This window comes from Mixophyes fleayi, chromosome 3, assembly GCF_038048845.1.
Source record: "Mixophyes fleayi isolate aMixFle1 chromosome 3, aMixFle1.hap1, whole genome shotgun sequence".
NCBI classification, from domain to species: Eukaryota; Metazoa; Chordata; class Amphibia; order Anura; family Limnodynastidae; genus Mixophyes; species Mixophyes fleayi.
Window position 1 is genome coordinate 78336139 of NC_134404.1, and position 72089 is coordinate 78408227.

General features: G+C 38.0%; 1 protein-coding gene across 1 annotated transcript; it reads right to left on the reverse strand.

Annotated features, from left to right (window-relative positions):
* Window positions 1-23088: 23088 nt before the first annotated feature.
* SLC25A36 (solute carrier family 25 member 36) lies at window positions 23089-54012 on the reverse strand. The gene is made up of 7 exons (XM_075201885.1): window positions 53538-54012; window positions 43780-43950; window positions 41304-41381; window positions 39988-40088; window positions 34903-34969; window positions 32155-32444; window positions 23089-31324 (listed from the first exon to the last, which is right to left on the reverse strand). The coding sequence occupies exons 1-7, from the start codon at window positions 53576-53578 to the stop codon at window positions 31131-31133; spliced, it is 942 nt and encodes a 313-aa protein (XP_075057986.1). The 5' UTR covers window positions 53579-54012; the 3' UTR covers window positions 23089-31130.
* Between the last annotated feature and the right edge of the window lie 18077 nt (window positions 54013-72089).

Below are 72089 nucleotides of genomic sequence, written 5' to 3' on the forward strand. Positions count from 1 at the left end.
ATTGCTCTAAACTAATCCATTTCCTGTTTAGAAGAGAGAGATTGCTGTGCTGGGTTAACTCTTTAGAAACCAGAGTGTGAAGGGTTAACTATTTAGTTACCAGACACTGAGTGTGCACAATTGGATAATTAAGTCATAGGTTTTCTACAGGCCTTATATGTAGCTAGTGGCAGTTGGCGGAGAGGTGTGGAAGCGAGTGTCTGTGTTGGGAAAGGGACCAGTAAATCTGTAGCCTTAGAGAAAGAGGCGAGTGTGAGATTTGGCCTGTAATCAGTGTGTTTCCTTACAGTAAGCTTTCAAGTCACAAAGGAGCAGAGGGTGGTTTGTGACAGATAAAGGGGTTCAGGAGCAGTTTCCTGACAAAATAGAGGTGACATATTGTATGACTGTTGGAATATATGATAAGATATTAAATCTGGGAGTAGCCAGAGGGGTTTATTCCTGACAATCGTGTATTGATTTATTATGATATTTTGTTGGAAACTTGGTTCTGTAGATCAAAGTTGCTCCCTGGCGCAGTGATGTGGGTATTGTATGTTACAAAATATATGGGAGTATACTTTAGCCTTGGGATACAATTAAACCAGTGGAAGGTACATGCAGCACATTTAATGATAAAACATGATTCCAATATACTGGGTTGGAATTGGTAAAACAAAACACAATGCGGTTACAGGGTCCCCTTATAACCGTTATAAAATATACAATATACAGTCCCAATCGTATCATACATTGTAGCATAACAGTCTACATCTTACTTGAGCTGATATAAGCTTACAGCTACAGTTCAAACAAGCAGAGCCACAATGTCAGCTGGACCGGGGTTGTTTTCTGTAGGTGACTACCTCTGAGAAAAGTCCTGTATCCGTAGTCCAAGAAAAAGTGTACGGCCTCCGCTTTACAAGCGAGTTTGATCGGTAGGGTATGGAGCTTTAAATCCAATGTTTTGTCTTGTCTGGCTAATGAGCAGAATTGTCTGTATAACTTTGTCCCATGCCAGATAATAAAAGTCCTTTAAGCGCTGCTGGAGAGACTAACCTTTCTCAGTGATTACCCGGAGAGACCCGGTCCTCTGGTCTCCGACTCTCGCTGCGCGGCTGCAGCTGTTGCTCCGAAGTTCTCACTGCGAGTAAGGTCCTGTACGGCCGTACACAGGTCCTTGCAGGGCGATGGTATCCAAGGATGTTTGGCGCATGCGCGCACTTTTACCGGCGTTCTGACCGCACAAAGCTTGAAGTGAAAGTTTAGAATTTAATAAAGTGCAGGTTGATATCCTGAAATATTGTTCCAATAATGTTCCAATGACCATACGCGTTTCGCCTATTAAATTAATTGACCCCTATCGAGTCACAAGTTATTTTGTCCTTTATCTTAAAGACTTCACCAGTAGTGTGTGACTGAAAGCTTGTCACAGGTTTGGTACTTCTTTGTGTGCATGTTTTACAGGCTTGGCTCCTGTTACAGAAATATAAACCTGGTGTTTTATCGTTAAGCCACGTATTGCACGGATTGTTCTTTTTCTGTCAAACTATTCTTAAGGTTGGATGCCTTTTTGTAAACAAATTTAGGCCTGGATGGAAGTATTTTGTTTAAATCTTGGTCACCCAACAGGATGTGCCAATGTTTTTTTATGATGTTTTCTATTCTCTTGTGATCGCTATTAAATGTAGTGATAAATGGAAGTATAACTGGGTTGGGGTCTTGATTCTCTTTTGGAAGATGTTTATTTAGAAAGAGTTGTTCCCTCTCTGTTTCCCTTAATTCTCTACACGCTTGTTCTACCTGGTTTTTTCATAGTCTTTTTCAATAAATCTTTCCTTGAGGATAGTGGCCTGTTCGTCATAGTATATTCGCTCTGAACAGTTCCGTCTTAGGCGTGTGAATTGACCCTTGGGCATGTTATTTAACCATTTTCTATGGTGGTTACTTGAAATGGGTATGAAGGAGTCGCAGTCCACTCGTTTGAAATGAGTTTTGGTAGAAAGGTGATTGTTTTCTACGAAAATTTCTAAATCCAGAAAAACTACTTGCTGTTCACTAATCTCACTGGTGAATTGAATGTTTAAATTGTTATTGTTGATATTTTGAATGAAGTGTGATAGTTGGTCTCTGTTTCCTGCCCAAACACAGAAGATATCGTCGATGTACCGATACCATTTAATGATCTGATTTAAAAAAGGGTTATTGTTCCAAATGGTGATGTTTTCCCAGTGGGCCACAAACAGGTTCGCGTAACTGGGCGCGAACTTCGCGCCCATAGCAGTTCCGCGAACCTGTCTGTAAAATTGCCCACTGGACCAAAAATAGTTATGATTAAGCACATAATCAATGATTGTACCAGGAATTCTATCTGTTCTATTGGGAGTTTAGATGATTGTTCCAAAATGGTTTGTACATGATTACACCCTGCTTGATGGTCTATTATTGTGTACAGGGACACAACGTCACAGGTCATATGTAAGTATTCGGGTTTCCATTCAAAATCTTTAAGAACCTCAAATAGGTGACCCGTATCCCTTAAGTAACTAGCTTGTTGGGTTACTAAAGGTTGAAGGAACCAGTCTATGTACTGGGATAGGTGAGTTGTCAGAGATCCTATACCCGAAACTATAGGTCTACCTGGTGGATTACTGATTGACTTGTGTACTTTTGGTATCTGGTAGATTACTGGTAGTCTGGGTTGTTTGATCAGTAGGAAGTCAAACTCTTGTTTGTTTATAACTCCTAGCGAAAATGCTTTATTTAGATGGGATTCAAGTTCCTGATGATAGATTTTTGTTCTGTAACTGTTGTGAAGAAAAGGAAATCCCATACTACTTAAGACTTTTCATCTGATATTAACCAACACATCTTTTTAACCTAAATGCACAGCAAGGGGTCGTTATCCTGTGTTTCCAGTTAGAGAGAGGAACTAGGAAGTCCATTCTGTCACAGTGAGATTAAACTTTATTTTTATCAGCAAAATACTCATCCTCTTGGACATATTGTCACTGAGTTAGGGTCAGTGGGTTGCTCGTAAGCCGGCTCACGTGATATTACCTCCTGAGAGGCGCAGAGTCTAATGGTGAGGGAGGTGTTCGCCAGGGACTTCCGCAAGGGAGTTTGAAGTTAGCTGCTTCCAGACCACAGGTAGCGGCCTTCTTAGGGGGTGATGAGCGAGGCTGTATTGAGAACCAAGATAATAACTGAAGGTGCCATGGATGAGAAGTAGCTCTATGACTGAGAGACTACGAGGCAGTTTCCCAGGGCAACGGTAGAGCCAATGTACTGAGAATAAGGAACAGCAGGCGAGTATGCAGGTTATACTGGAGACCGGTAGCGGTGATCTGCGGGTAGATGTGCTGGAGATTTAGAGAACAGGTAGCAATAAAGTGCAGAGCATTACCACAGAATAGTGGAGTAGTCACAGAGATTGTGATGACCTGCGGATAGTTGTGCTGGAGAACTCAGAGAACAGGCAGCACACAGGAGCCATGCAACAGGACATCTGAAAAGGAGAGTAGACCTGAAGATCTGGCAACTTGGTAGTGAAGCAGGGCAGGTGCTTTAAATAGACAGAGCTGATAGGCAATTAGCCAATTAAGAGGATGCAGGAAGTATTGAGCAAACCAGTTGTGTGCGTGCTCAGTTCAGATCAGGAAATGAATGCAGGAAGAGGGAAACAGGTGAGATTAGTGACCATAATGCAGGTTTAGCTGGTGCAATGTGTGACACATTTCTGCTGCTTTTGACAGTGTTGATCACCCTCTTCTCCTACACACCCTTCACTCCAGTAGCCTTCTTGACAGTTCTTTCCTAGTTAATTTCCTACCTGTCAAACCACTCCTTTAATGTCTATCTCTGATACATTCACACTCCCCTAGAAACCTGTTGGGGTCCCACAAGGATCTGTTCTTGGTCCTCTACTTTTTTCAGTGTACACCTCTTCGTTCGGGAAACTAATTTGCTCATTTGGGCTCCAGTACCACCTCTTCGCTGATGACACCCAAATCTCCTACTTCTCCTCCATGTCATGTAATCATATACAATAATAATAATAATAATAATAATAATAACAACAATAATAATACTGAACCCAGTTTATGAGTCATAGATCGGCATTGTACATGCAGATTTCCATGACAGTTTGTGATTACCCTCATAGTTCCCTATTTATTCTTAAAAGCAATAATTTTAGCCGAGTTTACACATACAGTGAAATACATGTGTTCCTAATTTCAATAAACACACTGGGCCTGATTCATCTTCGAACATATGTTCCATTGCGTGCTGTATCTTGTCACAGTTTTAAATTGGTGGCTGAACACAGCATACTTTAATTATGATCCTCAAAGGCCTAGAGGGACCCATAATTAAATGTAGCAACCCTAAAATATACATTTTGATAACTGATTTATTCATTTTAATTTATGAATATTAATGTTCATAATGGTGAGGCAAATAGATGTTTAATATCTGAAGATTCACTTGGTTAGGGGATATGATATCTTACCTGTTCAATTATAGTTTGTATGTAAGGATTTTTGCCCAATATATTATCTCAAAGTTAAATCATAATAACTGAGAGAAAGAATAATTGAATGGTTTGTCTATATTTATAATATATTGTGATTAAGTTATTGATAAGACCAGTGTTGAAATAACAATTTGACCCATAATTGTGGGGTACTTGGCAGAACTGTCCAAGCATGTGTTTATATCTGAGCTATAAATACAAAATATATACTCAGTCAAAATAGGTGCAAATAAAATAGCATCAGAAAGGCCGCTCGTAGTAAAATCAGAGAATAGGTCACACAAATAACCTATATAATCATACAACCATCAAATAGAGATATACAAAAAAGCTCCAATCTAATGGGAAAGAAAATTGATCAGCCCAAAACCAATACAATCAATCATTTCAAAAGGTTCAGTGAACTCAAGCACTTTTCCAAACACTCTATTGTATCTAGACAAAGTAAAGCAGTCCAAAACAAACTTACATTTGCATATAAAAATGAATATAAAAGATATAGAAATACCAAAAAAAAAAATATGGAAATAAAGATCTCAAATCTAACATAAATGGGATATATCCATGTATACATACACGTGATTAGTATCCAAAAACATGAATAGTAACAATCCTGACAGTGATAGCATGAAATGTCATATGAGGTAGTTCCAATGTGTGCTATTCAAAAGGCAGTCTATTGAAAAGGCTTTTAGCATAAGCTCCGCCCTCAACAAACCTGGGACTCCCTCTTATCAAGTCAATGCTTACTACCCAGGCTTAGTGGCTGCTCTGTAATCGAATATCTGAGGTGCCATGGATAAGAAATTGTTAGATACTGACGAAAATAGATATTGCAAGGTTATGGGTAACGATTTGTTACATATTGATGAATATAGCAATGAAAGATTGCAAATTGTATAATCCTTAATTAATGAGATTAACTTTCTCCTCAAGAGTAAAGGTAGCAACAATCTGCCTATGGTAGGTTTGAACTGGAAACCGCTTTTTGTGAGTGGTAAGAAACTCAGAATAGGGGGCATGTTGGACCCATTCAATAGTAGGTTTAATTGTATACTAACTTCAGAATTATTGAGTGATACAATATTTTAAAACAGACAGAGAAGGATATCTGTTAAGGGATATGCAACCCGTATTTCCTGCAAAAACACGTTTTTTGAGAGCTGTCTAGCGGGTACTGCTTCAGTAACGCAATAGAAATTTTGAGTAGGCAAAGTGCACTAGTCACCCAGAATGTAAATTTTAGCGGGGTCAAACCAGCTGTGAGATGAATTCGCCAATCCTTTAAAGGATTCAAAATCCTACACATTTTAAAAACTTAGGTATGTAAAGGAAATTTATAATGATAAATATAACCTCGGTGTTGTCTGTAATAAATTGGCGTTTTATTAAAATGACAGGAAAGCGCAGAGAATCAGCGGTTCTTTGGAACTGCAGTTTAGTAAATATATCACCTAGTGGTTGAAATTATGTGAGGTTCAGTCCTTAATATAAAAAAGAATAACAAAATATTTTTTTTAATTCCTGAATGATGGTAACACTTGCAATGAAATCATAAACTAGCAGAGGGCGTGAGATGGGATAATCACCCTTGGAAGGGAGTAATCTTAGAAAAAAAGTTTTTAAACATTTTTCTTACCATATTAAGAACCAGGAAGTGGACAACTGCAGAATATCAGAACTCTACAAGCGGACACAATGGAGAAGGCAACAGGTGGGTAGGAGAATGTAAAAAATTTAAAATTACTGATACCCCCCTTTCTGGATACCAAAGGCATGAGTCATTAAGGAATGTATCTGCCAATTTTGTGGGTATCATCTATAAAATCACACTGTGCATGCTCTGAACTGGACGATACACAACAGACCGCAGCCATGTTCAAATCATCTTCAAGCACAAACAACACTTCAACCTATGATTTCAGGAAGGGAATGGGTTGGGGAATAGGTGGACATACATAGCAATGTACATTAAGGGTATTACCATAGAGCCATGTCCAAGACAAACTCAGGCACACACAGCAGAAGTATGCTGGTTTTCTGCTATATCTCTTACTCAAGCTAGAGGTCTAGTAGAAGTGTCAGTTACCAGTACAGATGGCTGAGTATGCATGCTAAAACATGTGTTGCAATCGGGGACAACTGTATACATGTGTGGTATGCACAATAGACATCAAGAACACCCTAATAATTGTTTTTCAGGGGGAAAAAAACATATAAAATTGTTTCCTATGTATTTTAATATTATTATTATTATTATTATTATTTATTTATTTATAAGACACCATATATTCCGTAGTGCTGGATTCTGAAGTACAAAGTACAGAGGTAGTACAGATAGATGAGTGTTAGTAATGTTATGGGTACTCAGAATGCATCAAAAGACTTGCTAGGATGAACGAGGGAGTCAGACAGTAGACAGACATGGGAAAATTATTAGAGAGAACCCTGCCATGAGAGCTTACATTCTAGAGGGAGGGGTGGTGAGAGACAGTAAGACTAACTGGGAGAAAATGGATTTGGCAGGAGAGGAATAGGAAGTCATGGATAGCATGATTAGGAGGTGGTAGGATAGGCAAGCTTGAAAAGGATGGGGACAACACAGCAGAAGTCTTAGTGGTGAGCATGGGAGGAGGTAATGGGAGATGAATAGAAGCGGAGGTCAGAGGCAGAGTGGAGTGGCCGGCTAGGTATTTATCTTTAGATAAGGTCAGAGATGTAAAGTGGAGAAGTGTTGGTAAGGAGCTTGAACTGAATTCTGAAACTGATAGGGAGCCAGTGAAGGGATTTAAGCAGAAGAGCAGCGTAAAAAGTGCAGCAGGAGAGGAAGATATTTCTAGCCGCAGAAATTTGTATAGATTGAAGGTCAGAAAAATGAGAGTTAGTAAGACCAGTGAGAAGGAGTTTGCAATAGTCGAGATGAGAAATGATGAGTGAATGGACCAGGATTTTGATTGCTTCCTGAGAGACGAGAGAATGGATTTTCGTGATGTTACAGAGGAGGGAGTGGCAGAATTTTGTGAGGGACTGGGCATGAGGAGTAAAACTGAGGGAAAGGGTAACTACAAGGTAGCATGCTTGGATGACAGGAGAAAGAGTGATGCTGTCAACCAAGAGGGATATATTGGGAGGGATAGCAACATTGGCAGGAGGAAAGATGATCAGCTCGGATTTGGAGATGTTGACTTTCAGGAAGCACTGTGACAACCTGGTAGCTACAGCAGAGGGACAGCTAGATACATGGGTTAGGAAGGTGGGAGAGAGGTCAGGGGAGGAAATATAGTTTTACGTGTCATCAGCATAGAGGTGGTATTGGAAGCCACAGAGTTCACCGAGAGAGGTGGTGTAGAGTGGGATGAGTAGAGGGCCAAGGACAGAGCCTTGGGGGACTCCATTACAAAGAGGAAGAGGGGGGAAGGAAACGTCTACAGCAGTTATCCTAAAAGAGCAGCCAGAGAGGTAGGAGGCAAACAGGTTGAGAGTAGAGATGTTCAGGCTCAGTTCCCTGAGAACCGAACACATCCAAATTTAGCCGATACGAGTACCGAGCCAAGCCGGCTCGGTAGTTTTGCGTGCCCTTGGAATTGTCATTATTACGTTGTCGGATCTAACAAGTTTTGGATTCTATAAGTACCGCCCTCCACAGTGATCCAGCGCCATTTCACAGAGGGACATAGAAGAGGTAGCACAGTTCTTGGCAGTCTCTAGTGCAATTGGGCAGCATCATAGGTAAAAAAAGAGGAGGGTAGCAGTGTTCTTCAAAGTCTCCAGTAACATTCAGGAAAGCTCAATTGCTCCATTGCTATTTGTCATTGCTGAAATAGGAATAATAGGTCCAGCAGGCTTGGTCTTCTAAATCTGCAGTCACACTGTGCTGTGGTAGATAGGTAAAACACAAAGAGGAGAGCTCCATTGCTCAATTGTTAATTGTTATTGCTGAAATAGAAATAATAGGGCTGGCAGTGTTGTTCTTAATCGGCAGTCACATTGTACTGTGTTATCAAAATTAATTCACAGCAGTACACAGAAGACCAGGAGCCCCAAGCAGCTGCTGGCACCAGTTATGATGATAGTAAACCCTCTACGTCATCTGCTAAAGCCTATGTTAAAGTGTATTTAGTCACTTAAGGGAAACAAAAATGTAAAAAAACACATAGGTCAAGAAAAAAAGGACCTGTAATCCAGGCAGCGTTATCTGCAGAAAAAAATAAAATTGCCAACATGCCATTCTACATACACAGTGGCAAGGAAAGAATGAGGACTTCACCTTTCTCTACGAGTACTAGTTCTGTAGTTGTCACTGAGGCATCTTCTTGTAAGGTCAGTCATGACCAAGCAAGACCTTGTCATTCGGACTCCAAAAGTGGTGTCCAAATACTTTTACGTGTAAAAGCCGAGCTGGAAAAAAAACAGTAGGGCATTAGAGGAAAATGTATGTTCAGATTCAGAAATGATACAAATCTCTGGATTGGTGTTGGTCTGATAAATGCATGCATCCCGGGGAAGTCAGCGCTCGTCACCATGTATTAGCTGGAGAATTACCACAGTTCACCAAGGGACGGGTGGAGCGATCAAATAAACCATAACTGATTTCATAATCCAAGGACAATTCCATCTTGCACCACTTTTCTATACTGACACTGCTGTTTGGCAATGTTTCCTAAATGTGCTAGGAACTGCCGTGTGTTTGAGTCATTGCTCCGTCGCTTAGCATCCAGGCAGGTCGCTGCAGTCTTTGTTTGTAAGTGTATGAAAATAATATTGTAACCTGTGAGATGGTCCAAATTGACTGAAAATGACTTGAAATTAGTGTTATTGAGGTTAATAATAATGTAGGGGAATAAAAAGTAAATTATGTGATTTTAGCAAAAAATAAAATAGGGATCCAAAACCAAAACCAAAGTGAATCCAGACCCAAAACCAAAACCAGAACAGGGGGTCAGTGAACATCTCTAGTAGAGAGCTGTTTCATGAAGCACTAGGGAGTGTAGAGTGGTGAGGAGAAGCGAATGATCGACCGTGTCAAAAGCAGCAGGGAGGTTGAGGAGTACAAGAAGGGAGAACTGACCTTTGGACTTAGCTGAGAGTAAGTCGGTTGTTACTTTAGTAAGGGCAGTTTCAGTTGAGTGAAGGGGACGGAGAAAGTCAAGAAGAGACTGGGAAGAGAGAAAGTGGGTCAGACGATTGAAAATAATTTGTTTGAAAATTTTGGAAGCAGAGTGAAGCAGAGAAATGGGGCAAAAGTTTAGAGAGAGAGAGAGCATAGGTCATGGGATGGTTTCTTGAGAATAGGGGAGATGAGAGCATGCTTGAAGGCTGAGGGGAAGATACCAGTGGAGAGAGAAGAAGAGGCTAAAGAGGTGAGCAAGGTGAAAATGTCAGAATCACTAGGTGGAATTGATGATACCTGCCAGCAGTTGGCGCTACTGAGTACTGAGGTGTGGAGTCTAACACGTCCCTGGTTTTCACCAGGAACCCCCGCAAAGAAGTATGGACTTTGTTGCAAGGGATGTGCAGGTCGCGGCCCTCAGTATCAGTCAGCTGGCAAGGTAACAATTGAGGCAGCGGTGACAGCCCACCAGGAGGCAGGATGGAAGAGTAGTCAGCAAGCTGGGTCAAAACCAGAGGAACGGATATAGCCAAATCAGAAGTAGGAGAATGGTCAGGAAGCTGGGTCAATACCAAATATCACTCTAAGCCAGAATCAGGAACCAAAGGAGGGGTCAGAATCCAAATAACAGCAACACAGGAACAAACGCTGGAGCAAGACTGAAGACCAAATACTCTGACACTAGACATGTGTCAGAGGCTGCTTTATATACCCTAAGGTGCCTCCTGATTGGGTTAGGGAGATTTTGGCGGTAAGACATGCTGGCTGCAGACAGGTGAGCAGAGATAGCATCCCGCTGCTAAGCAACAGGATGTGGTTGCTGAGAAGGTGCAGGCGTCACCTGCACCTAGTGTCAGTGTGGAGACGGCGTCTTACAGACAACAAGCATTGGGAGAGAGGGAACGGAGAAACTTGAAGGGGACAGGGTCAAGAGGACAGATTGTAGAAGAGGAGAAAAGAGAGAGTATCTCAAGAACAATTACAGGAGGGTAGGAGCCAAGAGTGGCAGAGTGAGTGATAAAGAGGACGGGTGGGGGAAGCAAGTCTGATTGGAACAGATATACTTTTAAATAGAGTCAATTTTGTTTTGAAGTAGGTGGCAAGTCAAGAGTGGTGATAGAGGAGGGGAAAGGAGGTGAGGGAGGACACAGAAGGGAATTAATGGTAGCAAAGAAGCATCGGGTTTAACTGGACAAGGAGGAGATGAGGAATGTGAAAAAGGTTTATTTGGCAAGAGATATGGCAGAATAGTAAGAGTAAAGGATGAATTTAAAGTGGATGAAGTCAGCAAAGGAGCGGGTTTTGCTTCATTGGCGTCCAGAGGAGCTGGATCACTTTTGGAGGAGCCGAGTAAGAGGGGAATGCTCGAGTTGGAGTTCAGATTGGCGCAGATGAAGGGGGTGGCTGGGGCTGCAGTATAAAGGGCAACAGAGAGTGTGGAGTTGTAAAGAGAGACAGAAGCGTAGGGCCATGATATGGAAGAAATAGGAGCGAGTAAGGGTTCGAGGGAGGACTCCAAGATGGTGAGGGTTAATGCAGTTGATGGGATGCAGTATGTGAGTGACAATGGGTGGGAGATGGGAGTGTGGCTGGATCACATAGGAATAACTTATCGTAGATATTTATTTTAATTAAGGGAGCAGTGCACCGCTGTATATCATTGCAAACAAACTGATATTTTTTTATATTGTGTGTATTTCAGTATAGGAAATGTATTGATTTCTAATGTATTATGCCAGGTTAGGGAAAGTCTGTTTTGCAGAAAGCAGGAAATGCTAAGTAATTCTATTCATGTGAAGTAACCAACACAGCAGGAGGTTGTTTCATTCCTGTGTAGGTTTTCTTCCTGTATCTTAGAACCTGTCTGAACAATGTCGACTCAGGATTCAAGTAATTTAGGATATCACAGATTGCTGTGAATTTTGAAGGTTAAATTTGGCTAAATGCAAGATAGACGAGCTACATAAATAATGCAATCAACTACTTCAGGAAATAACATATTGCTGTAAAATTTGTTAACTTTGCATTGCATTTAAATGCAAGTTTAAAGAATATATTGCATTCTGATACTAAATATGTGATATACTATCTCAGTCTTTACGGAGCCATCTAGGATCAGGGGGGGCGGTGTTACCACCTGCTAACATGTCTGTCAGAATGTGAATAAAAGGAGCAATGTTTGACCCTGCAATGCATCATTTTCCATCAGACTTCTGGATGATTACCAGTACCACAAACTTTTGTGGAAAAGTCCTTGTCAATACTCTTGAGCAATAAACCATCATAAATAAACCAAATACAGAAAATGTTTGTCTGTATTTAAATGGCTTGCTAACAGCTTTTGACTTGGTAAAAGCTGGTAAAGGGTTTCTGGAGTTCACGGGTAGATAAAGAGGGCAGGCTCCATCCATTAGGCTTTTGGGTCTTTTAGGCCTCCAGTCTGTGGATTGGCTGATTAGCACTTACATCTGGGTAATGGTGCTAAAAAGCAATCAAGCTAGACATCCTGACTACTCTGCCTGGGGGAAGGGACTGCAAGGTCTCTATAGAAGAAAGCCTGAAATCTGTTTTGAGTAAATTATACGTGTTGGAACCTCTAATGTTTTTTTTTAGTTTGACAGTCAGTTAGTGCCGGACAGACCCCCTTGTCTATGGTTTTAAAAAAGTGGAGGTGTTGCTTATAGCAACCAATGAGATTCTAGCTGTCATTTTGTAGAATGTACTAAATAACTAGAAACTGATTGGTTGCTATAGGCAACACCTCCACTTTTCCAAACTCGCAGCTTGATAAATATACTCAAAGGCGGTTTTTGGGGGTTTTTTTCTGCTAAATTTGGCTGAGGCCAGTTTTACCCAAAACCTTGCACTTGTGTGATGCTCAGCTGCTCTACACTACCATCTACTCCAGGAGATGGCTCTTGTCCCCCCGACCCTGCTACAATATATATATTACATATATGCGTGGGTTTCCTCCCACACTCTAAAAATATACTGGTGGGTTAATTGGCTGCTATCAAATTAACCCTATTCTCTTTCTCTCTGTCTGTATGTTAGGGAATGTAAACTGTAGGACTCAATGGAACAGGGACTGATGTGAGTGAGCTCTCTGTACAGCGCTGCGGAATTAGTGGGGCTATCTAAATAGCTGCTGCTGCTGCTTCTTTATATATATATATATATATATATATATATATATATATATATATATATATATATAGTTTGTCACAGGCTGTTAAAGGACAGATTAATAATTTCTCTGACAGTCTGCAAGCTGCAGACAGGGATCTATCTCCATACCTCACTACACACAGAGCACAGCTTCGCAGGTGGAACACATGGGTGTAATTAATGAAGAGTTTAACCAGTTAATACTGCAGTTTGTGTTGCGGGCGGGGCGGGCGACCAATATCAGCCAGTGGCCGGTGACTAGTAAAGAGACAGAGTATCTAGCTAGAAGCAGTGTGGCATGGAATTGTACATACTTCTGCTTGAGTGATTGCTGGAACTACAAGAGCTGCTGTCTGTACCATCCTGGCATCCCTGAATAAAACTACAGCAAAGTTGTTCAGCAAACCTGTGTCAGCAGCATTTGTCTGGAGTGCTTTTCACAGTATAATGATAAATTCAGAGTAGAGCACAAAAACCTGATATGGAGCTCAGAGATTTCACTACTTTAGTTGCTGAAAATAAATTTTTCTTTGGCACTCTGCTTAGAATTATTATTCCCTAGACATACAATTATCAGAATGAACCTCTGTTGCACATAGCCATCACTGTACCTAGAAACGCCTTATGCTTTATGACTTTGTACCAAACATGTAATTGAACCAATAAATAAATCCACACTGCGGTAGAGTGCTTGTTTGATTTATAAGCGCAATAGGTATTCAATTCATTTTATGTGTTGCTTCAACACAAAAAGCTGAAACAATTAGGTTTTATAGTGAAATGTTACTTGGATATATGACTTAAATGCTAGCAAAACAGATGCTGTTTTTTGTTTTTTTTTATTATATTCTATTACTATATTAAAGCTAGTGACAACAATCTATCTTATATCACCATTGGCCTCTTAAGTTGGTCACAGGTAAATATACTGTATTTGTGACCACACCTTTTTGCAGTTCAGGAGGGGTAAAATGTAAAGCTAAAAAAGAATGCATATGGTTTGTATTCCCACTGCTAGAATTTATGCACTGTATGAGACTTTCTAGCTTGTAAAACCAAAAAAACACAATTCAGAGCTTAAGATCAAGGGGTAAATGTATTAAGCACTGTGTGGCGATTATGTATTGCACCTAATCACTGATTATTACATTCCCCATAATATTCATGTATGACCATGTGTATATTGTATGTAACCTTGCAATGTAATGTAATTTCAAAATGTGCTTTGCTAAATGACATGAGTCTGACCTATGCAAGTGTCAAGAATCTGAACAGCCAGAAGTGAGAAATCCTGCCATGTGATATTCCAGACCTATCTCAGGCCATCAATAACTCATTTCCAAAAGCCCTGTGTGATTATGGGAATCAATCTGCCCTGACATTGAGAGAGTTAATTTCCAAAGGTGGGTGTGAGAGCAATGTGAGAAGTTTAAAAAATCTGCTGCTACCCAGTAATGTTGTTTGTTCTATGAGGAGACCTACTGCATCTAGGTTGGAGTGTGCCATCTTTCTCAAATTGTACTCCTCTCGCGCCAAGTCTTAAATTAGTAAATTAGGGACTTTGGTTTTATTGCCATTTTATTTCTGACACTTATTTGTGCAACTTATTTTGTATGTCTTGTTATTAAATGTTTTGTACTCAAGCCTTGGAAAAATTGTTCAGATTTAATTTATTTAATCTAGCATATTCTCTGTGATTCTTTGTGAATTTACGAAGCCAAGCGAGGCTCATGCTACATGTGTATGTGATTTAAGTGTGTAATATTAATAAATGGTTTTGGTGAACATAAGGACTCCATAGTAAATCGTTCATGATAGCAGGCAAGATATATTCATTGGTAAGTGACCAAGGTAAATCCAGTAACGGCCAGCTGTTTCAGATAGCTGTATCTGAGACAGGCTTGGGCGTTCAGGATACCAGATTCCCCAAATCAACGATTTTTGGAAACTGACGACCATCTTTAAAACGACAATTTATTTAAATGCGAAACTCAGTGGGTTTTGCCTTTAATAAAATTACTGTTCTAAATACAGCCATCACAATCACCGAAAAGCGTCAATTTGACAAACAAATATTTTAAGTCATTCGATTGGCCAATAGTGTAATACATGCTGTGCTAATAGCACCACTGTCACAAATAGAGATTAGTATGGTAATAATTGGTAGACGTAAAGAACTGGTCTGACAGTATAGAATTATAGTAAAACGCCCCAGGTACTTAGCTGTGGGTGACCTATTGATATAGAAGGAAAAATGCTGTAGCTGTCAATTTACAGCTTTCCTGTGTCACAGCAAAATAATAACTTAAGGATCCAAATCTTTAGCCAAACAAAACGACTTGAACGATCATGTGGATGGATAATTGAACAATTGACCACATTATCAGTGACTAGATATCCGCAGCGCGTAACTTATTCAAGCCAAGTCCAGGAATATATCAGCATGTCACATTCTGGCACATTTCTCATCCCACTTTCAATGACTGTTTCAGAGGAAAATGTTTGTCTCTCTCGGAGACACTATTTAAGATGATCCAAATGAAACAAACTTAGCCAATCAGGCGTCTGTATTTTCTTTAGCTAGAAAGATGTTGCCCCAGTAACTAATTGTCAAAGGGCATAATGTAACGTTACATTGCAACTACTAGTTAATAATTATCTAAAATTGTTGCTTAAGTTTACAATTTCATTAGGAACATGAGAAAAATTAAATATTACAGGCAGGGGCAGGCTGGGCTGGGTGGCAGGGGGGCATCCGCCCCCTGGGCCGGTCACATAATGCTACCTTGGGCTGGGTCACTGGGCCACATGCTTTCTTTTTTTTCCTTTAACATAGGCTGCTGCGTCGAGTCTTGCCCCCTGGGCTGAAGTTTGCCAGCCCTCCCCTGATTACAAGCAACTATTACGCTCTATATTCCTACCCTGTTTTCTGAAATTCAAAATGATATGCATGCATGGAAGTGGGTACAATATTTCCCTTAGTTTGGTTGAATTGCTTCTGCTAAAATGAACATTCTTCCCCAAATTTAGTATTTGTTTCAGACAACCAAGTTCAAATACCACTGGGCATTCTTAAACAAATACAGAACACTATAAGTTTATCTGGCTTAATAAATGGCCCAAGTTAATAATCTCCACTCACATTAGATCAGCACTAGAGTAATTTATGTACTCACAAACTTTCCAGGCCTATTGTTGCACTTGGAGATGCCAGTATTAACTTTTCCCCTCCTTAAGCTTTTAGTGATGGAACAAATTGGAGATCCTTAGATTTCTTTCAGGGAGCTATGGCATCTCCAGATCCAGTTTGTTTGACAATGTGCAATTATGTTCTTTTCTGCGGAGTCTGTCTAGGGTCTAAATAGTTAGACACATCACTCCTTTTAAAGATGCTTGTTTTTTCATAAGGCCAGCAGAAAATTTCTATCCTCTAACTTTCTCCATACATCCAACTCTGAACTACGATTAGAACATGAGCTGGATTGGGAAAAGGGACTTCAGATGTCCCACAGATGAAGACATATGGAATAGAATTAGGAGAAAATTAAGAAAGGAAAGTTCATATAAAATGTATACTTACTGGTACCCTTTTCCGACCAAACTACATAAAATATTTCCATCTTCTTCTCTTTTACCTGAACATAGATTTTATTCCTATATGGTGGCTGTGCCTCAAGGTTTTCTATTTTTGGAGGTAAAGTCACACAATTCTCAAAAAGATTTTAGTACAAACTTTTGACTTTCTCCGTGGTACGCTCTTAGCTTCCCGATTCACAGCTTGTAAACAAAACTAACCTCTAATATTTTAAGTGCAGGTAAATATTGGAAAGATTTGTGTTCACCTTGGTTTATTATTTCTATGGGGAAAATCACATTGCAATGCAAAGAAACACAGACAAATGTTATACTGGCTGGGAGTCTTGGTTTACATTTATTTCACCCATTCCACCTACCGCAATATTATTCTGTTCTCTTAAAGATAACTTTATTGTGATTATACCATAATATGCAAACCCTAAGGATGTAAGAAAGCCTAAACTGCTAGCTACTGTCACAATCCAGCACTCCACAGAGTCTGCATGATTTAAAATCTCGCAATCTGTTCACCACACTAACTTTGTCTTACCAATTATGCCACCACCAATGTTTTTTAATTTATTTATTTTTCTTTTGTGAAGAACTGGCAAGCTGGGTACACACTACAGTTTTTTATTAACCAATTATCATAACAAATCACATGATAAATAATTGTGGGGAGGTTTAGGAGGCAGAATGGTGGTGATAACATAAGAAAACACTTTGAATTCTGCAACCTTAACAGACAAATCAGTTGGGAAACAGTTACAGCTGTGGCCTTGCTAGCATCAGTGAAAAATGGAATTTGGTTGTCCCCCCACAAAATCGCAAGCTGGGAACTGAAGCATACAGATAAAGAAATTTAACTCGTGACTGTTTATGGGAGAAAGAAAACTACCGATATCCAAATAAAGACTGGGGGTGTTGTTGAATGTATTATGACGTAGCTAGCAGCAACTTATATTACATTCTTAAAAAACTTGGGAGGAATAATTAATGTAGTGACACAATAAGCTTGTCACAAATCGCGATCTTAGCCGCACTTACCTCATGCGCCGATGTCATATCATAGCTACCTGGGTTCTGCAGCATTCCCGTTCCCCACACCTCCGTTTCTAAACAAACACATACTGTTTGTTCTGCTGCATGGGCGCGGCCATCTTGGATGCAGTCAGGTGATCATTCCAGACCAACTAGATTCAGAAGCTGTGATCACATGAACTGATCAGCCAATAGTTGTTTGGGACATCCTTTTTAAACCTGCCGCTGTGATCTGTTCATTGCCAGAACAACACACTTCTCTCCAGAGGATAGTTCTTGGCTCCTGGTTCCAATGTTCCTGTCTGCATTACTAAGTGCACTGTTTCTGTCAGTATTTCCAGACTGCTCATTCCCCTGCTATATTCTACATTCAGCAAGAACATGAGTAGGAAGAACATCCAGGCTGCTAGTTTCTGTTTCAGTCCTGCTCCAGCTAGGCCCAAGGGTCCCGAATCGGATCAAGAAATTCAGACGACCGTGACAAAGCTCTATAAAAAGGTGATTCAAATAAATGACCTCAGTTCAGAATCTTAAAAGGATATACGCGTTTGTGTCTTGATTACTGGACTCCCAGTTAACGGGTTTATAATTAATCACAGACAAGCTGAAGGACGTTGATAATTGATAGAAGTACCTTAACATTAAGTGGGGACTCGTCCGGGATCTCAATACCAGCCCAGATGACACCAGTACTGGAGACTCAGCAGAATTAGTGATCAAATCCGTACGGAGAGTAAACTTGCAGTGTGATTTCCACTTGTTTACTCTCAGTATTTGTTTTGTGCCAGTCGATCATCTGCGGTTTAGGTAAACGAGATTTTGAACCCAGTTGTCTGTTGATTTGCTTTGCCAAGTACATCATTAGTATATTGTATATTTTGTCAAATTAATGTTGATTATGATGGGTTGCAACGATTGGAAAAGATATATAACTCACAGGGCTATTGCAAAAACTGTACTTGTAGTGTGATATTAAGAAAACATGCAGGTAACAACTATCCTACATTAGAGGCTGTGATAAAGAAATCTCAGATTGATTAAATATATGCAACTTTAGGGTGTCATTTGAATAAGATTGTGTTACAAAAGAATCTGCAGTATACTTGGTCACAGGTGCTTTTACATTGGCCTAATTCTCTTTTGTCAAATGGCCAGCAACCACTGTTTCTTCAGTGTAAAAAAATTACCGGTGGATATACGGGACATTATTGTCAACGGTTGCACTGTGTATTATTTAGCTAGAAAACAAAAATGGTTACAGCTACAACAGATATTTGCATGATTGTTATGGTTGGGTTTCCTAGCTATGTTTCTTTGCATAGTTTGCAAATAATTCACAGCAGGAATAGAAGGAGTTAAGAGGTTTTTAAACGGAGCAGAGTTGAAGTGTAATAAAATTAACTATTGTTGATAAAGTTTAATATTCATTGAGGTTCCTACAGTACTGTGATAAGTTTTTTTTCATTCTCAAAGTATAACACAGTAAGCTAGAAAGTGTGTGCGGTATTTAGTAGCCCAATTTACAGTATATTTGGGGATTTAGCCATCTCCATATAATGGGTACACAAGCTAGCAAGGGCCAGAGTGAAATCCCTCCAAGACATTTTACATTGCAGGAAAAAAAATCAGATAGGACTCAATGAGATATTTAAATGGGCAGGATTCCCTGCAGAAGGTACACTTCCAGTGGCAGCAATTCATTGCAAATAATAAGGCATGGATATCGATAAAGGGACACACAGATGTGGTTAATATGTGGCGCACAGTATCATTACTAATAGACGATGAGGTTAGAAAGAGAAAAATAGGACGATCGGGATAATGTTCCTAATTCCCCGCCACAGTTTGCCTATGCCCCACCAGAGCTGCAACCCCAAGAACAGCAGGAGGGCATCCCAGTGATAGACCCCCTTTGCGGGTTATTTCAAATATACCTGTCAGATACCCTGCCTTAACAAGTCTAAAAATAGCAGCAGGAAATTATCCAACGACTTTTGGGTTGGAAGTAGGGTGTTCTATTGCCCCAGGTGACACACGCACACTAATGTCAGAAACTGTGCAGTATCCTTCATATCCAGGGAGGAAATGTCCAGTATGTGATTTTTGTATACCTGAGAGAGATATAGGTTTTGTCCAAACTGTAAAAATGATATACCACCTGGAGAACCTCTTTGTGACAATGGAAACAACAGTAGGATGGTACAGTCAGCAGCTATGTTAAGACGTCTTCAAGATTATAACAAAAGTCCTGAAAGGATTACAGTGGAGTACACAAATGAAACTAGAAAAGATCGAGCAAAAATACCACGTTTTATGAAAGTTTGACTGATGAACCACGGATGTATCCAGTAAGAATACAACAAATGCCAAATCCTAATTTTGACCCTGGTGCAGCAGAGGGCACTGCAAATGCACGGAGATATCATTTGGACCCACAGGAAAAGTATACCCCATGGTACAAATCTGATATGCATGCAATAGATACTGAAGCACAAGATACAAGAAAAAGCCCAGCAGCTTTCTCAGCCTATGGCTAAGGTGCAGTCTGTGTGGAATCCCTGTTGGTCTGATTTAGAACAAATCTGCAAGCCTTTGTTTGGAGTTGGATTAATGACACATCTTTGTGATGGAAAACATGGCTGCAGATGGAGACAAAGGAGCAATTGGAAATGCACCGCCGGTGGGAGAAAGACATACCTATCAGAGCGGATTGGCGCTGTTAGCACGGATTCAGTGGTGGTGCCATGCAGAACGATTACGAGCACCGGCTGCTCCTGACATTACCCAAAGAGATGATACAGTAAGGGTATACCTTGATAAACTTAGTACTGGGCAGAATGATGATGGCTACTCAGCCGCAGAACCTGATGGACAAAGAATGTTGAGAACTAAATTTTTGAACGGACTGAGGAAAGACATGAGAGTGCAATTGTTTGCAATCAGACCTTAAGCAATGGCAATGGACATATCAGCTATCTTACAGGTGCTAGAAGGATTGGAGGACCGAGAGAGAAAATAAAGAAAGCAAAGCAAGTAAAATACCACAGGTAACGATGCATGTTGTGCAAGAGGAAAGAAAGCCATGGCCGCCAGCTAAGGTGTCAGCTTGGCGAACTGGTAACCAGAGAATAGGCGCAGGAGAAGAAATGGCAGGCAGGTGTTTCTGGTGCAAATTACCGGACATATGAAAAGAGACTGTCGAAAGTACAAAAGGTGGCAAAAAGCACAACAGGAACAATCGGTTGGAGAACAAACAGCAGGGACCCCAGGGATAAGGCAACCTTTGTTGGATGCATGAAGTCATGGCTTCCCAATGTCACCTGTACCAATATTAGCTGTAGATAATGGAAAAATCTCTGGAAAGACTAAAAACAACATTACCCACTGGACATGAATTAGAATGCCTAATTGACACGGGGGCAGGTCAAACTGTGCTGAAAAAGGAGCAGATTCCAGATATTTTAATTAACAAAAGATCAAATTAATGCTACAGGACTTGCGGGATAGACTCTGAAACTTACTAAAAGCAAGAAAGTCCAAATACAAATTGAAAAACAGTACACTCCAGTCCCAATTGAGTTCCTCACATCGGATACCTGTCCGGTCAACTTATTGGGAGCAGACATACTACATCTTATGAGAGCATGTATAACATACACACCAGAAGGTATACAATACACCAGTAATTTACCTGCAAAAGTTCAAGTCCAAGTCGAGGCAGCAGTGTACATTTATACAGCAGCAGATGGTAATGACAGATGAAGAAGAGCACAGAACTGAAGGGAATTCATGTAGGTGTGTAGACATGAATAGGCATGGGCCACTTTCAGTCGTTGGCAAATTCGGTATTGAAGTTGTATCTGAAGTAATTTTCTGTAGTGTGTACCCAGTTTAACTCAGAAAGCCTTGGTTTCTCACATTAAAGTAATCACAAAATTACTTTCACCAGAGTTATAATCCAAATAATCTTTTATTTCAACTATGTATCTTTCTAAAACCATGCTAAGTTTGACACAGGAATTCATAAGAACAGACATGAAGTATAGTTTAATATGAAAAAAAAAATCCACAATGCTTAAAATGAACTACAATTAACAAAATGACATACAGTTTCTTGTAAAATAAAAAGGAATGAACAGAAATGGTAAATTTACAAATAACCCCATTGTCTGCTTGCTGGGAGAGCAAGAATGAAGGGACAACTTCTCAATATGAAATGGACTCCCACAAAGTGAACAACTCTATTAGATTTATCAGACATTTTAACATAATTCAGGTGCCCACATGCCCCCTTCCTGTGATATCAGGACTAGACCGTTTGAGTAAATGCAAATTAGTGATTTATAACACCTGTGTAAACACCTTCCAAGTCAGTTTTTGCTTCCACTGACATAATGTCTTACCAGAATGTCCTATAGAGGATATCCACAGAGCAAGTAATAAGTTTCCCTTCATTTGCATACCAGACATGACTACTGGACGTATGACATTTTGCTGTATACCGATTTCCCCTCATTCATACTTATCCCAGCTGTGCTGGCCCCCTGGTCGAGATGTTCTAGGGTATCACATAGAATGTGAGGGGTCTGTTTTTTTGGATATCACTGATGCTATTGATAGAACCTCGTGGGTAGAACAGAAGAGTTTAGAAACTAAATCAAAGAAATAAAAGTAATTTAGTCTCCCCCCTCAGGTTGGACAGAATAATTTTAACCCATGGTTGGACAGAAAAATTGATCTGAGCCACACCAAGCTAATACTACAAATGAAGTCACAAAATACATGTTTGCTGTTTTATATAACTTGTAATTAACTTGTGCATATGACAGGTAAGGTAACTTATTCCATATTAGCATTTGTATAAGACACCCCAGCCCGCCCTCTCAATCTTGCCCTTCCATTCATAAAAATCTTCTTACCCATCTAAAAAAAAAAAAAAAAAGTCAGTGTATCATTTTTATATATTAAACTTTTAGTTTCATATTTATTGTTTAAGATTTTTTTTTTTTAATTGAACATTTTCTTGTTTAATTTCCATTTGTAATTTAGTAAAAACAAAATCCCAGGCGTAGCACTTTGTTGACCTAGGAGTAGTCACACAATTCAATACTCCCAAATTGGTCTTCAGTCAAGTTGGTGTATGTTCTATTCTCCTAGACCAGCTTCTTCCACATGTTATGACATGACGAATTATACTTTCATTTCCCTACTCCAACTCACCAAGAGGGCGCAAATACTATCTGTGGCCAAATATTATATGGGGTTGGGATTGAGGTGGAACCAGATGTAGGACATTCTCTGTCCATATTTTGAGCTGTGTGTAAAAAAAAATAAAAAAAAAAAAAAAAAAAAAAAAAAAAAAAATAGAAAGAGAAGTGAATGTTTAAACAAAGTAAATGTAAGCTGGAATTCAATAGTACTTCTCAAACCCGGGCATGGATAGATGGATGGATAGGTATCCCAACATGCACAAATATAGGAACTGTAGTAAAATTATATTATATTTGTCAACTACTGGCATCGCTAATAAAAGATAAGGATAGCTTTCACAGCTGTTTCTGCATTTGTTCACACCACTCATGCATCACACACACACGAGCCATCCACAATTACACACATAATATGTAGTTCCATTGTGTCATTGTAGTCAGTTAGCAGTGAAAGACTGAGACATAACTATTTTGAAGTAGATGACTTTATTTAGCCTTTTATACATAACAAAATGACCGCTTCTACTGAGCAACAAAGAGCATACATTGAGAATCAGCATCTTCTCAATAAGGAAAGCAAAGTATTGGCACCCCACAAAGGTGTGCAAATGCTATGAAGCTGCTGTAGGAGAAGGTGGCCTATCACCCAAACACAACCATTTTCAGTGCAATAAGCTTATGGTAAGGACTAAGCAAATTGTATGTTTCTTCAAACCTCATCAATGTATGGTGCTCTTCAGGCAATCACATCTGAAGGAGCCCAAATAAGGTAATATTGATGGGCCATTATGCAGTGCTGTGGCAGATGTCACAGAGTGCACATCTAGAATGACGAAAAGAACCAACCTCAAGGCAACAAAACGTCTACTGCAACTCAAATGGTGTTTTGCTTTTATGCCAGAAGGTGATTAAAGTTAAAGGGGGCTTTCTGCCAATAGGACTTATTGGTTTGCACAAAACTATTACTGAATGCCCTGGAATACAATACAAAAGATGCTCTCTAGTTGCATTTGTACAGAAGTGGCAACTTGAATATTTAAAAAGTAAAACATTATATGGTTCAGGGGTAAAGTTCGTAATGTATTCATCAGTACCGTGTACCTGCATTTGGAAGTTTTCTATTTGCACAAATACTTTTGCCTCCAGCGTCATAAGCTGACATTAGATCGAGACTACACTGTAACCAGTGTTTGTGTCAGATCTGGACCTCCTTAATGCCTCTAAAAATGACTCCTTCCATCTAGATTCCATCTTATTGTGATGTCACCATGTTTCCTAGCAACTATCCATCTTTTAACACAGAAGCACTAGATGGCTCCTATAATTTGAACACAGCCCTCCCATTGAGTGCAGACAGTTTTTGCTGCCACTCCTGGAAGTTTGGCCTGTCACTGAGAGCAATGGTCCATTAATGGTGGCCACCACTATGAGCCATTGCATTTCTACGTCATCTCAGAGAGGGACTTCAGAAAGGCAGTGGGTGGTCAGAAAATTTAAAATGTTAAAAACACATGGCAAAAAAACATAAGCAATGTAGTAAATGTCGCAGGAGAGGATGTTTAACAAAAATATTTAAATTTTTGTTGTAATTTTAAAAAAAGTAATTTTAAAATTACTTTTAACGGTCAACTTTCAGAAGTAAAAAATAAAAAACCCAAAAACAGTCACAATGAAACACAGGCAGCAGTCACCAGCAACACCAACGGGAATGTCAAACTAAGAGCTACTTTTTTTAATGATAATTTAAAGGGCAGATAATTGGATCAATGTAAAAAGAAAACATCTACAGTACTAGCTGCTAATGAGAGCATCTATTTCTCTCATAACTTCTCTGGCACTAATTTACAATCAATGATCGCATACTGTCACAATGCATCACATTCAGAAACGGAATTTATAGCATTCAATCCTGTAAGAAAAAGCGCTAGGCTAAAATTCTAAAGCACACAAGTTAAATATTATGGTCCTAAATAATTCATATTAATAGAATGAATCCAATGCATTGTTCTATAGAGCCATGGTTACACTCCATACACGTTACAAACAAGAGGATATTGAGGATTCAAACAAATGCTTTAAAATATGAAAATATATACATTCCAAGTCAAAGTAAACAAAAATAAAGTTACAAATATAAGTAACTTTGTAAATCAGATAACACTAAAATAAATATGCCCATACCATACCATACCAGTAAATATATATTTAAAAGGGGTGTTTTGGCAATCTCTAATGTACAAGCAAACAATGCTCATTTATACCAGTTTTCTGCTCTGCATAAGAGACAATCACAGTTAGAGGCTATTTTCAAAGAGTGCAAATCACAATTTTGCTTCACATCGCCTTAGAAACTGATTGTGCTTTAGATTCTAGCTCTGGCAATGTAATGGATATCTTAAATTTGTCAATGTTTCGGTTTGCTTTATGTTAAAAGGACCTTTGACTATATAGTGTAAAATTCATAATATACATCAACATACCACACAGGTTCTCCAGTTAAGCACCGGTTACTAGAGCATGCTGGGACTTCGTTCTACAACAGCAGGAAAGTCATAGATTGGCTAAACATGTTAAGTAGACTTTTATCCAGGGAAATATGTAGATGAAGAGGACAGAACAAACTTTTTTATGAAATTGTTTTTAAAAAACAATTTCCCAAAAAATAGTGTGGATCTTAAAAAAAGAAAAAACACAGAAGTTAGGTGTAGTTTGTGAGACAAGTTATAAAAACAGAACCTAAAAACTTAAACTGATGAATTAAAACAATCTGTTCTCTACAATGTAAAAGTATTCTGCAACCACTAGATCCTCCTCCACAGTTGCCCATTTGTATGAAAACAATTTGTTAACTGGATGTAGTAGCATTATATGTATATGGGGCAGATTGGCTGAAAATTTGGACAACCAAACCAAGTGAATAGTGACCAAAGTCATTAGTCGCTTTTACTTACTTATCCTTTAGAATCTATATACTTTTTAAAAGATCCCTATTTAGAAACTCACAAGGTTGTTGTAGTGTCCATAGAAATAGACTGTACAATACCAACATTACAGTTTCCAGTGTATTATTCTCATTGGGAGCCAAATTCACAGAAAGTGTCATTTCAAAACCACCTAGTGTCAGTATTGCAGCATCTTAACTCCATATTTATGAACAAATGTAAACTTCTAAAGACCAAGTAGCACTCTTAAAAAGGTAGGAGTAAAGTTATTGCCAGGTTTAATTTTTCATTTGTGGATATGGTGTTATTAATATAGGTTTTCAAATTGAACACAAAAAAACCCCAAAAAAAACTAGTACTCCTTATTTAGAGTAACTGACACTAAATTCTCAAACATTATTTGTAGAGTTTGTGAATTTAAGGTAAAAGCATTTTAATTTGTAATAAAGTGTAAAATACAGCACAAATCAAATACTGTATATAGAAAATAAAACTATACCCGCCAATGAGCAGTGTGACTGCCATCTGGTGGTCAGAAGGCAACTTGTTACGTATATAATCATGTATAGATTGACAAGAAATATTGTATTCATTTCTAGCGAATACGGTAAAGCATTATAACCTGTAATGTATATACATCAGGTAATTAAATGGGTACTGTATTTAAATGAAAATGTTTTGTATTGTCCCTATTTGTGAAAGGTCATTTCTTCTGGCATAAACATTTCCTTAGTAATCAAATGGATTTAAACCATTTTACTCCTGGCTCGTGCAATGACATATTATGCTCCTAGTCAGAAATAATCTACTTATGTAACAGAACGTTTCAGGCCCTCTGTCTTGAAAGCCAGTACAGAAATGCACGTCTGTAATGTAAGTGAGCGAAGAATGCCTGCATATTACTGCCCTGTTCTACACTATGTGCCCATCTGGCATCAAAGAGCTAAAATATTAGATATAATATAGATAGTTATGCAACCACTCAAGCTGCAAGCAAAAAGCCACAGAAAAGTCCCAAAAAAAAAGAAAAAAAAACAATTGCATCTGAACATCAGAATACAAGCCAATGGTACTATCCATGGAATGAATAGTCATGAAAAAAAATACACGGATAACATGTGGCCTTACTTAAGTTCAGAACAGTAAAAAACTCATACAGCCGCAACCCACCAATATTACAGCATTTCTTGACTTTTTGTACCAGACAATAGAGTGCTTGAATCAGTCTGTTCTTACTTAGAGAGATATGTTCTGTTACCATAAGGAGAGAGAACAAAAGCGGTTACAAAACGTGTCTAGTTTTCTGTTAAAAGTACATTTACTACAGGTAAGATTAGCAAATATAAGAAACGTTATAACTAACCAGCATAAAATTGTCTACATGTGCACCCTGTATGTTTACTTACGATGTATACAAAGACTCATTATCAAATGACAAAATTTCCCCGATAAGAGGAGTGGACCAAAAAAGGAAGAATGGAATTATATTTTCCACTCCCCCTTATCCTTTAACAGGGAACACAATAGTCAACAAAATAATTAGGAAAAAAAACATTTACATAGATATACACCTTTTAAAAAGCCCTGCATTTTGTTAGTAAAGTTGGCCAATCAGGATGTTTACCTAATAGATTGCACATCACAGCATGTCTATGTCCAGAAAGACCACATATTCCCACAAACGTCTATTGGGGATCTAGCAGATGTTTGTAGAGATGGACGGAAAAGGATGATGCCTGCAGTCATTGTCTGACCGCACAAAAAGAGCTGTGTTGGATCCTGCCACTTGGCCATAGCACTCAAATCTTCAGATTTAGCGCGCACACGTATTTAGGTGCATTGCCAAATCTGAGAGATTGGTCAGTCAGATCCAGTGGTTTATGGTTAATTTTAGTGTTTTTAATAAGAAAAAACAGATCAGGACTTCTGTAAACATGATTGTGAGCAAATATAAAGACAAATCATTTGTGATGTAAACGCTGTAAGTAGCAATGAATAAATGGAAGTAGAGATCATTATTTAAATAGTGATTTACTGGTGATCTAGTTTTCTTAAAATGTGTTTTACTAAATATCACCATCCAAGTGCTCCAATGAATGTTACAATTTTAAATGGGGGGGGGGTGGGGTGGAGGTGTTGTCAATAGTAACCAGATTGTAGCATTCATCTACATTTTAGAAAGTGATAGAAGTTTTAATAAATCTACACATTGATCTGTACTGCGATTATATCGGCTTCTCTGCAGAACATACTCCTAAGTTAAACCATTTCATATTCTGTCTGGAGAAATGACTCTGGAACCACTGTCGCACAAAGGGGTTGCTGCTTTGTGGATACCTCAACTAAACAAATTACGGACTATTGCATATTGTTAGCACTGACCTTAACATTCTTCTGTGGGTAACTTATTACATCACTACTTATGTTATCCTTGTTCGTACAGAAAAGAAAATGCCTGCTTGTGAGGAGACCTGTAAGCGACAATTTTTTCTGGTCAGGGGGCATGTATGCAAATGGAAGCCATAAAGGAGAAGGGGAGCATGCTGGTAGAGAGAATCAATACTTTGCATGTCTCAATATAGTCTGGATGGACAAGTTGTGGAACTGAAATGTAGACAGTTTGGCAGTGATGGATTATGATTATTTTTTTCCATTATTACCATGCTAGAGACCTTGATGAAACACAAACTCCAACTGACATTCTATATTTGCAGCATTAGTACACCAGATATAATAGTAAACAATAGCAGATATTAGATTTAGTTCAGCATGGCTCTGATCCAAGTCTATTATGCATATACCTTGGTCTGCATTCCAGTAGGTAATAATAACAGCTACAAAACATATGTATTGTCCCTGGTCTCTCCTCTAAAATTACAAAAGCATGTGGATATTAAACACACAGCTTGGAAACAAAGAGCAGAGATCCATCACGCACCTTGAGAGACACAGAAATCCAAGTGTTTGGACACGTTTGTCTACGCAAAGGACCCAATCTTACATTTATGTCTAAATCAGGCCCAAAATGAGCAGTTATTTTGGGGAGACGATTTTTAAAAAACCGAAAGGTTTTTTTTTCTGACATTCGGCAGAAACTTTAAAATTTGATTTCCGTGATTAGCATTTAATCCATCAAAAAGATGGAGTTGAGCTATTTGTTGAACAAGGCAACATAGGGCAGAAAGTCCATACAGAACAAAAAAAAAACCCCTATTTAAGTCACTCAATGAATACATTAATAAATTGAAATAAAATATAGGTTTACTACTGTGCAAAATGCTGGACTTTTGTGGTCTGTGACTAGGCCACATTATGCATCCAGCATTCTGCCTTTCTGTCCGTTACCCATTATGTTATAGAACCCTGGTGAAGAACGATCACAGGAAAAGCTTTTAAAGGACACCAATACAAATAATAGGCTAATCAACCATTGGTGCAGAAGTAAAGTTATACTTGTGATTAATTGGGGATATTCATAAAATTGAATGTGTACTTGAGGTCTGGAGATCAGAACATACTAGCCAAACAATTCACATATAGAAAATGCATACAACACCATGTTTCTTTATTAATTCTTAACAGTATGAAAAGAGACAAACGCTCTGTATTCCGAGAGTCTCATTTGCTTGGAATAAAAGCTTTGGTGACGGAACAAAGTTTATAGATCAAGCAGTACAAGTATCTATTGACAAACATATTGGGTTTACAGTCTTAAACTGCCATGCACTACCTTTCGAAAAGACACCATAAGGTTATTCATTGCAAATCATTTGTGACCAAGATGTTGGACGTATAGGATAGCGACCATAGCTTGAACCAGAGTAAAATTTGGTAATATGTTTAATGTATCGAAAATACTACCCAGCAGTCTTACAAATGGATGATTTACCATCAAGCAACATTCATGGACTGTCATGCACTTGAGGACGGTATGATAATGCCATGTATTAGTTACACATGAACCTTAAATGTAGGCGTCTTAGCAGTTGACTGGACAAGAAGAGTTAAAGCATCACTGCTTCCAACTCTTCCTAGACTTTTATTTCAAAAACATATAGCTATATCCACAAGTACATTTCAAAGAAGCTTAAAATAAGAAATCTCCATTGCAATTTTTGCCAAAAGGTGTTTATTTCTCATAAGACTTCCGAGAAAACCTTAATCAAGCTCCCTTGCCTACCCTAATCCATGACATAGCTAAAATTTAGCTTTCAAAATGATCTTCTAAACAGGAGAAACTTTTATAAAATAGGTTTGAATGCTTTGACAAATCTGCTGCTCTCCAACAGCTGTCCTAGTGAAAGCCTCAGCAAGCTCTGCCAAGCACACAAGTGCAGCTTTATTTTCCATGTAGGGGCAAGTTTACCCCTACAGAGCTTCCTGGACACACACTATATTCTAAACTGAGAAACGCACCAGAAAAAACAGGTTTTCATTACAGTACTGCAAATCCAATACAGACCCTGTTAAAATTGGACACACAGCTTTGCTGGCTGTAATTTATGGGTATTTTAGCTACAATTACTCTCAAGTTAAAGGGCTGGCTAGATAGGATATACAGCTTAAAACAGAAATATTACTACTTTAAATAAGGTAGCAAATAATTAAAGCCCCTCTGAAGTAGAGGGGTCTGCAATGCAGTGTGTTAAAATCAAGAACATTTTGAGCAACAAATAGTTTAAATGCACATTGAAAATTCAAAATATTACTTAATTTGAGTGGAAACCATTAGCAGGGGGTGCAAAACCAGTGATACCCTATTCCAGATTGCTAAGAGACAAGGCATGGTCACATGATATTTTTGTATACTTTCACAGTATTTTTTTTTTTTTTTTTTATTATTTTAATTTTAATTCCAAGAAGGCTGTGATCTAAAGTGCTTTATATGGGGGTAAAGTCAATTCTGTAATAGGAAACCAGGGGTTGGTGTTTTGATGGATTACAAACCCTAAAAACCTTTCTTTGGTCATGGGAAGGAAGTGCACAAGGAGCTGATGCACAAACATCAGGAAATCAAAAAAGAGAAGGACATTATCCAGGTGTCTGATAGAATACACAAAAATGGAATACCACAATAATTTCAACCCCAGTTCACACAGCTCATCTCTTGGAGAGAGGCCAGACACAAAACAGAAAGGACTGCACGGAAACGAGGTGAATATTGGTCAGTACTTTGCAGCTTTTACAGTATACAGAGGAAATACAGGGCTGTTCTCCTGTCATCTGTACACTGTAAAACATTAGGTCTGCATGAGACTGCAATCCCATTATACATGTCAAGCTTTGCAAAACTCAATGGACTGCTCCACTTAAGGTGAAAATGGCAATTCTGAAATGAATGGAGTTCCCCCATTCTGACACCTTCACGATTACATAGTGGCCAAAGACCATACATAATGGAGGCATGAGCACTTCCAGCAGCAGCTGCAACACACTCTGTGATGGTTTCTCTTTCAGTCTTTTCTAGTTGTCACCATCACATTTCTTTATTCTATAGAGGCTCCCTGGTCCACTTTCAATCCTTTGGTCTCCCATCTTCTTCGTAGACAAGAACTCATGCTGGGCTGCTATCCATTCAGCAGATAGACAACCACCTCATAGGTGCACATCATTATCGCTGTGTTGGGGATCTGTCTAATCAGGTGCGTTGTGAGACCACGGTAGAGGGAGCTGTAGCCTTCTTCCTTCACAACCAGTGACAAGGTCTGGAAGAAGGACCTGTATTTTGTCCCCTCTTCCCGTAGTCTTGTCCGTACAACCTCTACGGAGAGAAAAAAAAAAGTGATCAATAGAAATAATTTGAAAACATGATTAACACCACCAACATTCGCAATGGTGTTTGACTGCTCTAGAAGCAACGTCGCATAACCGACCCCAAAAAAAAAAAAAACCTTACAACATGCAGTGGTCAAATGATTATGGGAAACCTACAGCTGGAGCACATGTCCTGTATAACTAAAGGACATTTTTTAATTTATGTTTAAGGTGTATTTGAATAGGAAAAGGTGAACTGACCCAAGTAGATATCTATCTAGTGCTCATTCAGCATGTTGACAATACGGTTTATTAGCCAATCAGAGCAGAATGTTTACAGCAGCAGAGATGTCAGTAGATATGTTCAGGAGGCTGTGGTCTATCTACTTCTGTGATCAGGTAAGTGAGGACAGGGCTAGTATTATGACTAAAGGGGAATTGAGGCAAGCAGAAAGTCACAGGCAAATAGCAGAAAATTTAGGATTACCAAATGCACAGAGTAGCTAGTTATAGTAGGTGCCTGGAATACTGCTGCAGAAGGATTGTGGCAGCAAATCGTACTTCTATACGAACGGCGTTCCTTTATCCAAATTATTATTCATTATTTTGTTTGGCTACAGAAATAAAACTAGTTTTGTCCTCTCTTTTTAATACAATAAGGAGCAGAATACACAATCTCACTAAAGATGTACAAAACAACAACGTGCATCTAGAGCCCCAGGAATTGCGTCTGTGAACATGACCACAGATGGCCACTAAGAGGCAATGTCTAAACAGGCAAATCAGTGTAGACTGCAAAACATGCAAGCAAAGAGCATATATTGCAAGTTTTCTTACCATGCGGGTATGCTATGGAGGTGGCACATGTCTTGGAAGTTGCTGCTGCCAACATGAGTCCAACAAAGTCAGAGGCCTCTTTGGCAGACTCCTCGTCATCATCCATAGTTGATGCAATCTTATGTTCCAGCAATTTGCGTTTAATACTTTCGTAAATAACAAAGTGGATAACAGTTTCAGAGATGCCAGCGTAGGAGGCAGACATGCCTCTGTAAAAACCTTTCAGGCCATCTGCCTTGTACACTTTGCGGATACATTCGAAAGCGCTCATCCGTCTTTCACCACGGTTTCTAGATAAGTGACAGAGGATTATTTCCTTAAGTAAATGCGGGTATTGGCATTGTACAACACAAATAACTAGGCCACAAAAATATTGTGTTTTGAAACAATTAAAGACTCCATGTGTAAAAAAGCAAGCAAAACCAAAAGGCAATTTATCTATGCCATCCATTTGCTGACCTTCACCAAGTGTCATTATTGAAGAATAGTGAAGAAATATAATGACCATATTCCTGTTTAATATGTAGTCCATTAGCTTTAATTATGTGTTTGATTTGCATTTTAAAATTATTTTAAATTTACCATAATTTTAGTTGTGCTTGCCCGATTCCTTCCATGTGAAATAACACACACACACAGGAGGAAGGTAGTCTACACTTTTACGCAGAAATCAGTAATAAACGCTATGTAGCTTACACACAGACATTGTATCATCGTCTATTTATAGAATGCTACTAATTCCGCAGCGTTGTACAGAGACCTCATTCACATCAGTCCCTGCCCCATTGGAGCTTACAATCTAAATCCCCTAACACACCCACAGACTGAGAGAAACGAAGGGCAATTTAATAGCAGTCAATTAACCTACCAGTATGTTTTTGGAGTGTGGGAGGAAACTGGAGCACCCGGAGGAAACCCAAGCAAACTCAGGGAGAACATACAATCTCCTCACAGATAAGGCCATGGTCGGGAATCAAAACTCATGACCTCAATGTTGTGAGGCAGAAGTGCTAACCACAAAGCCACCATGCTGCCCACAGATTATATGTTTGGATGTAAGTTTAAAAAGATATGTTTAACATTGTAGTATAAGATACTATTTTCAAACACATATCTGCCTTGTGATGATTGCGAGTTGTATACCACCTTACTACAGTAACTATTTTGTTCTGTGATTGTTAAATGTTAATGTGGTGAAAAAAAAAACTGGATGAGTAAAAGTGAAGACAAATAACCCTAAAACTTATTACCGCTTCACCCCTCCCCCCTTCCTGTGGAATGAAACCATGCATTTACCCAATCTACAGTTGGGTTTAGATGTGAAAATTAGAAGTAGGAGAAATAAAGATCAGTTTACCTACTTATTTTACACTATCCTACTCAGGAAACTAAACAAAGGGTACATTGTGGAAGAGGGATTCATAATAATATATTGATTGCCATCATAACAGTTGGGTATCTATGGATATCAACATGGGATGCAACAGAATGATGAGGAATTGGAGATGATTAGTCCGGGGTATACGGTTTCTCAAATAAAAGCAAAAAACACTTATTTCAGATCTCTTAGTTGTCAAGACACGCTTTAGTAGAACTCTTAAGAAATGACTTTTCCCCCAAAGCTCCTGTATTTTTTTTTAGAGTTTGACCAAAAAAAAACCCTCAGAAATTAAACCATGATAAGATTGCCAAGCATTTGTACAAAAATGCACCAAGACAATCACTGGAAGTCAACGTTAGACAAATTAGCTTGGTCACTTGGCTGGGTATGGGGTCATGCCCATCCCAATAATTTTTATCATATTTTAATCAATATGCCGGTTTCCCCAAGGATGCCCAGGAAGCAATTCATATAAATTTAGGAGGGAAGTTAGGGGCTGGAGATTAGGAGCAGGATATAATCCACAAAGAGGCTCAATTTACAGTGGATACCGGGAACATCCAGTCCTCTGATGTGCAATATGTAGAAGACTGCTCTCCGACTTATCAGCGGCCTGTGTCTTCGGGACACAGGCCAGTGATGTCTACTTGGTCTTTATGGACCATTTGGCTAGAATGTTAACCAAAAGCTCTATATTTAGTAAGTAGATAGGTTCTTATTAGTATTGGGAATCACTGCTGTATGAGACATGAGTGTTGTTGCAATTATTTGCTTTATAAGAAGTAATGTAGAGAAAAGAAATATAAAATCATGATCTATTTAGTCAGAACAAGTCCTGTTGGTGGTAATAAAAAAAATAAGTAAAAAAAAATAAAAATTGTCCACGTTTGTCAGCAGTTAGACGCCAAAAATGTGCTCTTATTTTATTTTAATTTGCCTACTCAATAAATTGTTTGTGCAAAAGAAACTATAGACTGTAGGAAGGCCTACAGATCTATGCTTCTGTCACAGCACTGTCATTATAGTAAACACACGTAATAAAACATTAAAATCCTACTCTCATTTAGCCTACCGTTTAAAACCTGCAAGTCTGAAAACAATTATGATGCAGACTACGGCTACAATTCAATTTAAAAGCCATTTAATGGAAAATGAATTAAAAATTACCTATATCTTTATACACACATTTAAAGGGCAAATTCTGGCAGGATGCTGAAATAGACAATATGAGAGGTGCAGCAATAGAAACCTATTAGACTTTATAATGCAATTTTGCTGCCGTGATATCCATTAAAAATAAAAGTGTGCCAGTTTGTCTAGGTATAAAGTGTATTCTAGTATATTTGCAGCTAAGCAACTAATCTCACCTTGCATCCAGTTGTAGCCGCGTTTTAACTAGCCAAATAGGATTGGTAGCCGTTATTGCAGTGAAACCTAAACAAATGACAATAAATTATTTGACATCAAAACAAGAAACAAGTTAATAAAAGGTTACATTGTACAGTAAACACAAAGCCTAGTTTCAGGGGAGAAGGCGCATCTGGGATAGAAATTAGGGCCTGCATAGTTTCAAATATTACCAAACTATTCAGAATTTTTTATTAAATGAAGCAGATTTGAATAGTTTCACTAATCTCATGTTCAGAAGCCCACCACCCCCCACTGTAAGGACACATGCTAAATTATTAAGGTAAGACACGTATATATAGGCATTCAGTTTTAACTACTTAGCTATACAAATTCAAATGAAAATAACTTCTAGTCCAAATACTCTACATGTACAGACAAAATGCAGCGTCAACTCGGACCGTTTAATGTTATTTGAAAGCCAAACAGAAAAAGGACTTTTAGATGATACAGTTATTAAACTACCAAATGATGACAGCTAGGGTATGTAAAAGTGAACAGTATATATTTCAGAATTCTAGAAAGCTAGGCTTTCAAGGATAGCTTTTGCTCATCATACATGCTTTGCCCCCCCCCCCCCCCCTCAATACAGCATTTAACATAGGTACAACAGGAAAAACAATGTAGTAGATGATGACTTGAAAGTGGTTATTTTCAAATATGTGGATAAAAAGTCAATGTCCAATTCTATAAAGAAATAAAGTGCTGTTCATGCAGTGTTTGGAGTGACAGAGAAAGGCTGAGAGATCATGGTGTGACTTACTAGGAAACTTTCCAAGACATCCGCACCATTCAAACGCCAATACACACATGAAAGGATGTTGCAAACCAGATGAATTGGCCCAATCAGATGTTCTGACAAGTCGGCATATTGTAATGCAACAACTATCAAGTTGTTAAGAGTTCTAGGCAGCCTACAACGTACAAGTGGCTGCAGAACTATAAGTCCCAGAATTCCGAGCCATCTGGCAGGACATTAAGTTCAACAGTTTGAGCATCACCATGTGGTAGACTGGGATAAGAGGACAGAATACTAGAGCTGTCAGAATAGTATAACGCTGACTTCTGCTCAGCAGCAATAAAAGTAGATAGCAAAAATGAAGGACTGCATAAGGAAAGCACACAAGGCACGACTGACAGTTAAGAGCAAACCCAGCTAAAATGTGTAACTTTGCACCTGGACAAACCATGTTGTGATACAATGGGTGCAGATGCGATTATCGCGTGCATGTTTCTCTCTCAACTCCAAGGCACATTTGCCAGCACTGCTTTGCAAAGGTGCAAATTTGCACCTTCTAGCTGGACTTACTCTCAACTCTAAATGAGGCCCACAATGGGTAAAGTGAGAAAGTACAGTTTCTGCTGGAAATGCAGAGGAATAACATATTGCTGATTTTACATTGCAGATTACATTGTAAAGGCAGAAAATGATGTAGGTTAGTAAGAATCCTGCGAGTGGTTTCACACGTTATCTCAGCATAATAGACACTGTCTGGAAACGACAGCATTGATACCCCATTGCCCATAACTGGACAGGCACTTTACATTTCCCTCCATGGAACAGGAAGACGTGGTGAATTTATATAGACATAGTTTATTTACTGACTGGTTAATGCTACCTATAGCACAAGTCACATTGTGTTCTAAACTGCTGGAAGATTATTCAGAAACGCAACAAAACTACAGTTCATAAATGACTAGCCTGTTTGGGATAAACACCTACACTTATATTCTGTGCAATTTTTAGTTTACTCATTAGACACCTCTGAGGAAAAGCCCTTTATTTCAGCTGCTGAATGGACATCTTTATGAGGATCCAACACAGTGAATCCTCGTTCTATTTGTTTTACTATGTTTAACAAGCTCATCCAAGGCCAGAAAGTTACACAATTACGTTGTTCTGTAAAGAGAGGGTAAGGCAATAAATTTGTGATTTTGGCCCAGCTTCCAATAGGCCTGTACCCAGAACACACAAACATTATCTCAATAACAGCCAAAGTTGGCAAGCTGACTAAGTGCCACTGTGACAGACCTAGAGAGCTGAAACCAGCCAGACTGCTAATAGGACATCGTTCAATGTGGTTATATAATGGTCAGTATTCTCTGGCATAACAGGATAGAAAGCCAGATCACAATAAAGTGGACCTATCATACACATACAATTTGTCTTTAAAACATCAAATAAACTATTCATCCAGTTGCCTGCATGTTAAAAATATAAATGAACTTTGGGTCATTATACATAGTGTGTGTAATATTGTTTCACAAGACATACAAGAGACATACAAGTGTGTATTTAATCCTTAGTCAGACAGAGATAGATCCATCTATATAGCGCTATTTTTTTTTTAGGGCCCCTAATAAAAATAGCCAGGAGGATACAATATTTTTATCGAACATACTAAACAGACATCTTTAGATGGGCACAAAACATAAGGCTTGTGAAATAGTGGGAAAACAAAAGGATAAAAATAAAAACAAAAACTAATCTATTGGGGTAAACTTATGAGTGCAAAAAAAAAAGAAGGCAGTCAAGTATATTACACTTGCATGAATGTATCCAATAGCCAAGTAGAGCTAGCTAGACAAAGCAGTCGAAGCACATGCCATGGACAGGAGATGCATTATGAACACACACACACACACACACACACACACACACACACACACACACTTTCAGATAACTTTGCCACAGTCCATATATCTCTACAAAAATTGTAAAAAACAAACAAACAAACAAAAAAACCTTTATCATCTCCTTACATTTCAGAGTACAACACTCCTTTCTTGTTCCCCATTAAAAAAAAAGGCAATTACAATTCCAATGTGCGGTTCTTACGCTTTTGGCTGCAGAGAGAAGCTGGGTCAAGTACTCACGAGGTTAAACTTAGTCCATATTTCCGCAGGACGAGACCTGCAGGGGGCGAGCATGAGATGACACAATCTCGCGCCTTTCACAGTTGAAATGTACAGTAAATGCCTAAAATAGACACAGGCTTTTCTGTATCACAACAACAAGCAGCGGTCCACAACATTGCGTACCAATGAAACCCACGGAAAGGATTTCACAAAACAAAAGGTTTAGACTTACAGGAGAAGAAACAAAAATAAAAAGATATATATAGAACAGATAAGAAAAGTGTATTAAAAATAAGATGGATTGCATAAATGACACTTAAAGAAAATACATAAAACATATGAACAAAGTGTTCACGAGAAGAGCAATAGAATCTTCTACAATATAGCAGTTTGGCATTTTGTAAGAATTATTTTATTATCCAATTTAATGGCGCTAAATATATCTAAAAACATGAAGTTTAATAATGACGTTAAAATTAGTAATTCAACCAGTACAATATCTAAAGTTAACTAAAAGAATTATTTCCAATATTAGCTCTATTAGTTATCGCTATAAAATACTTACCCAGAAATAAAGGCAAGGGTCAGATTACAGGTTTTTATTTATTAATTTTTTTTGCTAGCAGAGTCACTGAAAAAGCGGATTTACCAATTTTGGATGAGACCATATATTTTCACACTGCATTAAATCAGAAACTAAACCAACTCGCTCAGACTATAGGGTTTGTAAAATTAGTGTTTTACAAGATGTCAATGATCAAAAGCAAAGAAAAATAGTGTACAACTCTATATAAATATGAAACTAACCTATAAAGAATAAGTAGTCGAAAAGGCACAAATACACGTGCAGGGTTATTGCTTTGGCAACGTGTATGAGCCCGTCTTTATCCCTTAGACAGTGGCATTTTTTTTTTTTTAGAGAACGATCATAACAATTTTGAAAGAACAAAAAAATGGCATTTGTAATTACTTCCATGATTTGGAAGAATGTAGGATTTTAATCACATCTGTTCTTAAAACGTGTTTAGCATTTTTTGCGTGCTTTTCTAAATTTACATATCGGTTACATTTATAGACGTATAGCTTGTATTCATTGTAATTTGTTTCAACATAATCATGGAGCTATGCTGCAGCCTTAACATTTGCTTAATACATGGGCATTCTGTAAGCACCTCAGCTCTTCCACATTCACCACATAATGTCAATGAAGCTCAAAATGGTAATCATTAGTGATCTCCTATGCTGAATGTATTAATTATACACAGAAAATCCATTGTATGTGGAGAAAAATAGTACATGTTAAAGCAGGTTTTTATTTAAAAAAAATAAAATAAAAATAAATAGTGATCCAGATGGAAAGTAGAACCCTCTTTATCAAGAGGTATGAAATAAGCACATATCAAATGGGCTGGTCAGGGAGGTAAAAATGTTTTTTTGTTTTTTTTTAAAAAACCAAAAAAAAAACCCCCAAAAAAAAACAAAAAAAAAAACACGGTCAATTCTGGTTCAATTGTTGAGTCTTTATACATTTAGGAGTATATTTACAAAACGGTGGGTTTGAAAAAGTGGAGATGTTGCCTATAGCAAGCAATCAGATTCTAATTATCATTTATTTAGTCCATTCTACAAAGTGACAACTACAATCTGATTGGTTGCTGTAGATAACATCTTTACTTTTTCAAACCCGCAGTTTAGTAAATATATCCCAAGTAAATTAAAATCAAGGGTGAAAAAAGGAATTAAATTATGTGCACTTCTCTCAGATGCAGTATACACAATCATAATGGGTTTTTTTGGGCTTTTTTAACAATTTCTTCAGTAACATACAGTCGCTCTACATTTTTGACTCTAAGACCTAGATGACAGATCAGCAGACAGTGCTTCAAAAATTTGAGACTCCTAGGACAAAAAAGTGACACACAGTAATGAAGCATTTGTAGAAAGAGTGAAAGATACATAGGAGGGATAGAAAAGGTACAGTTAAAAAGAAAAGTGGGTCATCTATAGGAGACAAGACATATCCATATGTGGGGGAAGGGGAAGGGTGCATTGCAGTAATTAAACAAGGAATGTGATGTTGGTAACCCAAACCTCAGATTGTGTCATTTCAAGATGAGCAAACTATTGGTACTAGTACAAATGCCTATCCCCACTAACACCAATCTGTTACAACTGCAGATAATTACCTGCTGCGCCAGCAGAGACCATATGCACCTGTGTGGAATCTGCTGCAAACACGTGGTTCAGTCTTTCTTTACAGCTGGAGTAAGCTGCAAAGTAGATGGCCCTGCAAAGAGATACAGATCACAGGATCAGGGCCCGGTTCTTCCTTGCACAAATAAAAGTATTATCTAACGTTTAGATAGCAACGTCACAGAAATTGTGGTCTTTACAAACTTTTCTTCAATTAACCAAATAATTTAAATGACACCATGTAAAAAACAATATTCTTTACATTAAAAATAAAGAGGTACATACAAAAAAATAAAAATACTGTTTACCATTTTCTTTTTGCAATGTTATATTGACTGTCACATCGTTGTAAAGATCCACAACTTCCATAGACAAGTACTAACATTTACTTAAAAGTATTTCTCCTGTAAACATTCTCTAAACAAAAAACCCTTTAACTGAATTGCTATCACCCCATTTAGTTGTGAATGCATTTCTCAGTATATGTTCATATACTCTAAACTAACCATACATATTTCTTGATAGAGCCTAATATATTTGTGCGGCTGTACAAGTTTGCAGGAAGCTTATTCTTTGCCCTTGTGTGAACTCTAAAACTATATTTAGAGAATTTAGAATAAAGTTCTGCTGATCAGTGTCATTCACCTTTCCCTGTGAATGGCCCTTCTTGTACCAATCATCAATTTGTAAATACAGTATGTTCATTGTGTAACAGTTTAAATGATATTGTCGAAGTATACTAGATCCAAAAGCTTTTCCTTAATAAATATTTTGCTGGAGGAGGAGGAAATAAGTCATACATTTCTCTCTAGACTGCACTTAAACATGTCACTTTTCAATTTCCAATTTCCCATGAAAATGTACTATTATACTTAAAGCAAACACTTTATTATTGATCCCCCTTCTGCAAAGAAACTTGAACCATCATACATCATTGCAGAATTAATGGCACATTTTGATTTGACAACTTGGCAATTACCAGACTTTCTTCTACATGAAGATCAGAGATGTGACATTGCTGTGGCCTTAAGGAATTCAGAAAACTAAGGAAAGAACAGTGGTTGGAGAAATCATGCCTTTTCTGCAACATCATGTGCTAGGCTTACCATTATTACAGGCTTTGTTATTTAGGGAAGTTACAATTTATAATTAAACATCCTTTACCATGGAAATTACAGGCATGACTTATTACAAAGGTGGCTTTAAACAAGACAACTGAATTATCAGCACAGCTACAGTAAATCAATACAGCGGGCATCTATGGTTTATGATAGAATATGACATTGTGTCTTTGATTAAATGACAATACCTGGAAGGAGCCACACCCACTAAGTTGGGGCCCAGACCTCTGAAGAGTGAGCGAGGACCCTCCTTCTGCAAAATTATCCTGGAAAACAAATACACAATACAATAAAAGACAAACTATAAGAAAGAAAAGGACTGTTAAACTTCTTGTTTTGTAAACAGACTATTTATAATATTAACTTAACTTAGGTAACTTAAACTTATTCACATTAAAAACAATGACATATTTCCAAACAAAAAAAAAATAATTCCTGTAAATTGTCATAGTCTGTGTACATTCAGTAATCTACAGATTTGTTGCAACACAAAGACCTGGGGGTAAATTTACTAAAAGACGCTTTTTGTTACAGTTTGGAAACTACCACACATCAGATTTACGATCCTGCAGTTTGGAGCCTACAAGATCAAACTACACCCATTGTATTGTGATCTACAAACTCTAATCTGCATGCAGTATAGCAGAACTGGATAAGAAACATCTAGTTTTACCAAATAGCTTCCAGCCCAGCTCTACTCAGCATCCTCTGCTGAGTGGGGGCAATAAAACAAAAATAAATATTTGTTCAGGTCCCCGCATACAGAGAGTCCCGACTCGATGCTATGTCGTATTGAGCCCCTTCTGGGGTGTAACAGGGGCAAAGTGTTAAAAGGCAGTGCATGCTCTTGTGGCACCACACACCTACAGTTCTACAACAGTGTGCACTACAAATGTAGCCCCCCCCCCCCCCTGAGAAATTAAATACAATTCAAAGTAGTGTCCCATATATAGATACAAATAATTTGTGCGTCCCCTCTAGCAATATAAACTGATTATTGCACGCTTGATGAAAATAAATAATACTGCATCCTTAATAAATTAGTGATGTCTTACTTTATAAGTTAGGTCATTTGTTTTTAATATTTCACCATTCTCCCTTCTGGTAGGGTAACTATTATTTTAATGTGGAAATTAAAGTTACATTTTATTTATTAGTGGATTGGGATGCTCTTTGTCCTCTTTCCAATTCCGGTTCTTTGTTGCTCAGGAGATTTTCCCTAGTTTGTAACGGATTTAGAAGAATCCATGATTGTGTTCAGTACTTGCAAAGTACAGCTCTCTATCTTCCTAATACTATCCACACGCAGCATTACTGCCACATGGCACAAGCAATGTCTGCTAATGCTCTTATCATAGGGTAACATACACTGCAATAACCAGGCCATATGCCTATTATCCAGTCTGATATTGCCGAGTGTAACCAGCTTAACCTTTATTGTAACCTATTCTAAGTCTACAGTACAGTTCTTCTGCAAACATTTAGAAACAACCAGAGTAATACATTATAAATAACTTCTTACAGACTCCTGTATCTTAAAGTTGTATTTGAACTCAACAGCGTCAAGAAAAAAAACCAAACAAAAAACCACAACACGGATTTATAATTTCTATAGGATTACAAAATGTTTTGTCTTATTGTTGTAATCCATTGGATAAGTGCTGGCTATTTCTAACCACTCCCAAATATTTAGGGAAGCTCCCAAACACATAAATAATGACTAAATGCACCATGTGTTTGGCTTAATGCAGGAATGTTAATATTCTGGTTTAGAGGCTATACCCAGGTGATGAAATGGATGAGAGTGGAGAACTGAACAGATAGGACTGCTGCCCAGTATGATATTATTCAAATTAAATAAACTAACTTAGAATTAATAACCATGGGGCTACATATCTATGGGCAATGATAAACAGTTTGCTCCTTTAAAGTGTAAACACTAGCTACTAGTATTGTCATTCAGTTAAAAAAGTTTACTGCAGGAAGTATAACAATTTCTCAGTTTACGGATTATTATTTGTTCTTTTGTGTGATGTTAGGGGAGAGTAATTTTCAGTCTGGATCTAGAAAGACAGGCCTCAAGACCTAATGTAACAAATGGCTTTGTTAATTAATGGAGCAACTGGTTAGATGTGGGCCCGAGCAGCCTGGAAGCAAGAATTATGGAATATTAAAAAAAGGCTCTTGGTCCTAAGAGGCACCTGTTACAACAATAGTCAGCAGGATATCACACACACAATGTACACAGTGATCAACATTGTCCTGTATTACTTTCACACATCCTTCTCGCTTTCTCTAATGAGGTCTAATCAGGCTGAAAGGCAAACATTTTAGCAAAATAGAACAAACCAAAAACATTCACAGATGGTTTAACTATATGGGGCATGTTATATATAAGGATCAGTTTAAAATGGTTCATTGGCTCCAAGTCAACCACTCAGGAAGCAATTTACTGATGGTGCATCCATCAGGAAAGGAGGGGTGCACGACGTACACTGGTCTGTCCGCAGCTTACATCTCCGCTTTATTCTCTGCAGTTCCTGCCTCCTATGATGCTACCATCACTTATATGCAGCGAGAGAATAACCACACACATTGAAAGCTAGAAGCTATTGTCTCACTGCTGTGTGTTCTGACAATGTATAGTCTCTAATTAGCTCTTACTTAAGACAGTGCAGTGGTCCAGGGGACACTCTTGCCACTCTGTTAACGCTGGCGCCATTCATGGTGTTCAGCTGAACTTCAGAGATGTAGAAAGTCACCGATGAGGACTGCAGCCTGGTCTTCACAACTTCCAATGGACATGTTAATATGGCACCAACAGTGCCCCCACATCTGTAAATAAGCCAGAAGAGCAAAATCGTGATTGCAGTATCTTAATAGAAAGAAGAAGTTCATGATTCAGACCCAAAGGAGCAGATGAGATGTGGCTTAAGAGAAATTCCACATTTTGCAATATTTTATTTACCGTTAATCACGTATGTACATACTTTGCCAGTAAAACCATAATTGACTTTTGGGTGCATTCAGCGGGATAAAAACAAACAAACTATGAAAATATGAGGCACACAGGAAGCAGCCCCTACATACCGATCCTGTTTCTAGCAGTATTATAACTGTATCCCTTCTTCTTGCACCAATTTCCTTCAACTGCAAACTTTTCTTGGTTACCAGGGACAGTTACACAGGCAGATGGATTTTAGATTAGAAAATACTATGAGAAAGCAGCAATACTATAGTTGTATCATCCGAAAACCTACCCTTCTTACACAGTAAAGATTCAGTAACCGAACTTACCTCCTGGCTATGAGAGGTTACAAGTATATCAGATACCAATACCCGTGTGTATTCAGAAAAGGGGAGGGTAGAAACTATATGCACCGGAATCATCTTATAAATGTACATTTTATACAAGTAATGTGTCCAAAAATGAGAAGTCTATTGGGGTGCTCTCCATGAATATCTCCAATATCTAAAGAAATATATACATTTAAAAGAAAGAAAAAAAAAAAAAAAAAAAGCACTATTCTATAATTTATTATCAGATTATGCTCACATTTATGTTCACTTGCAGCCATAAGTGAGCCGGAAAGCCTGAGGATTCCATCAAATCCTGCAATCATGAAATCTTATGGCCAGGACCTGGCAGCTGTATGGCAACATCAGCAGTGGACCCACAGTTATCATGGAACTATGGATACTGCCCAAAATAAGTTACTCTAGGGGTGGGTGGGGGGTAGAGATACAGGTTATAAAAATAAATGGGAAACAGCTAAAATAAAGTCATATATCAGTAAATATATACACAAACAGACATTAAAGCACTACGGAGTTTGCTGGTACAATATAAATTAAATGTGGTGATATATATATATATATATATATATATATATATATATACACACACACACACACACACACACATACACACACTAAGCTGCTCACTTTCCACAACATCTTCATTCTCTGCATTGGAAAATGGCGAGCAGCTCCCAACATGGACTATAGGCTATTCATGGGCGCTTACTGTCGCAAAATGATTCCCTGGAACTCCTCTACACTAGCCTCGCAAGAATATAGCGCTAGACTCCCTGCTAAAGGTTTAGTAGACATTAGAGCTGCTGTACTGCTGTTTGTTTTTAAAATTATTTTTAATTGGGATTTTTCCGCAGCGAGTGTAGTTAATGCAACATGGCCCTGACAAAAAAAAACAAGCATATTTTACGAGTAAAAGCTGCATTACTGAATGACGAATGAAACAGACAAGGGCTCGGGTCTCTAACTGCCTCTGAGAAGTTCATTAAGGCAGAAATTACATTGGTTTCCCAAGGAAAAACACACAATGCTGGTCACATGTTTAATGGTCCAGCAAAGAGCACAAGCTGCACACCATGAACCAAGCATCCTGCATAGAAATAGAATTCTAGGGAAAGTTGAGCAACATTCAGGGGAAAAAAAATGGGCAACATTTAATTTTTAATAGATTATAATCTGATTGACAAAAATGGGAGATGTGCCTTAGACTCAAATAGAACAGAACTTTCAGTGGATAGAATTCCAATGAAAATGTTAGAACTTTTGTCTCAAAGAATCTTCCACACATGGGACTACTCTTATTATTTTTCCCCACCATATACAATGTTTTGACAGAAGCAGATGTGACTGAAACCCTGGGCACTTTTAGAAATGAAGAGTAATACCGCTTTCATACTGCCGCCCCGGCAATATCCCGAGTTTTTCAAGCCGGGTTTTTGCCGGGGCTCGGAGCGTCCCAGCTCAGAAACACCATTCATACTGCACCTCGGACCCCGGGAATTTCCCGAGTTGACCCCATTCATACTGCACAAGTCTGTGCCCTGGCAATTTGTGGGAGTCATCACCAGAGCAGTTTTCATTGGCTGAAAACATTTTTTTTTGTAATAGTCTGCTTTTCGGCTGTTTTGTCCATAAAGATGTGTGAGTGTATCTTATAAGATATTTTAATTTTTATTGTTCCATTGTATCATTTGTAAACAATCAGACATTTCTTCAGTGTTTCCACCAATTCCGTTCTGTACTGCTCACCGCTCCGTACTTTAGTCACCTATGTAAAGTATGTGCGACCTTTCTCTTTCGTTTGTTTCTTATAGTGTGGATGATAGAAGTAGTTGTTGCAGTCCATACTGTGGTTTTCCTCTCGAGTTTTTTTTCCTGGTTTTATGTATGCAGTTAATGTAAATATTGTGAGCATTACAGGTCAGACAGTCAATCAGCTTGTTTTCTGTGCAACCCGGCTTGAAAAACCCGGGTTGCACCATTCATAGTGCAGGCAACCCGGGTCCGACCCGGGAATTACCCCTTGATAAATCCCGGGTTTTTAGACTTGTACCATTCATACTGCACCAAGACCCGGGTCGTTTGAGCTCGCCCCGGCAAAAACCCGGGATTTTGGTGCAGTATGAATGGGGTATAAATGGCATGTATAAAAGAGTAATAGGCAAGGACAGTCCCCAGCCTAGCCACGGCCAAGAGGATACTGTCCTGCAAGCACTGGTAGATTCAGGTGAGCTCATGTGTGGTAAGCGTCAGAGTGAGCTTGGTATTATACTGCACATCACTAAATTCAACATAATAACCTTTACATAGGGGCTGTAACAGAATAGATGGTTTAGTTTGTTGCAATTACCTTGTGTTTGCTTATCTGCTGGCTGTATAAATGATACTGCTAAATATTTCTTATACAGATAACCTACTGAATGCTTTACATACTTTAGCCATCTTCTAGACTGTTTTATTAAATCATTTTTTAGACAGGTTAACCTCATCAGTTCAAAATGATTAGTAATACAGGACACATGAAATTGTATTACCATCATTAGGTGATCAAGCACAGATCTGTTTATACCAGTGGAGACAGCCACTTTGTAGAATGACCCAAAATACGTGAGAACTAGTGATATAGTGAGACAAGACACTTTATGAATGTTTAGTAAATTGTGGTTATTAGAATGCATCACAGACTGTAAAGCGAAATAAAAACTACATATTATTCCCTCTTCACCTTTCTCCACATATATGTTTGCCTGTGGGCAATGTGCTTTCAAACCTCATTAAAAAGACAATTTCCATTTTAGGAACTGTCCCTTTAATAAATGTGCAAATGTGTGTATAAATAATGGTGGACAATATAAAGCATAATTCAGCTAGTTACTTCAATCTATGAGCCATTTGACTTTTTAAAGAAGCAGGGAAAAAGTGCATACGTTGACCTTATTAGAAATGCCTTCCAACATTTTTTTTTTTAAACAGGCTGGTTGTCTAGCTCCAGAAATTTGTCCAGCACTGGTGGATAATAAATAGTGTTCTCCCCGAGCACCTATTTCCCAGCTGCTCCATCCAGCTGTTTTTACTTGCTACCTGGCTCTTAGAGCCCAACAAGGTTACACGGTTTTATTATAATGGAATAAACCATTGTTTCTCCTATTATATAACAGGCACTATGTGAGCACTACAGCCAGCAGTGTGTGTTAGCCCACTGACCACCAGTCTGACCAGTCCTGGCAGGCGTGGGCAATAACCTCCAACTTTTTTCATTATTATCAAAGTATTATAACTGCCGCCACCTGGATGCTAACTTGGCTGGCGAAATTTTCTGAGGAAAACACTGTAGAGGACCCTCTGATTGGATCCTCTTTTCAAAGATGGCAGGATAGGGAGGGGAATTAGGGCTGGTATCTCTAAAGAATTGTGGCCACTACAAAAGGAGAATCTGCTATGCATAGCTGAGAAAGTGTTTTTCCCACAGGGATTAATTTAGACATATGGTTGTCTATGCACTTGAACCCGAAGTGTCAAACTTTAACATTGTGCAAAAACCAATATGAGCATTTACTTTTCAAACTATTGACAAAAAGCAAAAAAACAGAAACAAAACTATGATATCTTTATATTTAATCTAAAAAAAATAAGCATAATGAAAAGAATATTGTGAAACCAAGGGCCCATGGGGATGTTGGTCATATACTATCCACCTCTCAAGTCCGATTGGATAAATCCAGAAGGAGGAGAGTGAAAACCTCATAGATGTCTATTTTCATCAGTCTGACTCACACAGCACTGCCATTGTGCCAGCAGAAACCTTTCCAAAACACAGACTGGTCCACTGCTAGAAGCTGCTCTGCCTCAGAAAGAGAAAATATACTTATGAGCAGAGTTTATTCCCTTAATTTTTCATGTTCGATGAAACACATGAACATAGATCTTACAGCACAAAGAGCGTTAAAGGACAGATCTACTTATTGAGTGCTCTCTCTCCTGGTTATGAACCTCAAATTGAAAATCCTTACAATATCTTTAAACTGATCTAGGCTACAAACATGTATCCATATGCATATAAATGATGCGTAGTACACCTACATTACATTTGTTTTTTTAGAAAGCAGAATACAGTTTTTAGCCATTTACCAGTTATTGGGTACAATAATGAACACCTATTTCCACCCTAAATTCCACTACTGGACACTAGCTTGCCACCAGCAAACTTGGCATAAAGCTCTAAATCCTTGGCAGGAGCATACAAGCCAGCATGTGCCCTATTAACAGGCCGACATGTGCACCAAGATTTGGAATGGGCATACTGTCTAGAGATTTTTTTTTTTTTTTTAAATTCATTAATTCTAAAAGAAGTGTGTACACAAAAGCAGCGTACACAGAGCAACATGTCCTAATTAAGGGACAAAAAAACATTTGTGCTGTGGGTCTTGGCAGTAAAGGCTTGAAGTGACAGGGAAACAAAGGAGGGAAAAGTATAATCCCTGCCTGAGCAAGTGACCGAGACCCAGGGTTCAAGAGTAATTAAAACAAAGCACTTAATTAGCCTGCTGACTGGTCAGGAAAATAAATACGCAAACAAACACAATAAAAAGTGTGTGCCGGTAACTAGAACAATCTCTATACAGTGCACTGTATTGTTACACTGTGCAACATTAATAATCCCACTCTGTGTTCATACTACTTGCTACAACAGTGGGACTGGTTATTAAAGCCTAGGAAGCTGCCCGTAGAGCAAAAGGACCTAGGTTCTCAACTCGAGCTACATGTACCCCTATGTACCTTAGGTTCAAAGAGGGCTCTAGACAACATTTACATCAATAAATTGACTCCGATTAGGGGGCACTTGCCAATCATTTACATGGGGTAAATAGTGAAAAATAAATATTTAGCAACTTTACAATCTGAGCTTCCAGCATTCTCAATATAACCATAGAAAAGCACATTTTGTGAGTTATGTTAAGTTAGGGACAGACATTGTGTCATATCAACTGTGACTATTTACTAATTAAGGACATTAAAAGTGACATCTTGCTATCAATTTTAAATACATGGAAATAGTATAGAATAGATAAAGCTGTAACACATAATATTAACAATATTTCTGATAAGTATGTACAGGTTTCTAGAAACATGTGCAATACAGGAACAGCAATGGAACCGGAAGTCCAAATGATAGCTAATAAAAGAAATCTATACTTATAGTACAGAGAAAAATGGCATGCATACATTATCATGTCATGTCCTTCAGCTGTTGTCTTTTTATAGATTCCACTTATACCCAATACCGGTTATAACACATATGTGGATTCAACAAACCACAGAACACAAGCTTTAATCATGTTTAATTCTATTAAGCTGGTTCAGAACAGCAGTTTCAAGAAAAAAGTAGATATAAAAACGAATGCCCTGGGAAATTTATTTAAACTAAAACAAAACAAACAGACCACTACACCTATGCCACTTGACTGCTCAAACTCATTTCAATATCCTTAAACAAGCAACTGAAGATAGGTCAGATGAAAGTTACCTGTGACATACTGTAACAGAAGCTGAAACCTGAGGTGTTATTAGGACAGGCCTCACCTTCATAGCAGGAAACGCACAAGGCCTGTGTGTGGAGACAGTGGCAAGGACCAATCTCTAGAAATGGGCGTTTTAGCCATTAGAAGTTAAAACAGCAAGTAAAATTAATCATGTAACATCAAAATCTAGATTCATTTATTTTAAGAGAGAAGAGTTAAACATGCAAGCATATTTTACCAGCACATATGTCAAAGTAAGCCACTGTGACTCACATAAAAATAGCAAATTTAGCAAATATATTCAAAGGGGGTAAAAAGATTGCTTTTTTTCTATGCTGGTGGGCATATGTATGAAAATAAGATTGTGGTAGACTGCTGCCTTTTCACAAATATAAGAACTGCATATAGGCAGAAGAGTTCAGACAGGCCACACTGGCTGATTATCTTCAGTCCCGCACTACAGAACTATACAGAGCATTATGCTCAGGCCTACATATTCAAGCCATAGCTCCATTCAAAGTCAGTGGATGATCCAAGTACAACAAGCCTCATTTACAACTGGAAGCAAAGCAAAGAAAAATGGAGCAAATTTGCACTTTAGCAATATCATCTTGCAGAGTGTAGGGGGCAGATTTAGAATATACAAATTAAGCAGTCCAGAATTTCTGTTGTACATGTAAAAGCAGCCATTATATTTCACGCACTATTATTTTATTTGTTCCCAACAGGTTTAAAGTTTAGGGAAAAAAAACAAAAAAAAAAAAACACAAAAGGAACACAAAAGAAAAAACGCCAACATTCTGTAAGAACCACATACTATATAATAATTGGTCAAACAGATCTGAGCTGTGAAGAGCAACATTTTACCAAGGTGACTTCAATGTAACTGCAATATAATGTGATCAGAGCTATCTTATACACGTAGCAAGCCAGAACACTGAAACGCTTACATTATTCGTAACATAAATCATTGTGTGCCCTTGAGTAACTTTAACTAGGCATTAAAACGGAGTTTATCCTGACTGTACAGTTCTAAGTTGTGACTCGAAAAATGCTGCCCTTACAAGTAATTCCTCTTTCTTCCTAGAAACAGCCCACAGATCTGCTATACATTACTACTCTGTGACCTTTGGCCTACTATACGGCAGCGAGACAAAACAATGAATGGCAACTCTCTGGAGAAGTTCACTCTCCAGCTTTACATGATAGATAACACGCTGTGCACAATACTAAAATAAACATTTTAATGTACACAAAAACCAAGTCACTTTTCCCAGTAAATAATATTTCTTAACACTGTTTCATTGGTATCACACGGGCCAATAATCCAATTTTTCCAACCATACCAATTTTGCAGTAGCACCAACAATATTATCTGCAGTAATTTTAATCACAATGTACTGGTCAATATAACTATGAATATTAACAAGTATTACCGGATTACATAAGTATCATGTTTTATAAATGGGACACAAGATTGGTTTCCTTACAAAACCCAATATACTGATGTTTTTATGCAATAACAATACACTTTCATAATCTATAGCATATGCCTAACAGTTTGTGTTCCATCCTATTCTTTCAAAGCCTGTTAACATGATGCTGTTAGTGCTGTGGCTTTTTATCCCCTATAAATGGTCAAATATTAATAAGCATGCAATAGTACTCTAAACCACTACTATTTATGTAATACAACTCTGTGGCACTCTATAGGAGAACCTGTATGCCTGTGTCATAACTTTCTGCCACAGTTATACAATATAGAATGTGCACAATAGAGGCTCTGATCATGAAATAAACACTACTAGCAGTTTGCAGTGGTATGTAGTTGAAGAGTACAAATAAATACATGCTGATTGAAATGGATGCAAATAGATAATTTGTAAAAAATTAAAAAAAAAAATTGAAAATTTGCAGCCTCTGTTGTAAACTATGGATCATAGAACAGATGGATATGCCTTCATAAATGTAACTTGTCCAAGTCTAATTGAAGCAAATTTCTGGTTGGGTAGCAGCACATATTGCATTATGTTAGAATTAAACATCTACATGGAGGCAAAAAAAATCCCCAAAACTCAGTTCTACATTCTCTGCTTTGTGAAAACGTATAGAACAGGTGCAACACAAATTACTATCTGCCTCTGTGCCACTGTTAAAATGATGGCAAGTTTATTTGGCTTTCCTTAGCTCACCTTTCACATCCGAAAGATTAAAATGTGCGTAAGAGAAGTGGTAGGTTCCAGGGTACAGTGCAGCATTGCACATGCTATACAAAGTATACACACAGTATTGTGGCATAATCAGTGATGGAAAAAGTAACAAGTTACATTGAGACTTATGTCTAGAGGAAATCATGTTTAGACTTCACAAGTTTCACTCTCCTGGCACATGCTGAACACAATTCTGTAATCTGAAACAATGCGATTTGATTTCCTGCTATCACAACACTAGATAGGGCATTGCCCTTGTGCTGCTGTATAGCTGCCAATGTACACTCACCATCATGTGTCAGTCATCCTCCCTCAAACTTATCTTTCACTGCCTCCCTGCTGCCTAAAGGGACCATACAAAAACTTTTGCAGTCCAGATAGTTTAATGGGAAGGAGATTTAAGCTACAAATGTTACCACTTATTTGCTAGAATATTACATAAAATGTAACTTCACTACAATTCATGTACATAAAGTTTTAACGGAACCTGCAGAATGTATCTCAGCCTTTTACCACTCCCTCACTACAGTGTCAAGTTCTACTAGCATACATTAGTAACATACATAGAAATTATCCCCAAGGTAAATACCAAAGAAAGTCAAGTTTGTGACCTAAAATGTCAAATATTTTGTACAGTATATTGTGCAATAGCAATAAAGCATGCAAGATTCACACAAAAAAAAAAAAAAATAGTATATGATAGAAGGATAGGACAGAAATATCACTACTATTCAGATACAGTAAAGTTTCCAGTCAATGGCAACAACACACCACAATACAACAGGTCAAGGGAGAAAAATATAATACCCACGTTTTTTCCCCAAGTTTCCAGCTCAGGGCTTAATTAATACAACATTTTCCAACTGCCCTGTCCTTCAGAATTTTGACAAATTCACCTGCAGGGACAGTCTTCATTGAGAACCCTATTTGGCACAGATCACTGGACTAAAATATACCTTTCCTACTGTCCAAATGCAGAAGTGTAATTGTAGAGTGTATGGCTTGACTGGTATTATCATATATGTGTGCAGGCCACAATGACAGCAATCCATGTATAGTATAACAGTTGCTATGCTGCAATCCTACAAACACTTAACTTGATTGTAGATTTGAATAGACTTTATGTCCATGAAAAGTGCCATGCAGTATAGCAAGTTGTAATAACCTACAATAAATCAATTAAATATATTTTGTAAAATATAAGAATTGAACAAGAAGGTCAAATAATAGAGGTTACAAGACAACACATGCAGAAGAGTTACCAGGACCCAAGCTTACACACCATGGACAGGTTATGGGATGTAGATCTCCCAATACCACACACCAGGTGACCCATTACATGGCAAGGTGAAGTGACAAGTGTCATGTAGGTACCTACCCTCCAGCAAACAGATGCACCAAGGTGTCTCTCTGGCTCATTCTCTCTCATTCTTCTCCCCTACACACAAGAGAGAGCAGGGCCCCTGGGGAAGTGGTGGTCTGAGGACCCTTTGTCCTTGTCCTGACTGGAATCCCGGGGATGTGGAGTTCTTGTGGTGACCCCTCACCTAGAAGAGGAGAGCCTCGGCCAGCAGTCACTGCAGAGTGGTGTGTAGGCCCGCTAGCATACTACCAATCCCCAGCCGCTGCACAGCGCAGCTCTCCCAACCAAGTGCTGCACAGAGGAGGAGGTCAGGGAATATATAGGGGTATAGCGCCTGCATAGGCTGTGGGGAGCCCTGGATCTCACACACACACCGAGAATCACTGGATCACTGCCCCCTGCATGCACCGCTCCCCCCGCTACCGCCTGACTCTAATGAATATTCAGCAGCCCGACATAAATACAGCCTCATTGGATGGCGAGCTGGGCCGGATGTGACGACAGACTGCAGTTGGCTACCACGTGACTTCACGCTGGGGATAGTAGAGGTCTGAACCTCAGACTCTGAGCAAGGCTCGGTGACCAGTATCTCACCGACGGCTATAAAACTACAACTCCCAGCATGCCCTAGCAACCTCTTCGTGTGCTGAGACTTGTAGTTCAACAGCAGTTGGAGGTTTACTTGTTGCCAAAGGCAGACTTTGCTGCAGCTTGACCCCTTCCACCCGGTACACACTGCTCTGCACCCGAACTTACTATTGCAGTTACCTGTGCTGAATACATTCATTGGTGAGAAGGTGGCTTGTTTTACATCAAGTGCTTCAGCACAGGTAACAGTAATAGGACAATGAGTGGGAGGTTGGGAAGCAGATCATTAGTTACCGGCATGGAAGGGGTTATGTTGCAGGTAGTGTAATAGTAAGTGATGTATCTAACTATCGTTTTATTTGGATGGTACATAGATTATGTTGTGTTAAAACAAGACACCCATGCACTGCCTTGTACCAGTTTCTACAAATGGAAAATAAAATGCAACAAGACACTTACTAGGCATTTGAAAATAGTGTAGACTAAATATCTGTAAAATATTACAATGATTGCATTAGGACATTGTACACTTTGCTTTCTGATAATGTGTATGTTTTTATTAATATTTATTGGAGCGTCATGTAACACATTAATAAAATATGTTGTTAAAAGTAAAATTATCTTTTATTTATAAAGCACCAACCATATTGCTAGTGTTGTATGTTGAGAGGATCATGAAAGAAGCAGGATCGACTTCATAGGTAGGCACAAAATATTTCAGCAATTTATAGGTGGCATTTCCAACTGAATTTGCCTGTGGAGTTTGCACTTAACTTGGCAGTAGAGGGGGATGTCCACATGGACAATGAGCCCAGCAACAATAAACTTTTTATTTCAAGTTAAAGTGCATACCTAACATTAACTTTTATCCCTTGCACACTGATCCAATGTATGCTCATGGCAAAGATGACTAAGATAGCAAAGATAAGGCAGAACTAATTTGATCATTTGCACTCAGATATCAACATTAATGCAAAATATTATTTTCCTGGCTTTATTGAGGAGCTCAAATAAACGGGACTGAATAAGGCGAATGTCTTCATTTGTAACTTTAATGGAAATGATAACTAATAAGCTGGCTTGCGTATATGTGCAAAAGGCCATAGAACCACCATTCTTTATTCAAGTTCAATTTGTTACACCAAAAATAACAAAAAAAAACCACACATTAGCCTTACTGATGCAAGCTGCCCTTTAACCTTATTTAAATTATAAAGATATATACCCATATCAAAATCTAGAATATCCCAGCCTGAAACTGGTAATCCCTTATTAATGGAGAGGAGTCTTCCAACTAACATAGAGCCTTTTCTAATGCTGCTTGCAACTCTAAAGTGAATATAGCTATACCTATTATCAGAGAAGTGGACTTTATCTTCTCTGTCTATAACTAAAGTGTAAGTTCTAAATCTATTTGTCAATATGTAAAACCACCTGAGGTGGAAATATTTTTTATGGTAAACTCTGATGTTAATCTGAGACTTTCCAAAGGTTTAACTTGTCTGGGAAACAGAATACTTCTAGACACTATGTTACACTACACCAACAGGGTGTCTGGTATTAAAAATATGATCAGCCTGAAAACTGTTATATCAAAATTATGTTAGACTTGGGCAAATGAGATTGACAGGATCAAATGAAATGAATAACATTGTCCAATTTTAAATAATTTTTGTCACACTAAAATAGTCTGTTTGATAGATGGTCAAGTTTAAGCCATATTTTACTCTCCTGTGCTTTCTGGGAGACTCCCAAATTCTTCTGGACTCCTAGGGGTAAATGTATCAAGCTAAGAGTTTTTCGACAGGTTTGAAAAAACAATTAGATTCTAGCTATCATTTATTTAGTACATTCTACAAAGTGATAGCTAGAATTTGATTGGTTGCTATAGGCAACATCTCCACTTTTCAAACCCGCCGGAAAACTCTCAGCTTGATACATTTACCCCCTAGAAGGGTAAACCATCCTCCTGGATGCCACCTCTCTTCAGGCCTAAGGTGGGTTTCGATGATGTAATTTAAGTCATCATGGTTCCCCCCAACGCCCGCTGCGAGATGACAGGAATGTGTTTTTACACTGCATGGCAGAACTGTGGCGATGTGTAAGCGGAGTTCCTTCAGTATGCATTAAAGGTGTCTTACTGTGAATAAATTGTCACATTAATGCCACTGGACATAGATTACTAATTACATTTTGTCCTAATTAGATCAAGGTGCCTTTACCAGCTTGATCCATCTTAGATCTGGCTAAAAAATAAACCTTGTCTGCTGATAATGACATTTCATAAAGTTTGAGTCCAGACAGGCACTTTTTACTTATTAATACTAATTCTGAAATCCTAAAAGTTGTCTGAAATAAAATAACCTTGTCACAAGAAAAACAGATGGATTTTAATATTCCTAACTTAATTAGCATTTAAAACATGACATGATAGGAAGTCTAAAGTATTCTATTGCAAATTGTTTGGCATGAGATTTGAGCAGCTGTTACTTAAGATTTTTCTTTTGTGAAATCCTGTAATTTAAATAATTTAAAGAAGTATGAAAGTCCAAATCATTTCTTGAAAATTGCTGCACTAGATTGTTAAATAAGTGTAGAAGAAAAACATTAGCGTGATCTGGAAAACAATAAAATGGGCAAACCCAACCATTCCATGGAGACATATCAGATACTCAATCATGTTGTGGTGCTAAAGCATTTAATATTAAAGAGATCATTCCCAAATCAAAGCTCATGGGAGATCTAGAAACACTCATTCTTGTTTGTATCTGCATGAGGATCCAAATGATGGTATTACTGCATCTGGGAATGAGACAAATAATCTGCTAAATATTTTCACAGTGAAGTAAAATGTTGTGAAACCTATCTTGCCAAATTACCCTGGGCACTAAAACAGGGAATGATTCCAAAACAGTAATGTTGTATGTAACACCTACAGATATACAAACAAGTGGTCAATTGCCTCAAGACTAAGTTCCTTGAAAATAAGCACCATAATCTCTAGAACCCGCAGCATTATTCTAAAACCAGTGATGGAATTTCCGCCGGAGCAGCCTATTCAGTGAGGTGTTGCTGGTTCTTACGCTATGAAAGCTCCCAAACTGCACTTCTGAGTATGTGTAGGGGCAAGTGATTGGTCAATAGAGGAGGGGCTCCTGGAGTAATTTTACCACTCCACCAACCCACAAACTCAATTTAGCAATTGAGTGTTAGGCCTCCTCCATAAACCCTACTTCAACATTACAAGAAAATCATCCTGTCGAAAAACAAACTTACCATTAAAGTTTGAAAGAAAAGACTCTAAAACTTGAATATTTTTAATACAACCGGAATTATAGCTGAGAATCAAATAATATAGGAAGTATCGTGACTATGGGGAAAACTGATAGCAAGAGCTATGTGGCCCAGAAGGAACTAAATTTCTTTTCATTTTAACTTAGGCACAGATAATGCTCACAAGAAACCAAAATCATCTACATAATTCATAATATCTTTACTGCATGTTCCTTGTTTAGGTGCTGACCCTGAAAAGGAGCAAAATACTTCTGTGGATGGATCACTTATAGATAACTTATTGTATACATTTATCATCATCATCATCATCATTTATCATGTATTAATTTATTTCAATTAGTGGCACTGTATATCATTGCAAATGTACTGATTTTTTAAATTGTGTTGCATGTTTGTATTCGAAATGTACTGATATGCCATGTTGCAAGAAAATAGTATTTCGTAACTTTTCTAAAGGAAGTCTCATGCTAATTAGACCTTTTCATTTGTGAGTGACATACACATCCTTCAGCCTGAATGCACAGGAGTGGGTCATTAGACTTGCATCCTGTGTCTTAGATAGATAAGAAACCTAAGAGCAAGTAATTTAGGAAACCACAGATTGATGTCACTTTTGTCCAATCCAAGATTAGAGAATATATTACATCCTGATGCTAAATATCTGATGTAATATCTTTGTGGTGCCACTGCGGCTCTGACCAGTGTGATAGGCTAGGGGGAACCACCCACAGCAACACTGATCAGAAGGAAGAGGTTAGAGGTACCAGCCCAGGTACACTAACAGTGAGAGTTAACCAGGAGGACGTGGTTCTAAGTGCTGCCGAAAGAGCCTAGTGGTGGCAGCAGAGCCATTCGTACTGCCCGTAGAGGGGCGCAATTGGAATAAACAAAGTCAACGGTGACAAGAAAGGCCCAGCCGGTCCCCAACAACATGACAGAGTGGCATAGGAGGTCCATTCTGTTACAGCTTCTTAATACAAATTAAATAATGAATGTTCTAATGGCTGCCAGCAATCAAATGAATATATACGTTGACATTGATGACCCAAAAATTTTAACACAAGTTGAATTGGTAACAGACAAAACATTTTACATTTGGGTGAGAGCTGCTGCAGCCAATACATTCATACCGATATTTGCAATTATGTAGCCATCTGCATTGACCCTAGCTGAAAGCCCAATATACCCCAATATACCCCTTTGCTTAAGCCAGTATTAGATACAGGTTTATTACAAGACAATGAGCCATTTCCAAAACCTGTGTTGCCTTTTATTGCCATCATCAGACCGACCCATTGATTGATGTCCCTCAAAACTAGTGACATTTTTATGCACTGAGAGCTTTTTATGAAACTGTCGAAGTCGTATAATTGGATAAACGAAAGTATATTGGTTAATACTGTTTTGCCGTGCGATTGCGATGCATACGCCACGTAACACAGATCCGTACGCCACCTAACACAGCGCGTGGTGCGATCGCACGGTAAAATACGCACGCACACACTCGCATTACAACATTTAGTTATCTATATAATTCATATTCATATTGGTTCCGTTACACTGTAATTTATGAGCAGATAGTATTTTGGTTTATTATTAGTTTATATAATATGATTATATGTACATTTTAGTGTTATTAAAGGTTGAGGTTATAGGAAAGGTGTCATGCCTGATATCATATTGATCCCCTATTCATCAGCAGCTGTCCGGTGCAGTCGGCGAAGAGATCGCACAATGCATACTTTAGTTATTGATATTAGGGAATAAACCTTTGTATGATGCTTGCTATGAAAGGAGCAGACCCCCTGGAGAGACGACCCCCACCTTTGGATTCCTTAGATTGAATCAGCCTATGACCTGTTTACCCTGGAGCCACCCTTTGTCTGGACCTATAGAAACAATCTACGTCATCTCTATTGTTCTCTGTAACACTGAATGTGTATATATGATCATAGTCGGGCACCCAGTCTGCAGTCAACTCTGACACAGTATTCTAAGCAGATATACTGTCCATTGGGTCCCGTGGATGCGCAGCGAATGCATGCAATAAGAGCGCGGTATGTATGTATCTTTTGGTATTGGCTGTGCTGTACTGTACTGTATTATATTACAATCATGTATTGAACTGTTAACTTTTTACATCTGCTAAAATAAATCACTTTGTGCGTTAGAAACACAATACAATCGCTTTGGCAATGCTTATTTGAAAACGATAGAATTACTTTAATAAAACATATCATCTTATCATCTTAGATGAACTAATTGGCCCCACCAACATTTTTATAAGCCTTTAGCAGGGGCAAACACAGAACTTCTAGAGCGGGATTCCTAAATGCCGATTTTGATATAAAAATGTGTGTATATATATATATATATATATATATATATATATATATATCTATGTATGTGTATAGATATATATATGTGTATAGATATATATGTGTGTGTATATATATATAACACGCAGCATTGGGTCTAACCTTAATGAACTTGATGAGTATATCGCTGCATGATGCACTCATTTTCAATGTATCATGCAGATGAGGCAGATGTTTACTTTGAATTGCAGATATTGTAAAATATGTGCACCTCAAACTAAACATGTAAATGCACTTTTATTGTGCAGAATGGTGTACTGAGATCAGTACTGATCTCTCTTTAGGATGTGTAGTGGCAAACTAACTACTCAATCACTGCAGTAGTGAAAGACTTGGGGGTAAATGTATGAACCTCCAGATTTTTTAACTCCGGCGAGTTCAGCGTCTTCAGCGCTTAAATTTAAAGCGGCGCTGCCTTGTAAAGGGAAACTTCCCTTTACAAGGCAGTGCCGCTTTAAATTTAAGCGCTGAAGACGCTGAACTCGCCGGAGTTGAAGAATCCGGAGGTTCATACATTTACCCCTTGGGGGTATATTTACTAAACTGTGGGTTTGAAAAAATCGAGGAGTTGTCTATAGCAACTAATCAGATTCTAGCTGTCATTTTGTAGAATACACTAAATAAATAATAACTAGAATCTGATTGGTTGCAATAAGCAACATCTCCACTTTTTGAAACCCGCAGTTTAGTAAATCTAGCCTTTAGAGCTCCATTCAATATTGCATTTGTCAGGGTTACTGAGTTTATGTACTTTAAAATAAACTTTAAATATAATGTTGGATTCTGAATACAAAATCAGCTTTTTGTACAATTCTGAAAAAGTGAAACACTCATTAATTTTAATGGATTTGTTCCATTTATTTGCAGTGTGTAATTACATTATACTGAATGAGACACTGCATGCTGCATGTGTTTCACATAACCCCAAATAAAGTCTGTTAAATAATTTTTTCAAGGCATATTACAACTATATTGAATAACTTTTCAATGTTCTGTACTTGTTTCTTATGAATGGAATTATACAATCTATTCAAAACATAGCCTGATGACTGGTTCTTGTAATTAAAAAAGATTACACATTTAAAAGACATTCTTGTTTTAAAATCCAACAACCAGAATTTGGTATTTCAAAATTTATTCTGATGTACAACAATTAATTGAATACAATTTTATTCTTATTATGTACATATCCATTGTTCAAAAATATACTACGTTAAATGGGGAATGGTCATGAAGTTTTACCTTAAATGTGTGGTGGACATTCTTACATTTATATATTTTATACCATAATTGGTCTTTATTAACAAGTGTGATATATAAAGTTATAAATACTTTTATGTCTACCTCTGACCTACCTATCTGCTACTTATCTCTGTTATCCACCTCTCACTCCCACCTACAAGATATCTCCCATGCGACTACTGTCTTATGGAATTTCCTACCATGCCCGATCAGTCTGCTACAGACTTCAAATTCACCTATTTATTACAGCATACCTATTGGTTCCCAAACTTTATCAGTTCAAGGCACCCAAAGGGTCTCCATCATTTTTTTCAAGGCCCTCCTAAGACAAAATAATTACCGGGTAGTCCTGTTTTTTATGTAGTTGGGTCAAAATAACATAATAAGTATTTAGGTCAGGACAGAAATACTTATTAAGTTGTTTGCAAAAATAATACACATAAATCCAAGGGAAATTATTAAAAAAAAATATATATTTATTTCAAAGAACAATTTACAGCACTCATTGACATGAATAAAATAAAAAAAAAAAAAACAATAGATACAAAAATGTGATTGGTTAATAAAGAATGTTATAAAAATACCAAACTTATTATTATTTATTAATGGGAGGTGTGCGCCTGTTGTGCACTACACAACTTTTCAAACCTTGGGATCAGCTTGGACACTGCCAAACTTATTTCCTCTTCCACACTGATTTTTGAATAGTGCTTGCACTGTATTACAGCAAAAGCCCAGAACCAAGCTTCACACATATATGTTGTCACAAATGGAATGAGGATTTGCTGTGCTTTAGCACATAGCAGCGGGTATTCATCTTTAATGGATATCCAATACTCTTCAAATCCCATGCTGCTAAATTTTACTTTTAAAGACTTGTCACAGCAGAGCTCAATGAGTTTTTCTTTTTTTATAGAAGTAAATTCAGATGGGACATTAGTGCTGAATGGGTCTTGGATCCGTACAAATTTCTCCATATTCTCTGAAAAATATTTTCCAATCCAGTCACTGAGCTTTGTTAGATGCTGCTAAAAAACTGATTTAAGTTCATGTGTCAAATAAACATCATTGGATGTAACAAACTGATGCAACAGAGGGAAACAGTCATTTTACCCATCTTCATTTAATTTTCTTTTCCATAGAAGCAGATTTTCCTAAAAACTGATACCTTCTCAGAAAGTTTAAGATTGTGTGTGTTGCTTCCCTGTAGTGAGAGATTTAGTGCATTCAGTTTGTCAGAGATCACACAGGTATGCTAATTTGGACAAAAACTCAGTATCCGAGTAGTTATTAGTACATCCGTGTACTTCTTCTATGAGTTTTTATGAAATTCACCACTTTCAACATGCTCTCTAAGGGCTAGATTTACTAAACTTCGGGTTTGAAAAAGTGGAGATGTTGCCTATAAAAACCAATCAGATTCTAGTTATCATTTATTTAGTACATTCTACAAAATTACAGCTAGAATCTGATTGGTTGCTATTTGCTAGTATTTATCGTACTACTATAACTAATGTAAGCATGACCACTGAAGTACATAAAGTACCACAATTCACTTGACGCTTATCAAACATTTTGTTACTCATTAGCTGACAAGTCCATCAAAAAAATAATCCCAATTTTTTTTCTTACCTAATGTTTTAAAGCATATGAGGTAATGTCCTATAAAATAAACTGTACTGTTTCTAAATATTGCAATAATGTAAAATTGCATAAGTAAACAAAATTCAAGGTTTGCAAAAAAATAGGTTTGTAGTGTCGGTTTTCCGTTTGTTACAAATTGTTGACTTGCTGACTCATTAAAGGATAGGCAGAATATCTCACCAGGGACCATGTCTTTTATAGTATAGGCATAAAATCTCACCAGGAACCAAGTATCGTATAGGCAGAACATCTCACCAGGAACCATGTATTGTATAGTATAGGGAGAACATCTCACCAGGAACCATGTATTGTATAGTATAGGGAGAACATCTCACCAGGAACCATGTATTGTATAGTATAGGGAGAACATCTCACCAGGAACCATGTATTGTATAGTACAGGCAGAACACCTCACCAGGAACCATGTATTTTATAGTATAGGCAGAACATCTCACCAGGAACCATGCATTGTATAGTATAGGCAGAACATCTAACCAGGAGCCATGTATTGTATAGTATAGACAGAGCACCTCACCAGGATCCATGTATTGTATAGTATAGGCAGGACATTTCACCAGGAACCATGTATTGTAAAATATAAGCAGAACACCTCACCGGGAACTATGTAAACTATAGGCAGAACATCTTACCAGGAACATGTATTGTATAGTACAGGCAGAACATCTCACCAGTAACCATGTATTGTATAGTATAGGCAGAACACCCCACCAGGAACCATGTATTGTATAGTATAGCAGAACATCTCACCAAGAACCATGTATTGTATAGTATAGGCAGAACACCTCAGCAGGAAACATGTATTGTATAGTATAGGCAGAACATCTCACCAAGAACCATGTATTGTATAGTATAAGCAGAACACCTCACTATGTACAGAATAGGCAGAACATCTCACCAGGAACCATGTATTGTATAGTATAGACAGTACACCTCAGCAGAAACCATGGATTGTAAGACTCGTACATCATCTAATAGATCCAGAAGGGGCTTCTATACAAAACAACTTTCTGTAAAATTCTATACGAAAGCATAAATATGTATAATGCATTTCTTAACAGTACTTGTATATGATTTTTCCATCTAGTAAGAATGAGTTGCCAATTTTCATAACTGTCTTGGAAATTATGAAGCAACTAATGTGTTAATGTTAAGAGTACACATAAATACATAAATATACTGTTGAAGTCTTTTTTAGGGCAGCTTCATTTTTTTCTTGTTTTCTGCTTTATGTAATGGCTTTCGTTATCAATAATGGGTATTTAGTTTCCTTACATCAACATTACAGAGATTAATGTGTCATAGCAATAGCTGATAAGCTGATATGTGCCTTCAAAATACAACCCTCCATCTGCAAATGGTCCAAAAAACGCCACACCAGATTGTAATATTTGTAAAAAAAATTGTATTATACTATACAGCTTAAGTTAAGTGTGCAAAGGAAAGTACATCTGATATAACAGTAAAATATTTCTTATATTGTGGAAAATAGTTGTAAAAATTGTGACAATAACACTGGAATAATGTTTTTGGTTATGTTTGTTCCAGGTTTGTGACCTACATGTTTTAAAACCCCTAGGAAAATGTATTTAAACAAATTATAACAGACTTTTGTCCTTCGGTAAGAGCTAGTGAAGTGTTCCTGGGGTTATGGATGAGGAGTGAGGATGGACTCCATCCATTAGGCTCAATTTTAAGGTCTTATGAGCCTCCAGCCTTAGTTCTCTACGCCTTAATCTGTTGTGAGTAAACAATATGTGCTGGATCTTCTAATGGTTTTTTTTCTCCGTTTGACAGTAAGGAACAACTTGTATTTAGTTAGTGCTGGACAGACAAAGTGTTTATTTTGAAGTTTTTATTTTTTTCTGCTTTGTAAAACAGGCTGCGACCAGTTGTACCCAAAACCTTGGACTTGTGTGATTTCTCGGCTGCTGTACATTACCATCTACCTGAGAAGATGGCTTCTGTCTCCCTTTCCCAGCTACAATATGTTTGTAAGAGCGCTGATGGTAGTATGGAGGTGAATTGGGGTCTTCACTGTTTAGAGAACTTAATTTAAGCTTACCCAGTTCTAGAACTGCCCAGTGTTTCCTATACCTGAACATCATTGCTGTTTGAGGAGTACAGATAGGCTTCACTTTTATTGTCTTACTGTACAGGCATTTGGAATTTTCATTTTATGCCTTTTTTATGATTATTAAACCTTTCGTAAATTTATTGGCAGCCTTATTGATTTTGTTATATGTTCCTAAGAAAGTTTGATATGGTATGCATATACTTATAAGTCTCTATCTACCTGGATATCTAAAAAGAACGTATTACATTATATTATTTGTTCTGGAGTTCTAGTTCCCGACTTGGATCCATCCTCATAACATAGAAAATTAAAGAGGAAAAGTCTTTACTCCTTGTTCATGCATCAGACAAGCCATTAAGAATTTGCCTATCACATTTTATGAATCACTATTGGTATTAAGTTGTGTGGCGTTTTTTGGTTTATATATTTGAAACTTTACCTATAAAACCTGCTACTCTAGGACTAGAATCCACTATGTTGTAATTAATTTGGTAAATCATGAGACTGTACCCCCAGCACATGTCTTTTCCATGACAAATTTGATGGTATCTGCATGTCAGATGGTCTTCATTAATACTATATATTACATCAAAATTCGAATAATAACAAATTGGGGTTTAAAAGAACATTCCATTCAGTGCTTAATTAGAAGAAATAAAAAGCAACCACATTTGTAGATCATGAGGCATTTGCTGTTTTACATTATGCACCCAGGAAATAAGACGTTTAGCATTCATGAAAAGATCTATTTATGATGCATAGTGGAGTGGTGGGAGTATTACTGTAGTAATTGTACTAAAGAAAGGGCCACTGTTCATAATAGATGATAGAAGGCAAACAATTATGATAAGGCTATACAGTCTTTTTTATAAATTACAATTTGTTCTGAAGTTTAAAGTTTCCAGTAAGTTAAACTACACTAACTCATCCTGATATTTTTTTGCTTTAACTAAGTTTTTTTTATTCCAATTTTATAGTTATCACCCACTTGTGCTAAAATATACACTATGAAAAGTATAGGTCAGTTACTCTTTATAGTACCATCTGTTGAAGTTGAATTGAGTTTTTATATATCACAATCAATTGGCGAAATAGTCTTGTAGAGACTTTGGTTTTCTTTTTATCATTTTTCTGAAGACTATAACAGATATAGAGTCAGGGGGAAGTGTGGGATGCTGATGACAATAATGCGTTAAGCTTTTTCATGAGATTATGGACTCACTGATATTTGTCTCTTATTGTTGTAATGATGGTATTTGCCCTGGTATATTTAATGTGCGTTTGAATAAAGCTTTTCATTCCTTATCTCATTGTTTCAGGACACAAAGGCACCAGTTATGAACGTTGCTTTGGTTTTCACTCTATTTGTCTCAACAACATACACAGGCGACCTTGACTACAAAAAAAAGTTTCCAGTATTTTTACAATTCTTGCTGACCGCTAGAACTTTCCTTTGTAAATTGTCAACGCTTTAATTTCATGGTACTATGCTACATCAGTAAGTCTAATTAATTTTGAGAAACGAGCCTTACCTAAAACCAAGAACTGCCTCACCAGTATTCTAGACTACATTAAAAGGTGTAACAAAAACATTTAAAGATAATGGTTCCTGTTTAAATGTGTTAGGGCTACAAAATTCTTGTGGTCTCCTTTACTTTATGCCAGGTGTATACATTTATACATACCATATATTATAATGCACAAGTATTAATAATATATTTCTGAATATTTTTTTGTAATCCAACCAGTATTTATTAACACTTATGTATTTTATGATTAATATTCCTCTATATTGGCTTTTCAGGAGTTTTGTGCTGTATATGAAAGCATTCACCCTTCGGTGTCGGCATGGTAGCAGTGTACCAGCAATTACACAGAAAAGAATGTCATTATACCTACTAGAGAGCTATTTGTTTCATGGTCATACAGTTCAGGTGTTTCATAAGAGAAAAATAGTAACTTGCAACAATAGTAACAACTAGTGACACTGAGAACACTTGTTTGTTGGATGGTTAGTGAGACAGGATGGACCTCCTATGTGGAAGGGGCTCTGCTGCCTCGACTAGACTCTTTGACGGTGCCTAGAAATTCTTCCTTCTGGGTAACTGTCGCTGCTAGTGTACCCCCTTTGCTGGGCACCTGGGCTGGTACACCTGACTTCTTCCTTCAGATCAGGGTTGTTTTGGATGGTTCCCACAATGGCCAGAGCTGCAGAGTAGCGGGCAAAGCATTATTTTTAAACGCTTGGTCCCAACCTCAGAACAGTCGGATAACAGATTAGAGTGATCTAATCTGTAGGTCACAGGAGTTATAGCAGGTAGGTATATGTCAATGCAGTATCTTGAAGCAGTGATGTTTTTTTTTTAACTCAACCAGTCCTAATAAGGACAGTTACATGCTAGTTTGAGGTACTAGTGATCCCCAGAAGTTACAGATGGAATAATACAAAACATGGTCTCCTTTTCCAACAGGCACCAAAGAGTCTGAGGTATCACATTCAAAGATTAGCATCAGTATATAATATGTTCTAAAACTTTGGATTTTAAATGCAATTTATAATTAACAAATTTTAAACCAATCTTTGATTTCCTAAATTACTTGCATCCTGCCTTAGAGAGGTAGGAAACCTGATAGCAAGTCTAACTACCCCCTCCTGTGCATTTAGACTAAAGCATGTCTAGGACACTCACACATTAAAAGACCTAATTAGCATGAGAACCTTTCTTCTGACAGTTTTTTTCTCCAGCAAATGCCATTGTATCTGAAATCAATGCATTTCTATTACCAAAAATCAGTACATTTGCAATGATATTGTCACGGGCACTAGGAGTTGCTACCCGAGTTTCACCAGATGGAACTCTGCTAGAGAGGCGGGGATATGGCACGCACCTCAAAGCAGGCAGGTGAATGATTGGAGCGACACAACAGCAGGAGAGTAGAGATAGTCTGAGGAAGTCAACGACTTGGAGCTGTAAACTGGAGACTGAAGATAATGTAGACACGAGGAGTGGACGTGGATAGGTGATGGTAAGTAGAGAAGGGGTCAGTGGTCTGCGTACAGCAAGTTGTACCACTGTTGTGATGGGAAGAATAGTATTGGTGCAGGTAGGTAGCAGGGTAGTCGGTGGTCTGCGTGCAGCAAGTTGTACCACCGCTATGGTGAGAAGTCGGGTCCAGGTGTAGGTAGGTAATAGGAGAGTCAGTGGTCTGCGTATAGCAAGTTGTACCACCGCTGTGATAGGAGGACTTGTCCAGGTGCGGGTAGGTAGCAGGGAAGTCAGTGGTCTGCATGAGGCAAGTTGTACCACTGCTGTGTGAAGGAGTGAGGACTTGTCCAGGTGCAGCTGAGTGAAGTTGAAAGGCAAACTGTGGCTGTATGGGAACAGCGCGAGTAGAGCAATGTCTTGAGAGGCAGGGATGGACGGCACAATGAATAGTCTGTATAGAGTAGATGCCTTGCAGTGAGGAGAGGCTGGTCTCAGCAGATATGCACAATAACGCCAAGTAGTAGCGTGGGGAGATATCGTAGCTTGAGTGAAAGCTTGTCCTAAATGAAGCAATGCAGTAACACAGTCTATATGGGTACCTGTACCCTGTGCAGCAAACAACAATGGATGCAACTGGTATGTGAGCAAATAGGCAGTAGTCAATATTCAGTGGAGCATACCCAGTTGTGTATATCCGGAATCAGCTGAGAAGTGAAGCGTTGTAGCGGTATGGGAACCGCAGCTGAGTTGAGCAGCGGAGCAGCGTGGAAGCTGTAACACGGTCAGCAGAGTGATAGCGTTGGAGCGGTATGGGAACCGCTGCTGAGTGGAGCAGGGAGCGGCATGGAAGCTGTGACACGATCAGCAGGGTGATAGCGTTGTAGCGGTATGGGAACCGCCACTGAGTTGAGCAGGGGAGCAGCGTGGAAGCTGTAACATGGTCAGCAGAGTGATAGCGTTGGAGCGGTATGGGAACCGCTGCTGAGTGGAGCAGGGAGCGGCATGGAAGCTGTGACACGATCAGCAGGGTGATAGCGTTGTAGCGGTATGGGAACCGCCACTGAGTTGAGCAGGGAGCAGCGTGGAAGCTGTAGTATGAGTAAAGCTGGAAACAGTTTGGAAACTGTACACACGAGTAAAGCTGAAAGCAGTTTGGAAACTGCACACACCTATAGAAGTTCACGGGGAATGAGACTTCAAGATCAGGCCCCTACCTAGGGTTGCAGGTGCCTTAAATAGGGTGAGGTGATTGATCTGTCAATCACCTCAATGGACAGGTGAAGTTAATAGCGGGTCCTGCGCATGCGCAGATGGCAGGATAGCGGGCGGCCACGATTCCACACAGGTGTAGGTAGAAAAGATGGAGGACCTCGCACCAGTGTAGAAGCACTCACGGTCTGGTGAGTGACAGATATACAGAGGCCCCTGCGAAACTAATTTAAATAATTATCTACAATAAGTTATTTCTACATGATCCAGCCACAGTTAGGTTATATTTATTCCAATATGTTAGCTCACATAAGGGGTCAAAATCTGAGTAACATTCAGACACTACCCGTTAATAGCTACTCCTCACAACATCAATCCCTTAAACCCAGTGTCATATACAATCAGGTGAATGGTGTCATGTGGTGTCATGTAAAGTGATTTCACTTTATAAATACTGATTATTAATAATAAAAATAATAATAATAATAAAGGTCAATATATGTATCAGATATTGGACCGTGATGCTTTCACTATAAGAAAGTGTAGGATAGGCAGTAGTACTTCACTCAGGATTAAAGATGAGTTGGCTTTTGCTTAATCATTCTGCAGAATATCATTCTGTACTGTACTTCTAAATCCACATTTGGCTGAATTCTTGGTATATGACTATATCAGGGATGATAACGGCCCATTTATCTTCCTGTGCGGTGTGGCTGGGGTAGGCCTGGGAATACTTAATGCCAAATTCATCCTGAGAAAACTTGAAATTTTGAGGCCAAATGAGAAACTCAGTGAGTATTTCACAGAATAGTTTTCAAAATGTTTCTCATCTGTACTCAGGAAGTAAATCCCTTGAACCCAGTATCAAATATGATCAGGTGGTCAACTCATTACTAGTCCCTGGGCCAAATTACCATCCCTTCCTCTCTCAATTACAGGTAGGTCAAGTAAATTAGAAATTGCTTGAGCTGAACAGGAGAACAATTTACTGAGACATGAAAGTGTTTGGGCCAGTTATAGATGAATCAGACGGACACCATTATCTTAGGGAAAGGACCAATTTAATAGGAACACCTACAAAGAGTTTTACAATTAAAAATGTAGCGAAAGTCATACAATAATTAAAGACTAATAGCATGTAAATAAATAAGTAGACATGAAAAAATAATTTAAAAAATGCCATAGCATTGTTAGCATCTAGAATACGACTAATTAAAAAACAAAAATGTAGGCTACTTTAATTTAAGAGATATCAATTACAATTTCATAGCCAAAAATTATGATTAATAAACATGAAATAGAGAAGTAGTGCAAGATATATACATTGGGGTGGCATAGTGATTAGTGTCTTGTAGATCGACTGGCGGTGATGGGGAGTCCAGAGGATTTTTATTTCCAATTGAATTATGATGGATCAAGAATGAAGAAAGAAAAAAGATATTATTGCCCAAAGTCTATAATGAGTCAAGAACAAGGATTTTTTTCTCTCTATTTAATAATAGTTGAATAATGTATTGGGGAGTCCTTTATTCAAGTAAAGTTTATCTAGTGTATATGTTTACCTATTTTTACAATTTCATATAATAAACAGGGGTCTTAAGGACCTGTGTCATTGCAGAGGGACCTCAGTGATGGCAAATTTGCCAATCAATGGGTTCCAGTTTTGCTTATTACCACTTCACTACCCAGGTGGGTGTGAAAGAGCCCCAGTGCTTATCTACACACAGCTGGTAGTATATGGGAGAAAAGAGTGTATGCCCCCCTATCCCCTAGGGCTATTATCTGCAAGGGCTGTTTAAGGATGGTGGCAGTCACACTGCCAAATTTATTTATCATGATTAAAGTAGATACCATCCCAACAGCTTGGCCTGGGGAAATCAATGAATATGTGATATCTAGTCATTTTTTAATGATAATTGGATTACAGTGGGATCCAAGCACATTTTAGAGCTTCAATCCAACTATTTTAGAACCTTTTTGCCAGCTGTAGATGGCAAGCGCATTCTGGATTATTTTTCCAAATGGCGTCGAAAAAAATCACTCCTGTATGTCATTGAATAGGCTTTCTTGTGTGCAGCCAATGCTTTCCAATAGTCAGAGACTCTGCATGCTAAAATCCTATTTTTCTAAAGTCAGACAATGGGGGAAAGACAAAATAATTTTTAGCTTTAGCACGTGGGAACCATGAAAAACAGTAATCGAGTATTTTCCTTCATTTATGTAAACTCTTTAAACTACTAATACCATGATTCAGCCTTTCAGAGTTCTATAGATCATTAAAGATCCAGTAGTTCCATATTAAGGATCCAATGGTTTCATTAAGATATGGTGAGAATACAGTTATTTTACATGTGATCCGTTCCCATATTTCCTTCAGTGACGCTGACAATAATGATTAGCTTTCACTGCAGGCTTCAGACAACACTGAAGTCTAAAGGTTATTTTCTACATAGTTCAAAAGATGCTGAACTGTCATTAAAACATACCTGTTTACAACAGCTGTTTTTTGCCTAAAGAGCACACTGAACAAAATAGGGATTGTGAAGGTTAGATCCCTTCTTATTCTATAAATACTATTATATTAATCTGGAAATCTCCTGTCTTCCTCTTTTTTATAAGGATTCCACTAACTGCATAAAATTTTAAAGGAGAACTCCACCCACATATATATATATATATATATATATATATATATATATATATATATATATATATATTATTCAGTGGAGTTCAATAAGTTAAAATAAAAAACAGAGTTATGCGCTATACACAGGATCTGCCAGAGCCCCCAATGCCTTCAACCACTCTGCTCTGTATGCCTATTACTCAGCCTTTTTGCCCCTCCCTTGGGACATTTACATTTAAATGCCCAGTAATATTTATAAACCATATGTATCTAGCCAGAAAAATGACCTAAATTAATAAATGAACTAAACCAAGTATTAGCTATGTAATGATATCCTCATGCTGAACTTAGCAGGAAATAACAATGATTAACTTTAGGTGTAGTGGTTCTTCATCACCAGGTGACACAAAGTGTTTGTTTAATTTTCCATGTTGCTTTTATATCTGTATTTGTGAATGCTAGGATAGTAGATATGATGTCAATTTTTGTTAGCTCTATCATAAA

Coding starts and splice junctions, on each gene's coding strand:
- SLC25A36 (XM_075201885.1), bottom strand. CDS start 53,578: ATGAGCCAGAGAGACACCTTGGTGCATCTGTTTGCTGGAGG. Junction 41,382..43,779: donor GGACCACTGCACTGTCTTAA/GTAAGAGCTAAT, acceptor TTTGTTTTCCAG/GATAATTTTGCAGAAGGAGG. Junction 34,970..39,987: donor GGTCTCTGCTGGCGCAGCAG/GTAATTATCTGC, acceptor TCATTTGTTTAG/GTTTCACTGCAATAACGGCT.